Raw genomic sequence first — 72089 nt, forward strand, 5'->3', positions numbered from 1 at the left:
ACTCAGGTTATAATGCCTAGGTCCTATAGGTAGGAGGATATTTTGTAGGACAGCTACTATTAGTTTCTGCAGCTACTTCAGTGGAGAAATTTGTAGTAAATGGAAAGAACAGAAGCTGTTAGGAGCTTGTTTAAACATATGAACTCTAGCTATTAAATTAGGAAAATAAGTTGAAAAAGTGAAATAAGCTATCTGCTAACAGCACAGGAGGAATTTAAATGGTGTTGTAGCTTTTCCTCACAGGTCTAGGAATCAGGGTCTCTGGTACTGCATCAGGTTTTCTCTCTGACACTGAGTTTCTGCAGGCTTTGCCCAGTATGAGTAAAATGGAAGAAGCAATAATTTCATGTGATTTTTGCAAAATCCACCAATTTATTTTTGGAAAGTACTTTGATGCTCATGTATAAAATCAGCATATTTCTTCAGAAGTGTAAGCAGCAGTTCCAGAGGTTTTGTTCTCATTCAGATGCAGTGACAGGATTTTTTGCATATGCTTTAGCCTTACCTCTCTTCTTTCCCACGGGATAGGAGAGGACAGAATTTGTATGAGTTTTTGAGTTTTGGGGATTTGATTCTTTTTCATACATTAATGATGTGCCAAATATTTCAAGGACAACAAAGCAACAGAAAAACCTCTCTCACTTGGAAAGAAGGACAGGATGATATTCCTAACCAGAATTGGTGAAGTTTGTGATGAATAAGTGAATTACCTATCCATTCACTGACTCATTGAAATTACCACTCAGAAACACAAAAATTATTAACATTTTGTACAGAAAATGGCTGCTAACACAATTCATGACTTGCCACAGAATAGCTCTGTAGGTGCCCTACCACAGATTTAGTAATAAAAAAAAATTCTTTAAAGACTTCTCAAATTATTTTTTTCAATTCACTTCTTGAGACCACACAATGCAGTATTGAAAATTAACATACTCTTCAGGTTTTTGAAATTATTTGATTCCACCTGGTGTTTCGCACCACATAAGAGGTGTGTATTATCTCACTGTAACTCGGTCCTGCCATGTCTCTTTGCATAATTAACTTCCTGCATACCAGCGAAATCAGTTAATGGATATATTACTGATAAGTTTATTAATAGAAGGCAGGGCAAACTGATTCAGAGGCATTAGCATATCTCTAAGCAGAAGATTGCGTTAGAGACTGAGGGCAGGACTGTTTATTTGTGTAATTGCCCTATCATCAAACTACTGACTAGTGCTGCTCTGTAACTCAAGGAATCTTTACATTATTCTTGCAAAACTGAAGATGAAGAAGTTGTACCACAGCCTTCAAAACGCTACACACACACACATATATATGTATATATATATATATATATATATATATGTATATATATATATATATATATATATATATATATATATATATATATATATATATATATATATATATATATATATATATATATTAGGAGTCCAGCCAGTAACCAGCTGTAAATGGTTTCTGGCATTCGTTGTAAAGGTGAGGTGAATCACACTCCAGGTTGCCTGTTTCTTTATTTCAGTGATTAGATGAGCCTTGAGTAGGCAATTTACATGAGAAAAGAAGAAAAATTCTACTCTGTGTAGAGGGAATTGCCTGCTATAGGCTCTTCTTCCCCGCCGTGAAAGGTTTACCCAGTTCTAGGGAGAGGAATCCCTAGGCTGACTTCCACCAGCCCTGGAGCCGCTGGAGAAGCCGTGTCAGCACAGCTGCTGCTCAGCTGAGACACGCTGGACAAGCAGATGGCTGCACCAGCCTGATGCCATTGGTACGGGCTCTTGCTGCATTAGCAAGAGTATCCCCACACTTCAGTCCTTCTTCCCCTTACAGAGTAGATGGAACCTAAACTTGTGACTCACCAGATCTACACGAGACAGGGAGTGTGGAAATGTGTTTTATCTTCCATTGATCATTATCAATTTTGGTCTTGTCAGACCATCACTTCCTTCCAAATCAAACTGTAGCTATTGAATTGGAAATCAGTCTACTTAACAAATGGTGCATGGGGATATCATCCCACCAGGCTCTCCAACCACTGGGAGACAGACCTGTCATTTTCCTGTGTGACAACCAGCCCTTGAGAGAGGTTCAGCCCCTGGTATGAATGTGTGTGGTGTCTTGGCCCAAAAAGGTGACTCATTAATTTTTCAGTAATGCTAATCCAGTTTATTTGAGGATTAAGTTGAAGTCTGAGATAAGCAACTTGGTTCAACAGATGCCATCACAGACCAACCAGCCACAACCAATTGCCAGATGATTACACGGAAGTTCCAATCTTGATTTGTAGAAGAGAGCTAAAATAAGCTCCTGAAATGTTTATCTCAGGAATCTAGAAGAAAATGTGATAGCCGATGGAGCTTAGACATTATCTTAACAGCCCATCCTAAAACATTACCACCTTACATCTACCTGATCATTACCTTGTGTTAAAATGCAATTAATAATTAATCAAAATTCTAACACTTTTTTTTTTTTTGTGACAGGAGGACTACACCTCCACTAGAAGTTTATCCAAAGCCTAGCATGATGGTACACCTAAGTTTCATCTATCCAGCCACTCCTAAGTTTCATCCATCCAGGTCTGCATATTTTCTGTAATTGCCATGAATGCCAGGGTAGAAATCAGGTTGCAGAGCCCTTGCATTCACACTGTGGCCCAAAGCAGTACATAAGGCAACCACTAACAAAAGGCTTTACTGTTCACCTCATCTTGCTGTCTCAACTACCTCTCCCTTGGGCTTTCACAGACAGATGGTTAATATGTAATAATTATTTTGTTATAAATGTCTCTTGCTTTTCTTGCCATTTTCAACTTATTTCAGAAAACGCTTTGAAAAGATGGTTGAAATCTAAATGAATATCCACACTGGAGGAAAATCTTCCATTTTTCTCTACCATCAGGTCTAAAAGTTATCTAATTTATGCTTCTGTAAATAAAGCAAAGTCAATGAAAACTGCCTTCTCCAAGGCAGTAGAAGAGAGCCTTCCATTACACTCTCTGCCTGGGAAATTGAATAATCTGTTCAAATAATCTGTGTCAATTGTGGAAAACTAACCAAGAAAAAGTACATATAATGATTAAAGATAATAGCTTCTTATCACTGATTCCAATTACAGACAATTTTTATGCATTAGTATGGGCACATGCAACTTTTCCATTTACTGTGAATGAGTCCTGCAATACTAAAAGTCATATGTGCAAGTGGGGCACACATTACAGAGCCACCTAAATTTACATATGTTTTTATGCTCAACTAATTAAAAAAATCCCAATCCCAGGATATAATAACTTCTTTAACCCTTTTTGTGTACTTTGTGATATTAGCTGTGATATTTGTTACATAGAGTAGAATTGCATGTACTTTAAATATATCACTGGTCATGCAGCATAATAGTGGAATCAAATACTATCTAGAACAGCAGACAATTTGTCACATATACTGAATTGGAAATAATTAAATTTTTCAGTAGAGAATCAAGCCTTCAAATACATTTTTAACTTATTTTTATCTTCAATTTTATCTGCAATAAATTTGATCCTTTCTGAACTTGACCGCGTACCTTAGTCTTGGGAAAATGGAATCACAGAACATATTTTGCATCCTTTCACTGCTCTTCTATACAGCTGTGCATACCAAAATAATCCTCAGTTCAGTACAAGGTACAGCCATGAATAATACTTTCTGAGAGACAAAGATATAGACTGTGTGTTCTTGAATGTACATAGGACTACATCTATAACAGAAGAGACAGACAGACATTCTGCAAAGGCTTTGCAGTTAACTGACCTGCATGTGGATTTACGATATGTTTGCTGAGGAAGGAAAGGCAAATGTGTGTATGAGTTAGAGCTGATTTACACCCCACAAAAGATGGGGCCCCACAATCTCCTACAGAAAAGTGCTGACCTTGACAATCTGAAATTTGGCTTTTCTTTATAGAAGGTGAGTCAAATGGAAAACTAAACAGTAATGGAGTTATCTGGGGAGTTGTGTCCTCAGTCAACAAGCTTCCTGCAAAGCTGCATCTGCTGGTGTTGATCACGATGTGCGATGTGTGCTGCTGCAGTCACAACAATTAAAATTAAAAGTAGCTTGTTTGCCTGAAGCAGCAACCAAAGTAGCAATACAAGAGAAGACCTGATTTTTTTGAAAACAGTTGGGGCATTCTGTAATCCACCCGCCTGTACGTTGTAATGATCTGATAGCTGTGGGGAAACACATCTGGATCTCAAACCTCACACCTCAGCAGTGCATTGCAAATTGAATTAGGCAAATGATAATTAGCTTAAGCAGATATTGTGGCTGGAGCCGAATGAGTGACTGACTGTATTCAGATGAAATGAAAGAAGCTCCACTCCCCTTTAAATTTCTCCTAGTGGTACTTGTTTTCCTAATAAATGTGTAATGGAAATGTTGAGCCACAAGGAAAAACGAAAGAGGGACTAAATGGAGAAAATGAGGAGAAAGGAAAAGGAAACATAAATTTGGGAACCCTGAAGATTCAGATTTATGATTCACTTCTTGAATGCCTCTTGTACCTGAGGATATAATACATTATTTCAGCAGTTAAATGAAGTTTAGAAATCGAATGGATAGCTTGAAAAATTTTGCTGCAAATTTCACAAATACAAAACTAAATTATATCACATCTATACTCATGAAACCCAAAATAATGTGAATAGTTGCACAATTGTTAAATATAGCAGTATTTAAATTGAAATAATAACTACATGATAGTTGTGTTACTGATTTTTCAAACAGGTTCTCCTGTTTAGGAGGAAACTCTTTAATACTGACTGCTATTTTCTTAGTAAGCATAACAAGTGAAGTTCTACATATCGTAATCATTTGGGCATGTATAGCTCACAGACATGAATATTTACAGTTATAAATTTAGTTTACCTGAGGCAAAGATCCAAAAAGCTGTGAAACATCTTCTTGCCTAACATCTGTGCTGAGCTGTGTTGTGGAGTGTCAGGAATACGGATGGATCCATTTGGGAACTTTATTGTGTAGCCTGTGTAAGAAAGTAGGGCTCTACTGACATACGGCCTATGGCCTTCTGTAGCCATAGATTAGTCCTGAGTTTCAGGAGATCAATCCTGAGAAAGAAACTAGAATGTTTCTTTTTGGTTCCCATCAAGAGTGTTTCATTCTGTAATCTTTATCTGCCATGGTAAATCCTTGTCTGATACTATTTTATCTGAGTATCTCAAGTATGCTGCAGAATTTGATTTCCACAGCGCCAGGTAAGCATCACCTCTATTCTGTAGAGGCATGGAGATAAAACTGGGAGCAATTCTGGTTTCATCGTGTCCCAATTTAGTGGCTTATTCTACCTATTTCATATGAGCTACCAAGTGCAGTGAGGTAAGAAACATTCAGAAAGAAACCACAGTTTATTCCCAGACTATATAGGATGAAGCCAATAATTTTTACATTATTTTCTTACAAAGAAATACTGACATTCTGAAAAAGTAGTATTTTGGAGAACTCTATTTTTGAGCCAGAACTTCAGCCAGTGAAGGCTGGAGTTGATAAATTTGGGGTTTGTTGAGCTGGTCTCTCCTGATCAAAGAACATTTCAGTGGAAACCCCCAGCCAGCTCCACTTGGCTGGAACTACTCTCTGTCAGGCACACCAGCTCTGACCCAGCCAGCACATCCTGGGTCATAGCTGATTCCTTCTGTCTTCCCATCTCAGCTAGAGGGAATCACATGTCAAATCCCGTCATTTCAGGTTTCTCTCCTTGTCATTATTTCACTGCCAAGGACCATTAATATGGTCCTTGATGGCACTAACATGTTTAGAAATCAGAGCAGATTTAATTCAGATGGGTGTGAGATTATTAAGGTAATTTTTAAAGCACTTTTAAAAAATCAAATTGCATACAATGTAATGTGATGAATTGAAATAATCTAGGTGATAACTAGACAAAAAATAAACAGGAAAGTACAGAAATTTCCCAAAGGATTTAATATGTAAACAATTAAGAGCATGAAGATATACAAAGATCATTGATGATGTCCATAGTTTTGTACAAATACTAAGTTAGTATCTTTGAAATTTCTCCAATCTTGCTTAAACAAGGAAAGAAATTGTGCTCTCCTAAAGCACGGACGTGATTTTATGGGACTTATTTAGAAGTAGAAGTATTTATTAATACTCTGAAGAACTCTAATCACAATTTGTCATCAAAGCAGAATAAAAATTCTGTACCTAATGCCTTGATTTACTCCTAGAAAAATTCTCATTTACTTCACTTGGCCAAGTAAGGGTAAAAAAAGCATGAAATGGATGAACTAATTTACTTTGGGAAAAGTTATCTGTTTAAATTGTCATCTTAGGCAAGACACAATTAGAATTACATTGGTCTTTTCTCTTTATTTCCGGTCTCCCAGGAGTGTATTTATGAATCTCAAGAGGGATAATTTTAGTCCTGTTAGCCTTAATTGCATTTTGTTTAGCTCAATGTTTTAAACAAAAAAGCTCTTCCCAGCATGGTTGAATTTACAGATCTCAAGTTTCTGTGAGGATGCAAAGTTTTTGCTGTAAGTTGGTTCTTTATACATGTGAACTTTTTTGGATCAGCTATATCTTAACCTGCAAAAGGAAATCTTACAACTAAGGGAAAAATTTATCATTCCAAAAGAAGTAGGAAAGTTTTTAAGAATATAGAAATATAATCCAAGCTTAAGTAACATTTTCTATCATTTTGATTTCATAATTCAGCCTAAATATGATTGATAAATTAATGTAATAAAAAGCAGGACAACATTTGTTCTGCTCTATGGGAATAGGAGGGAATTTAGACATTTGAGAAGTTGCTACTCAGATGTTACATTCTACATGGGAACAGATGAAGAGTGTTTACAGTAAAAATAACTTCTGGTGCGTACTTATATTCCTTTTTAAATGTACATATATGCCTTTCAATTTTAGCACACAGATACCATAATTTTATTCTAGATTTAGTTTTGAAATTAGACTAAAATAAATGGATGGAGTAATTAAAAATGACCAATGTACTTTTTTGTTGTTGTTGTTGTTGTTGTTGTTGAATACTTCCTGTTTAATGAAACAGCTTTTACATACTCTCACTGTACCTCCCTGATTAAAAGTAAAGGCGTCCTCATTGTAATTCGGATAATATATATGAGAAATATGTCGCAGCCTGGCATGGGTTTTTAAAGCTTTCCAACCTTATATTCATTGCAAGTTAGTTAACCACTTATTATTGCTACTAATATAATTGCATGGTACATTGATTTATGTAGGGATTGCTTAATTCAAGATCAAAGCCAAACCTTTTTATTCATATCTTAAGAGATGAAGGATGTAATTGAGTTCATGTATGGGCTGTTAAGTAACTTGCATATTTACCTCATACCTAGAACCGCTTCCTGAGCGGGTGTGCTGGCCCTTTAATCCAGGGTATGAAGTTCAAACAGTAACACTACTGAAAGGGAGCTATAAAGAGAGATAGATTGGGAATCCCTGCATCCTGATTACCCAAGATAAGAAGGTATTTGGGAGTGGAAGAAAAGGTGGTGAGAGCTAAATTAGCTGTCTTTGAGATAAAAGTTAATTTCCTTAAGAGCCCAGTTAAGACACTGTCCTGTTTAAATCTAAATGCTCACAGTAAAGGCAGCAGACAACTTTTATGTTTACTGGAGATAATATTTATGGTTCTGGTGGTTGCCTCTGCAGAGGGGATGGCAGGCAGTGGTATATACAAACACATTAAGAGATAAACATCTGCAGAAGAATGCAGGCCCCCTGTAAAGCACTGAAACAGAGAAAGAAATTGAATTAATATATGCAAAAACCTGTTTTTACTGTGAAGCTAAAAATATGCAGGATTTTCTTATGGAGCTCCAGAAATCATTATAGATGATCAGAGAGGTATCTCAGAGAAATGCCAATTACTGACTTCCCAGATTGCTCAGCATAAGTGATCAAGTGCATGTTGCAGCTGATAGATCTGCACAAAAACGTTTTGCACACATGCTGCAGAATTCAGACCCTGAATATTGAAACCTACTTGTAAATAATTTGTTCTGATTTAAACAATGTGTTTGTCTTTGGAAGCAGCTGGTGTTTAACTGTTATACTGATTTTAATGTTGAGAAAGTAAACAATTTATGATTGATGTTAGCAGTAGTTCACTATGCAGCCTCATGCATGCTTAAAAAGCCTTTCATATTATAGTATATCTCCATACACAGTACAAGAAAAGAAAAGGCAAGGAGACTTGCAAATATTTGTGTCAGATAGGATTTTTCTTTGCACACTGCATTTTCTCCCTGGTCTGAAATGCCTTCTTACAGATGGGGCTGGCAGGAAGGCCGAGGTAGGATCCCAGGGGCATTTATGCACACTTGCTTTCATTTGGAAATAGCTTGAGCCTCAGGCAACCAAATAGTGGGAACTGGCTTCAAGCACTGCTACATCCTGTCTCTTCCCTTGCTTCCTGCCATCTCCAGCTACCCCAGAGTCTCAAAATCCTTGCCCATTCCATCAAGACCTGACCAGAATCTGATCCTGGGAGCATCCTGGGGTGCAGCTGGCTGTCCCCTGCCCTGAGGCTCTGGCTAGAGATGCCTGGGGAGCTCTCACCATGGGCTAGGCCTAGGCTGAGGTGTTGGCTTCAGTGCCTCTGTCCTTTGCTCAGTGAATTAATTTGTGGGCTTTCTCACCTACTTCAGAGACAAATATATTGCTCAGACCTATATCTTAAGCAATGTATATCTTAAGCTCACAAGCTTATTTTCAAAGTCATGAAGACACTTGAAGAGCTTAATTTATAAGCAAAAGTATAAGAAAAACCCTATAATTTTCTTTATATTTCATTTTAAAAAGCATCCTGCCTAATCAGGATTGAAACTCAGCATTTTCCATTTCAGTCTTGTCTGCGATGCTGTTCGCCTTGCAAGGACCCTGGTGTAGCTCCATGGGCTTCTGCCTGAATAGAGACTTCAGTCTGTGCCCTGTCATGTTTTAGAACATAATTTTTTCGATCATCTAATTAAGCAAACTGCTTCATTATAAGGAGTGCTAAGGTGTTGATTCAATTCCTGTCCCTGATTTTTTTTTTTTCAAGGTTGTTTACCTGTGAAGCCATGTGTAACTAAAGAAAATCCCCACAGCAAGTGGTAGAAGATTGAGAGAGAAGAGGCCTCACTATTGCATTTCTTTAAGCTTTAGTCCAAAATCTCCAAGCCCCCAAGGTTTAATTATCGTGTGCAGTCTAGTGTTGAATAGGAAAAAGGGACTGTAGCATGAAGGAAAGATTTTCACACTGATACTCACAAAAGAACAGGAGCATTAAATGAAAAAAAAAAAATGTTCTAAGGTTCTTAGTGCATTTGAAGTGAATAAAAGGGAAATAACTGTCAGGGACCAAGCAAATTATGAGTGGAATTATAAATAGTGAGTGTTTATACATCTCTACAACAAGAAATGCATCTTTTGGCTTACTGCAGCAGAATAAATACACCAAAAGAGTATAAGTTAGAGCTTTTCACATTTTCTTAGGCCTTTTCTTTATCTTATTTCAAATTAGGTTACTGGCTTAAAAGAACTCAAAAGGTGAAAAAGACCTCACAGTATTATTCACTTTAGCACATATGTGACCTGAAGAGGATTAAAGGTTTGTTCAATCTCTATTCATAGTATTCTTACAGAATTTTCAAAGGACCTTTTAAACAAAGGTTGCCAAACAAAGCACTTCTTTTGTTGCTACTTAGCTGAGGCCTATTGTCAATTAATAAGCAGGTTTTCACTTCAGTGTAATTGGGGCTTTCAATTCCAATTATGCTGCATACATATAGAAAATGTGAATGCAATATTAATAGCAACATAAATTTGTGCATATGTGTATGTGTATACATAGATACATATGTACACATCCTGCATAAATGTGTCTCCATGTAACACCACACAATGCTCTCTTACAGCAGACTTGGCTGCATTTTAATTGTACTTTTAATCCGTATCTCTGCAAAACATTTTGATATTTTCAAATTTGATATCACAAATAGCCTGTATAGATAATAATTATAGTTAAAGCAGGAGTAGGTACTACTATGGTTATATTCATTCCAGATACCAATATAAATTTTGATATTTTTAATTAATTTTATTTCCTAGACTGAAATTTTGTTGCAGTTTGAGTTTTTGGAAAAGTTTGAATAAAGGAATTTCCATTCCATTTTGGTGAATTGAAAATTAATATTTATTTTCTTTCCAACCTTTTATTGAATGAGCACATCTTGAACTGGAGTAGCTCATAATAAATACCATTTACCATAATAAAACAGTTGTCTTTTAGGGTAGGAAGGAAATTTCATTTTGAGATAATCACATTATGAGATTTTGAAAAATTATGTATCATACTTATGCATTGCAATCACACCGCACACCTGCAATTCAACAAAAACCTACTTATTTTATTCACTCACACATATGCATGTCTATGTATACAAAGAATGCATACATATATATACACATATATATCTGCATGTGCATTATTGCATGTGGAGATTAATAGATGGTGAGATAGATGTGGGTATATAGATCAACACGCTCACAAGCATTCTTATGAGATTTTGGCCCCCTTAAATAGAAGTGATTCATTATTGGAGGAAATACATGTGACACACAAGGATTATATCCTTATTTGCATAATTAATCTAAGCGAAGCACTTAGTGGAAGCAGAATAAACTGACAGCTGGTGGAAGCAAAAGTGCCATGTGCAAACATGTGAGACTGACCCAAGCTCCAGCCTCAGCCAGAAAGGATAGAGGGCTCCTTATCTACCAGATGTGGTGAAAGATAGGGCTGCAACTCTTCAGCGTTTACAAGAACCAAGCCAGTGATCTGCAGATACTTGGAAGCATCAGAGTGTTTGAGGGTGTGAGCTGTGGAGAGCTCAGCGCAGACTCGGCCTCAGTCTGGGGGGAGAGTCTGCACATTTTCTTGGCTAGCCCCACACCATACAGCACCTGATCAGTCTCCTCTGCAGGGAGAGGAAACGTTCTCATCATGTGCCTTTTTATCCCTTCAGAAAATCTGCCTCTAAGAATTAATCCTGGAGGAAGTTTTTCCCTCTCTCATTCTAGGTTCTATAGAATAAATATAATTTTTCAGTTTTTATCCAACTATTTCTAATCTTATTTTTATCCCTAATTTTCATTCCCAGTTTGTTGTGAACTAGAGAAAGTTATAAATCTTTGGAGGGCAAACAGATACCCCTCCCTCCCTCCCTCCCTCCCTCCCTCCCTCTCTAAAAACACATGCTTATTCCTAGAATTGCTGTATCTGGGTAGATATAGACATTTTTATGCCTTTACGGATAGATGTGAGTGTATGTTATAATAATCCTCATTTTACATGCAGAGATATCCAATGTGGGACTTTTTCAGAAGTCAATAACTTGATGACATAAACTCAGAATATATATGTCTTATATAGCCCCTACATTTGAAGGGAGATGTTTATATTTGAAAGGTGCATACAGATAAAAATCATGTGAATGGAATCCTGTGTTTATATCGTTAGCCTAGAGGATTTCTTAACATTTAAGTGAAATACCAGTATATAATTCTGTTTGACTTTTTTTGTACAATGCAAACCTTGTAAAATGTAGCTCTCTAGATGTAATGCAACATTGCCCTGAAGATTTTGAACCCTTCAGAAGAACACTATTTTTGTATAATTCTCTTGCTGAATATGCTAAAGTTTCCAAACTGAGTGTAAATCTGACAAAAATCCTTAATGCATGTTTGTGTGCAAGCTCACCCAAGAGGTCACAACCTTCCATAAAAATTCACCTTTCCATAAGAAATTTGTTTGGTTTTGATAATACTGAAGTTCAAATATATTTTCTACTTTAAGGATGTACTGACTTCCCACTAAATTTGAGCAGGTCCTACTGTTAAGACTACCTCTCACAAATACAGTAAGAAATATGAGGTCATTTCTATTAAAATGTGACAAGAAGTTCTGGACATAGTTCCCATATCAGACCTAGAAATTACATAGTTTCTACTCAAAAATTCATAATACAACAAGTAGTAGCAATAGTCTGTAGCTATTCTTTAGGATAATATAATGTCTTGAGTTAAAAATGTATCAGCTTTTGGGCCACTGAGAGTGTGTATTTGTGTTTGTGCCGTATGGATTTAGAATAATCCCTTCTGACAGGATATAACAAATATAAGTGCTGGAAGTTATTTTGCCCCATGTGGTGTCTACAGATCTTGCCCAAGAATGCCAGATGAAGCTTCTAAAAGTTACAAATGTGATATAGTGCATGACATTTAAGCTAAAAACGTAAAAAATTAGGTTAATTACTTCTCCTGTGTTAGAAATAAATGGTGCAAGATGAGCTGATTTTTTAATGGCATACATATCTGTAAAAGAGGCACTTCCTCTGCATTGAATCTTCTCTGGGATCCTCCATGTATGGGTGAATGCCACCAGGTAATATCACTGCAGCAGACATTTGGTTTTCAAAGTCAGAAAAATGTTCAAAGTGCTGTGTAATATTTTTCAATATGATCTAAAGCAAGCGATTTCAACAAGTCTGTCTGTAGTCATATAAACCATCTCTGTCTAATAACCTGCAGAAAGAGAGGTTTCTATTTTTACAACTTGCAAGGATGTATGAGCTGTGCAGGACTGCAACACAGATCAGGGAAAGGTCCAGTTAGCCCAATATACTGCATACAGAAGTTCAAATAAATAACATTTTAAAAGAGGAGCTCTAGAGTGAATCTTAGTGCATTAGATTTTGAATCAGAATCTTCAGGAGCTAGAAGCTGTATCTAGAGCTTCATTTAAAAAGTTTATGCAAAAACTACCTTCTGTGACATTTTCTTGCCTTTTTGCCCTCTGTACTTTTGAACCCTGCAACATCATGCCACTGTGAGTTCCATAACTCAGTGTGTTTACTTTTCTTTCCTTTGTTTTCAGCCTGCCACCTGAGAATGCCTTAGTTTCTCTTACCACTGCTCTTCAGTCACATTCTTCACACCTTCAGGATTTTATTTAGCAATAATGTGTCCTGGTCACCTCTTTTCTACATTTTCTAGCTTTTTCCCATACCAAAATCACTGCATATTTTTAATCATATTGTTTGCTTTTCCAATTGCTCCAATATCCTTTGGAGAGAAGATGACTGTAAATACACACGGTGTATGAGACATTGGCAAAACAGTGCATAATGATGATTTCTGTTTTCTCTTTCCTTAAATGGTCAGGTTTGTGTTTGCCTTTTGGCTACAGCCAGACACTGAATCAGTGCTTTCAAAAGTTTATGCATCCCTGCGTAAACTTTGCACTATGCATCCCTGCCTTAGGCTAATTTATAGCACTCGTACTTCTATAAGTGGGGTTATTCCCTTCTTCTGCCTAAAAGCGTGTATTCATCTGCTATTTTGTTATTTAACCAAGTGTGGTTTTATTTGATTTGTTTTGTTGTTTAACTGCAGCTATTTGCAATCAAGTTTATGTTTGACCCTTCCAAGTCAGTTTATAGAATTTACAGTTTTATTAGCTCCCTCTATAGTCTTTTCCACATAATTTACAAGTACATTGAATGATGTAGATCACATCAAAGATATGATTTCTGAGCATGTGAAGCAAGTGTTCAAGGAGAATTTATATCTTCTGTGATTTTTCTTCTCTGTTGTAGGTCAGAAATGGAAAAGTCAAAGCTTTAGCAAGTCCGTTGTTTTTAAGAATGTAATCCTATAGAATATGAAAAGAAAACAGTGCTTTGAAGTTCTAAATATCTAAAATATGGAAAAATGTGGCTATGCAGTGTATCTTTAGTCTGTTTTCTGGGAAAAACAACAAACTTTGAGACAACTGACTCTGTTCATTGGGACACATTGACGGAATTAGGTACTGCAACATTTTTGTGTCCATTATGTATAATAGATAAGTTTACAGTGCACGGGAGGCTTCACCTGCCAATCTGAGCTATCTAAATTTTGAACTTAGGTAGCAGTTTTCCTACTCATGTTTAGTCACTTCAAACTCAGATGTATATCCAAGCTCTGCACAGAGGTTATGTCTTTAGTTGGAGAAGACAAACACATCTAAAGGATGTTTCAGCCCATTCTAAAACAGGTGTCCCAGAAAAGCAGGATGAGTCACCATCTGGAATAATGCTGCCTTATATCATTGACTGCAGAGTGCACTTAAACAGCTAGCTAGGCTAGACACCTAACTTTTGAATTATTACACACAACTGAGATGAATTTTACCCCACAAAATTAATTTAATCCCCATTATAGTTACAGACTGAATTTTTGAAAGTACAAGGAGCTAGGTTGGTGGCTATTAGGTAAAAAGACGTCAGCAGAATTTATTTTATCAGATAGAGACATTTCCTCTGAAAAGTTTTCCAACAAGTTCTGGATCTTAGACTTGCGTACATGGAAAAGTAAGCACACTCGACAACTTTTCCATGTAACTGGAAATGATGCCAGTTTAATTAGGCTGATGAATTCCATGTGGAAATTCTTACTTTAGAATTAGAAGGGATTTTTAGCTTCAACTATTTCCAGACAAACATTGCTAAAATTTAAAGAAACATAAAGAAAACACCCTTAAGCAAGCATATCACCTTTTACAACTTAGTGAGTATGTTTGCTGATACAACTTGAACATTTGATTTATCATCTCTTTTAGACAGCCACTCTCACCAAAATAAGTGTAAAGGGACATAGAAGTATAGCACTATAAACAAGCACAAAAAATTAAGATTTTTTTTGTGAACTTGATAAAAAGTCTATGTTTTTCCTTTTTTTTTTCCTATTAATCAGACTGCTTCACAATAAGACATCACTTGTGAATTTTTGACTTTTGAATGAATGATTTAATCCTTATAGCAACTAACTTACAATCTTATTTTCCCCTGGCATGTTCCTTTTAGTCCTCAGCAATATGGAGTCCAAACTTTACCTCTGACTATAAATTTGTCTCCCCACTAGAAGTGGGAAGTAGTGGTAGCTAATGTAGCAAGCAATGGGACTGCCAATTTACTTGCTACTCTGTCATTAGCCTCTGGTACTCTAAATTATTTAGGAATATAAACATCTTCTTTTTAATGAGATGTATTTCAATGGCCAGATGCTGGGGAAAAGAATTAAGAGAAACAGAGAAAAGAGATGGATATCACTACTGCTTCAAGCCTTCTCTTTATGCAAACAATCTTCCAGAAGTCTGTAGCATGTCAGCATGGAGTCAAAGGCAATTTTCCAATCTGCACTTGCTATTTGTGTCAGAGATCAGTGTCAGCATACACATGCTTTTCAAACAGGCTCCTATAGGTTAAATAAAGTACCTCCAAGTTGCTGCTCGTTGTTTTTCTTTCCTGTAACTACCTTTCATTTAATAATAACACTTAAAAAAAGAAAACCACCTACAAACCAAATATTTCACATACTAAAAATCCAGAAGTGCAGATACCTGCAAAATGGTAAAAGTATCTGTTCTTGGCAGTGGAATAAGCTTTTCAAGGGGAGAGAGAGGATGTTGTCCAAGCTGGCAATGGGTTTGGTCTGGTAGATGAAGGCAAGGACAGCAGCAGCTGTTCCATTTCACCTTTCTGTGCTCTCAGGGGCTACTTGCAGCCCTTGTAGGGGTCTGGGAAGTTCAGGGCAAATTGTTTATTACCTGCAGCTGCAGAAGAGATCTTCAGGATCCCATCAGAACAGTCAGCATCAAGGGCAAGCTACACATCACCTCTAAAACATTTACAGATTATTCTCTGAGAACTCAGGAAGAGAAGAACTTTACTTCCAGGGAAATCCCTCATTGCCTCTTCTCCTGCTACAGCATCTGGCCAAAATGGTACTGCAGAAACAAGCCAGTTGGAGTGACTGCCATCATCAATTCTTCTGAATGCTGTGTTTGGTTTTTTGAGAAAAATCAATCTACATACATATTATTTCTCATGAAGTCAACTCAAAAACAATAGGAGGGACTACCAGAATTATAAAGATGTAGCCAACTGACCAGCTTCTCTGGAAAATCCCAACTCTATAGCCTTGTATGTGCTTTATTACTCTCAAAGAAAGGATCCATGCCTGTTAAAAGGCAATCATATTAGCATGCAAGTGATCTGAGATGCCAGTATAGCAACAGACATTCATTACAACAGTCTCCCCCTGCACTAATGTACAAATTCCAGATGAAAATGGATTCCAGAAGGCTAAATTCTGTCCTAGGTGGTTTGTAGGAATTATCCCCACTCAAGTAGTCACTTTTTTAATTCTTTCATTGGATAATGTGTCACTTCACTGAATCATTTTCCTTGCCTTCCATGTAACCTTCCCCTGTGTAAGCCAAATTCCTGACTCATAATTTTTTGTGGATGAAGAATTCCATGTGTTAGCTGATAAATCAGCATAGTTCCTTATACTGAGGCATTAGTCTGCTTCCTGAGATTTACTACTTGTCCAATGGCTACCAAGCATGGGCACTTTTAGTGCTGTATGTGTGACTGTATTATTATTATTATTATTATTATTATTATTATTATTATTATTATATTTAGTCTCCTTTATAATGTCACCCTCTTATTTGTGTCTTCCTATATTTTACCGCTTTGAACCTGTAAGTAAAAATAATTTGTTTTTACCCATCAACCTCTCCTGAATATCTCCTGGAAGAAGAAAATCTATTCTTTTTCACTAATTTCTAAGCCACATAGGAAAGATGGCAAGAGTCTAGTGGCTTAAGCTTCTTTCCCCTCTATTTATTGTTCAGAAGTATCAATGACTGCAAAGAAGCCCTGCAAGACTCATTTTACCAATTATCAGCAAAGGCTGAACAAGCCCTAATGGAAGACCAGGGATGGAATTTTTTAAAGGGAACAGAAGAGTATGTGTGGAGAAAATCCCTGGGAGATTTTATGGCTTGAACATGATATTGATGGAATAGGAGAGAAAAAGCTGAGGATGACATTGAGGCACAGTGATGGCACGGAATTGCCAAAAGTAAAACCTGTTCCTTCCTTTTTCTCTTTTCCTTCTACTCCCTGTGGTGCCTCTTACACCATCAAATAAACAAAATATAAAAATTCTAAATTGAAGTAGCTGGAATGGGTGTAAAGGTATTTATAAAACTGGATATTTTCCAGGGTTAAAATATTTGGTTATGACAACAGCCAGTCAAATCTTCAGGAACCAGTATATAGAAAAGCAGAGGCATCCGGTTTAAAACAAAGAAAAGTAATCAAGATATTCTGATTTTAATGACTCATATCTTTGTTTTACGTAGAAGTCATAGTATTTTTTCTCTAATATTTATTTAATTCAATCATATAATAAAAAAATGTATTTTTTTCCCACCCAAATTCACATTCTCCCTCAGTTTAAGGAAAGAAATAAATTTAAATTCTGTAAATTTATTCAAAATACAAATTTCACCCTGAAAAGAGTGAAAAGCCTCTAGTTGCTCCATTATTTTTAATAAATTTGACATGGAAAACCCTCAGATAACAGTGTTTTGTACAACACTATAAAAATGAAAAAGAATAATATAAGAAAATGGAAAGAAAGAGTCTTTTTACTTTTGCTTGTTACAGAAGCAAATGGGCATTCAACTAAAACTTAAAGGTGCCATATCCAAAACTGATGAAAGAATAATTTCTCTTCTTGACAAGTCTCTCTTAACACTAAGGCCTTGGGATATTTTCTATGTCAATCTGAAAACTGATTGAGAAAAAAGCACATAAAAGATCTGCCTGAAGAGTTTGATTCATTCTGAGCATGAACAGCAAGAAATTACAGGATTGCCACTTATGATTGAAGTGGAATCTGATGAAGATCCTCAAAGTGGTTGCTCACACTGTAGATCAAGAGGAATGGATAAGAGAATAACAAATATGAGATCTTTCTTGACACACTCTTTTTTAAAAAATAGTAACAGTGATGGAATATGTGTGGCTGACTCCCAAGTCAGTTTGGAAAACTTTGATTAGTGGATATAAAAATATTATTTTCCTAAATAGGAAGAACACTGGTTGTTCAGCATTAAGAGACAATCACATTTTCTGTGTCTCTTTATACTTTTATGTCAAAGTCCAAGCTTATTGGAAATGTTTCACTCCAGCTGTTCATAATGAATGAGGCAGAATTTGTGTATCTTGCAAAAGTGTTGGTGAATTGCCATGGGTTCATTTTCAAGGAATCCATCAAACCATTAGGTATGGACCAAAAATGCTGTCGACTGCTTTCAGAGTTGGAGAAATATATTGAAGAGCAGAATTTTTGAATGGCAGAAGCTGTTCAGTGCAGAGTGTGACATAAAGAAAATCAATATTTGCATTCCCAGTGGCAACCATGTGCACCTATTTCCAGGGCTCCTAAGACACAGCCCTTTCAACAGTTCCCAAACATCCTGATGCAATGAGTGCAGAAAAATCAAACACTGTTCATAGAAATTCACCACAGGAAAAATGTCCCACAGGAACCCTGTGGTGCATAGCCTCTTCTTACTTTCTTTCCCTCAAGGTTCATATTTTGTTTACACAGACTGGGGACCAAAGAGGATTTTTATGCTCCCCTACTTTTAACTGTGTGGAAATTAGACATCTAATTTCATGCTTTGTAGTCAAAGGAGACCAGCATCACTAGAGCATAGTTTATCCCATCTGTCTCTGACATATGCCTTTGGATGGGACAGATACCCTTTTGTAAGTACTGTGTCTGCTCATTAATTATCAAGGGAGCCTCCATGAGTAATTTAGACTGGACATATCATTTTCACAAGGTACAGCTAGGTGAGATGGATGGAACTCTAGCTTCAGTGATCAAGACACAGTTCCATGTGCAAGCTTTCTATTACTACCAAAATATCTAGGAATCCTTCTGTGTTGGCCAAGAGGGTACACATTATGGGTATTCAGCCACTTTGGGTACCCATAGGCAAGAATAGAAAAGACAGCTGATAAAAGTATTCTGAAAGATTATAAATAAAATGCACTCCAGAGGATCAGATAAAGCTGAGCAAAGATAAACATTTTCACAGAAGTACTAGGATGCTATTCAGTTTTTGTGAAACTGCTAGGTTACAGTGAGACTTAAGAGTCTTGCTTTATATCTCTTTGTACCTTATGGAACTACAGATTCACTATATTAGCATTGTTCTGAATAAACTCATGAATATTTTTGCTATTAGGACATTTTCATGTTTTTTCCCCTGGAAACAAATTTATGTATGGGCAAAAATTTCATATTTTCTGATGAGGAGAGTGAAAATTAAATCCTGACAATATTTAATAAAATTTCATAAGGAAGCTTCTTGATCTTTCTTTCTAACCTTGACTCAGAATGACCTTTCTGTACTTCAGGAAATCTATTTGGACTCTAAAGAAGAGTGTTTGGAATATTAATTCCAAGTGTCTGATGATTTTTTTACAAGTGCATTATTTGACAGTTCTAAGCTGAAATGTAGGAATATGCGTTCAATGAAAAATCTATGCTCTTTGACTTGTCATTCCTGCTCAGAATTCAGAAAGCAATTGTGAAAGTGTCAGATGACTTCCTGCAACAGGGAAGATCCAATTTTAGAAGAGAGTGTCTTAGTATGTTACAGCATGCTTTAGAACCACTCATTATGATGAAGGCCTCATCACACTGCATGCTACAATAGGAGAAGGCAGTCCCCACACAGATAAATTATGTGTGAGACAATCACTGGCTCCCCCCTGATTTAGAGGTAGGATGCAGGGGAAAACCTGTCGGCTCCAGGTCACGCCAGAAATATGTGGCATACGTGGAGCAACACTCTGTTGCTTCAACCACCAGATCAGTTTTATGGTTATGTTGAATATAAGTTACAGTAGAATTTGGATTTAAATGCTGTTATTATTTTTTAAGTTGCTTGTTCTCTTTGTTTGGACAACCAGAAGTGGTTACTTATAACAAGGTCCAGTTCCTTGGATCACTGTTAGGAGAAACTTCTGAACTCATGGTTAAATGCAAGATGCCAGATGAGGTAATTTCTAGATGCTTTCCACCACCTGATAACAAGTCTATAGAGATACATGCTTTCAGAAAGCTCACGTTCATTTCTGGTAGTTTCCTGCTGATAACTTAGATGCTGACTCAGGGTACCAGAGGGGTTTTTTTACCACTTCTGGTAGAGACGTATACATATATATCTGTATGTGTTTGCAAACTAATTATACAGTTAGGGTTATGGCTATATAGAGAGGGCTGTATGCATACATAAATGTATTTAGCAAACATATTTTTCAAGCTCAATAATAGCCTAGCAAAGATCTCTGGCTAGATTTTTCTCATTTTAAAAAAGTGCTGCTTGGATGTGCTGGGTGTGGGAAACCACATCTTAGCTCGAAATCCAAAATGCTGACCTGACACCATTAGGGCATAGCTTTTATTTGGTTTCTGGCTGCTTTCACATGCAGATTTTAACTCTACCCCTCCTGACATCATGCTGGAACATAACCCGACTAGTTTACTCAAGGCCAGCTTTCTCTTTCCTGACTCACATTGTTACAGCTGGGTAAAGCCCTTAACTTCAAACACATGCTGGAAACTCAAGCTCATGTCTAAAGTTCACCACATGCTTATGCAGATCTTCAAATAGGCTACTGAGAAATGTCTTAGTCTGTGGTTTTTTACATTTTCAGATCTTTCTGGCTCTTAACAGACAGGATTGGGCAACTCACCAACAGTGAGGTAAGCTTTTCCTGGGAGCAGGACATCCCACCCAGGTGAAATTTCAAAGGAATGCAGTATTTACATGACAAAGGTGTAAATTAATGGTATGTAAATACACTGGAAGAAGATTTATGGCAGCCACTAATATTGTAGTAGCAGCAGGAATTTTCTCTGGGGTTTTGAAGGTCCTTTGGGATCCTAAACATGCCTCAGAAACCCACACTTTGGTGCACTGTAGTCTGCAGCCAACAAGTCCGTGAAAGCTTTCCAAGGTGCATTCACCCCATCTCAGTTGTACTTCTGGCTGCTCTGCGTGGCATTGCGGCAGGGAGCTTACTGAACCAACTGCTAAGGAGGAGTTAAACATTTGCCTTCGTCCTTGTGTCATATTCAAAGTAGTATTATGGTTCCCCTCACCTTTAGGAAGGCTAACACTCTTGCAGGAAGCTTAGATTAAAAAAAAAAAAAGATTCAAAAATTATTCCCTAATCTATTTTGTATTTTCAAACCACTGTCCAAATTAATCCATACAATTTTCCTCTCAAGTGCAAATATGCTGTTAGCAACCCCACATGATTTTAACATCTGAACTGCTGCATAAATGCATTAGCAAGCATATTTAAACTACATTTTCCTCCTCTCTTACACTTCCCTTCCCTCTACATTTTTATTGGGCAAAACATGCAGACTTTCAGACTCCCATTAGAGAGGAGGCATGCATCTAATCTTGTAATTACACTCAGAAGACAAAAAAAAAATGTGTGAGGGACAGAACTGTATTTTAAAAACAGAACTCAAAATTGTTTTGTCATTTAAAATATCCGTATTTTAATTTTTTTTTTTTTTTTTTTTTTTTTTTTTTTTTTTTTTTTTTTTTTTTGGTTCAAATTGAAAAAGAAGACATCAAACACCCAAAGACCAGTAACACTTATAGGACTAAGGCTCTCCCTAAAAAGCTGGTGTACTAGCAAAGGTCAGGGAGATTCTTCCATCACAGATAACAAAATAGTGAACAGGGAGACAGACTGACACAGAAAGGGTGACACTAAATTTCTGTGTCAGGGCTCAAAGTTCATCACAGCTCCAAGAATAAGTCCAGTTTTAACCACAAGTCCAAATATCTTCCCTTGTGAAAATCCCTCCCTTAATGCTATGTAATGCATCTCTTCCATTTAGAATATTTGAATTCGATATTCTCTTTCGATCTGAGCTTGCAGCTGTTCATGGAAATGTATTTGAATTCAAGATGAAAATTAACAATCCACTTCATGTTAATAATGAACTCCGTTTCTGTTGCACTGCTTAATTTAATATTGAAGTAAAAGTATTTTCTGTAATCTTTCACATTCACACTCACACTCATTGCAGCTCTCAGCTGGCTCATACAGGTTGGTGGGGATCAAAAAAGGAGCTCCTCAGGCAGTGAGGGACTTTGCAAACTCTTAGACAAAGAAATCCATTAGGCTTGTGGGATAAGCTCAGGGCCTAAAGAATGCCTGAAGGGACTGTAGAGGATCTACTTTCAGGAAACTCTTCCTGGGCTGTCTGGAAGCCCAGACAGATCATTCTACCCTGGCAAGAGCAGATTACATATTTTCAAAATTGTTGAATCTGGAATCTACAGTAAATGCTGTGACTGTACATTACATCACGGTATGAGCAACACTAGCAATATTCATGTTTTATGTTATCTGAAAATTTTTAGTTTCTTTGCACTGCTGAACAAATGGTCACTGGGCACATGGTGTTATATATACAGGATCACAGAAATCTGATCTAATAGTCTTATATAGTTTGTGTAGAATGTAAAGATGTATCAAAATTATTGGCTGGAATATCTAATGGAACATTTTTTAAATAGGCATTTATTGTAAAACTTTAGCACCCCAAAATTCATTGTGTTTTGGCACTGCTAAACAGCACCCCAGCTGCTGGCTTCCCTGAGCTGTCATGCAAACAAGGGGCCTGTTGTCTGCAGGAGTGGAGCTGGCAGATGTGGCTGTGCCATTCCAGCATCCCTTGACCCGGGTTAGGCTGTCTTGGGTGAACTCTGATTAATACTGCTTTATGACAGTGAAAGCAGCACAGTTGCACAGAGCTGTGATGTCTCTTTTTTCAAAGTTCCTTTTCATGTTTATAGGAATCAAGGCAACATTAGGAGTGACCCAGCCACTCGGCAGCGATCACATCTCATTCTGGTTTTGATTTTACAACACACCAAACGAATTTCTTCTGACAAAACTCATGCAGGATATTTTCTTGGAATATCCTCTAATTCACCACAGATGGAAGTTGCTATGTTAGCTGCAGAGGAAGGCTACTCATTACTTGCTAAATATATTTTCTCCTATGTGATGCTCACAGAAAGCAGATGTGTTGCATGTCAGTCTTATACATGTATGTGTTTGCTTACAAATGCAGCAGTGCATACGGGAGGCCTGCAATAAGCATGTATGCTCTTGTCTTTTTATTGAAATTTTATCTTTGCTTGTGTCTATAAAATTGATTACTTGGGAAAACTACTTGTGATAAGGATGGCTGAAGGAACTGGCAGGTCCCAAAAATCATTTATGTTTGTGGAGTTACAATAAAGCTGTTTAGACTCTAGATTTAGTTTTGTGAAATGTGCACAATTTTTTTTAAAGTATGTGAAATATAAAACACAGGGTTAATTAGAACAAACTGTTGATTAGGTTGGCACACTGATGTTCTCCAATCAGTGTTGCAATTATTTTCAGATATTTTGAACAACAGTTATTCAAAATATATATTACATTACCTTCCATGTCCAAAGTGGCTTAGTAAAAATAAATTTTCTCTTCAAGATGCTATTATTTTCCATACAGATAAGAAGAGTTGACTGGACAACAACTGCAGGAGCGTATCTAATTCCTTGTTCACAGAAAAAAAAATTAGTTCTTACAGGGACATACACATTTGATTTAGCAAATTACTCTTCTCTCTCATAAAAACCAAACAGATTATGAAGCACAGAAATTCAAACTTGTGAATATTCCCATTTTCTGAGGAATTAACATTTCATCAAATATCAAAAATGGTCTTTCACCAAAAAAAAATCCTCTGAAAATTAAGATACCATGACAGTTACTTTGACTCCTATTAAAAAAAATCACATATATTTTTTGTTAAGCTGATAGAAACTGCCTATTAGACACTGATGCATCCTAGGTGAGGTCAGATGGGCCTCTGATCCTGGGTCCACTCAGCACCCACCACAGGCTGACACTTAAAATGCTGACAAGACTCTCTCTTGTCAAAATGCATTTCTTTTAATTGAAATGATTTCTTTGTAAAATTAGTTTATTTTAAGCAAGACATAACAACTATAAAAATAGCTCCAGACTGGCCTCTTGGCCACCTGTAGCTTTACTAGTAAACTGAGAAGCAGGGATTTAGTAAGTGGAAGGCCTGGGTAGAGGGGTGGGGCTTGCAGCTCTTTTAAAAGTAGCCAAGTACATACTTAATTGCATTTCTGCAGGGAATACATTCCAGAAATGTGGGCTTGCTACCAAGAAAAGTCTGTCAGCAACAAAACTGGCTTGTGGTTAATGTGCTGGACTGTGACTCAGGATATCTGGGTGCTAGTCACAGCTCAGCCACAGGCTTCCTCTTGACTTGGAGCCAATTATTTAATCTTATTTTCCCACAGGTAAATCAAGCAATAACTCTCTATCAGGAAGGTTGTGAGGAGAAAAGTTCATTAATGTGTGCAAGGTATTCAGTGTCTACTTCTTAGATAAGCATTTGGGAGAGGGATCATACATCTAGCAAAAGGAAGAACTCCACTGGGGTCTCAAAGAGTTTTCACAATATTAGATTATATGCAAATCATGGTAAGTGAACCAGAAAAGCCAATAAATAAATAATGCTTCATTTAATCTCATGGCTGGTTGGAAGACAGGCTTCTCTAAATCATGTTGCTACTGTTTTGCCAGCTGCTGGATTACTGTGCTTTGGGTTTTTTACTTGTTTTACAGAAGTGAATAATATATTTTTAACATAATTTTCATACACAAAAAAGTGAAGCAAAGAAAAGTTCTTGGTGCACACCAGGAAATGATTGGTAGAAACCATGGTACCCAACATTATCATGACCACATCTCTTTGTAAAGTTGTGGTAGAGAAAAAAAATAGCTTATTAGAGTGAATTTTTAGCAGCTTACTTTGTGTTCTGGAGGCCAAAAACCAGCTAGCTGCCCATGCTAGCCTGCTGTGCTGGGCTCTGTCTAACCAAGCCCCAGAGCCTGCTGTGGGTAAATAGAGACAGAGCCACAGCTTGTGGAAGATTAAGATCCCCACCAGCTCCCACCTAGATTGTCGTGCACATTTCTTACACAGACAGATGTGCAGCACTTCTATGAGACAAATTCACTCTGATATGAGTAGCCAGTGCCAAACAGGAAGATAAATCACAACAGCACAGGCTCTGTTTTACCCCTTCTGAAGGTCTCCACCAGAGATTTGCTCAGGCTGTAATTCCATCAAAAGAGACATCCTGATGGACACTTCCTTAGTCAAGAAAGACTGTAACACACTGGCTGACAGCAGAGGAGGGAAGTTTGTGGCTATCAATGCTTATCTTTCACATCATGCATCATTTTGATAGGTGTATCCTCAGATGCTGTCTTATTGCTGTGTCTTCCCCAGCCTGCTGGCAGAAGAGGCAGGGAAAAAGGGACTGCTAGCAATAAGCCTGCAAGAAGAGTGTTGAATGAGGACACAGACCTAAAGTGTCAGCTCCTGGACAGGCAGCACGTGTCAATGGAAAATTAAAAGATAATGAAGTCTAAGTACCCAGGTGAAGACGGGAATGCAAACCATAAAACCATAAAGGCTGGTTTCCTACTCTAAGGCTGAAATCTTGAAAGTGAAACAAAACCAAAATTAATCTACTTTTGTTCTTTCTGCTTTTCTGATCTCTTAGTGTCAGAAAATGAGTGTGGGTTTCCTCCTGTAAAGGCCGTACTTAGATCTGCTTTGCTTTACATTGATAAATCTGGAGAGACACATGCTGCAGAGCTGGACGGCTCAAGGAGAAAAATGATCTGGGTTCTGTGTATTCACAGGAAGGTGTGAAATTATTGGTGTATGTTTCATTCTTAGCAACAGGAAAAAAGCTTTCCTAAAGCTATATTACACTCTAATGACTTTAGGAGGCCTGAGTCTGTTTCAGTTTTAGCTGTCTTCATTCAAAGTCTATGTTTTTTTACTGCATACCCCTTAAACCAAATCTGCCATTATTTTGAACCAGCAGCGAACATATGTTCCACACCACACACCTTCCTGTACTGGTTTCCTTGTTTTTCTGAATTCTGACCACCCTCCAAATTGCATGCCCCAATTCCTAAAAAAAAAAAAAAAAAAAAAAAAAAAAAAAAAAAAAAAAAAAAGCTAAAAACATTGCTTTGATTTTATTTCAACTACTTGAATAGGAATATGTTACTCTATCAAAGTTTGCCAGGATCTTAGCCTAGGAGAATCCCAGCTAGCAAATGTTTGATGGAATTACCTGCCCCCTAATATCTCTTTTGCTTCTATTCACAGAAACAGAAGATACCAGCTAATGTTGTTTTTATTACCTTTTTTTCCTTTTAGTTATCTGTCTGTATGGCCACAGTGCATGGGACATGCACCAGGATTCCACTAGATGTTATTTTGTAATAAAAACTTAGAATAAAAAACAGTAACTCAAAGCACAAGTTCATGCCTACATAGATATCTATGGAGTAATTCTGTGTCTGAGAAAGAGTGTGAGAAGGACTTCTAGGTTTTTGATTGATCAAGGAATATCAGGAGGCCCAGGACAGAATACCAGGGAAGCTGGCACAACAGTGATGAAGAGGTGCTAGGAAACATAGAACCTGGAAAATTAAGATAGTTCCTGCAGTGAAAAGAAGCAAAAAATCAGGAAATAGTGGAGTAAGGAAAGACAAAGGTATATTATGACTGGTAATAATAATAGCCTGAAGAAATGTAGCAAGAATATGTACAGAGCAGGACAGGAAGAGGAGAGAAACTTCTCTCCTTTATGTTATCTTTATTTTGAATGAGAGCATGAAACTACCTACTGTGGCATGTTAATTAATTTTTACATTGTTGTTTCATCCTACCTTACTGTGCTACTATTCAGGCCTGTATATAAAATCTGTGAAGAAGTATGACTGATTGTCTGTTTGAACTTTCAAACACTGTGTTTGTTTGGTTTTGATTGTTCCTTGCCAGATGGTTAAGCATATGTTTAGCAGTTTTACAGGGGGACGAAAAAAACCCAACAAAAACCCAACACATGTAGTATACAGTTAAGAGTTTAAAAGGTACTGGCAACATTTATTAGCTTCTAATGCAAAGCTAATGTTAAAAATAGTTATAGTGACAGGATACATTTTAAAGCTGAACAGACCTGTGCTTAGTTTCCTGTACCTCTAGAGATACAGGATCCAAGGACTTGGAAAAAATTGATTTGCTTAACTTCAACAATCTAAAATTTAGCTGAGTAGCCTGAAGTAGTTGCATGAGACACCTTTCTTTCTCCAGTGATGACAGAGTTATCTGTGGGGAATTTATTTGCTTGCTGTCTCTGAAACATCTACCTTCAAATGGGAAATATCACCCTGGAGAGGTGTCTGCTTCTCCTCTTTGATTACTGACAGAGACTAAACCCCTAAATTGGATCGGACACCTACCTTTTACAGACTAAATTTATGTGTAACCTAAGCAATCCCATCTCATTTTATAACACTGCCCAGGATGATTGCCAGATATTGCACAATCGCAGCAGAGAACAGAAGGATTCCCCTGTCAGGAGCGAGATATGAGTAGTTCCTGTTTCTTGTGCTCCTTTACTTGAGGTGTATTTCTTCTGCTTTTTCAGTGTTTTACATTCATTTCAAACTAGAAACCATGGCCTAGATTAATCCAACCTCCTTACAGATAGTTCAGTGAGTTATCTAAATGAGGAGCTGGGTTGGCCTCCCATTCTGTGTAAATAATCAAGAGAAAGAGGCCATGGGAAAGGCAGAGGCTCCCGAGGGCAGGGCAGCTCCAAGGTTCCCTGGCTTTACAGGGAGGGATCCCACACTGGAGAGTCCCCAGCCTGAGTGCTGCATGCAACTGGTGGATGCTAAATAGGAAAATACTGTGTTGTGACAGCTGCTCATAACAACTTGAATTCATCATCCTTTAAAGGTCTGCTCTAATGGAAGGAAGCAATGAAGGAAGGCTTTTAATCCTTGAAAGAACTAGTCTTTCCCTCTAAACTGTCAGAAATAGTGAATTAATTATTTCCCAAAGGGAGAGATAGTATTTCATGCTTGACTATGATAACTCAAGGTAATCATCCTGATTTTGCCCTACAGTGTCTAATAGGGACATTTGAGAGTGTAAACTGATGAAAGAAGAAAAAATCAATAACAGCACAGAACACAACTTTTTGCAGATGATTGTATTCAAAATGTACAAGGAATGGCAGCTGGGTTGCTATTGGCTTTTTCATTCCTAAGAGAGTTCAAAAAGGGGTGAGGATCCTCAAGGGTGAGGACATTTGTTTGATAGATGTGTGTGAGCTTGATCTTCCAGTGGAATCATTGGGAATTAAAGCACACTTTAAAGCAGGCTGTTGCAAAGGAAATAGGTGTCTGGTCTTTGCTAACCCAAATGAAACCTTTCCCTTTTGGTGCAGAGATAAAAGTCAGAGTTTCATTCCAACACTCAGCTATCAGGAATGTGCCTTTCAGGACTGATAAGTGATGGTTTCTACACACAACATACTGCAAGATAGTTCAGTTCACACTCTTATAACTCCTGTGGTTTTGAATCAATAATGAAGCACTCGCAAATTGTTCCACAAAACTGTACCAGGGTGACAATTACGGAAAAACCTGGACAGTGTTCAGAAAACTGGCTTTGCATAGCAGCAGATACAAAAAATATAGTGTACTTTAAGAGAGAAAGAAAGGTGTGGGGGAGAAAAGAGAAAGAAAAAGGCTTCCAAAACGTATCAAATGAAGCTTGTTTGACAATAATCGCTGCAGGTGGGGAAGCTGATTTTAAGTGTGAAAATATTTAACATTTTACTGCACACAAATGCTTTCATAAAGCAGTCGTTTGTGCGTGTGTGAGTGCGCACGCGCGTGCACATGCAGCAAACAGAAATCTATTGAGTTCCACCAGACCAGACGTCTGCATTCTGGAGGGCTCATTGCAGCCAATAAATTTGACTAAAACTTTTTTTTTTATTTTATGAATTCTGCTATAAAAGCTAATCCTCCTTTCTAGACTTAGCATAATTACAAGACACTATTCTGAGTGCCAAAAATGTCAACTGAAAGTTGCAAACATGGGCACATTTAAGCAGAACCATATGTTTGAATGCAAGGCAAGACCTGAAGTAAGTTAATCAGTTTACCTTTTTCTGAAGAGTCAATTTATAATGCAACTTGAGGTCTAAGAAATAATACAGTCAGTGATAAATTGCATTGCTCAATCATTTATTAATAAGCTTCACTGGAAAGAAAGATTTTATCGGTGTTCAAAATTCACTAAGTTACAAAATCACAGATGTTCAGGGTTCTGGAGCCAGAAACCTACTATTAATGAACTCTCATTAATACCTAATCAACTTGTGATATTTTGATCCTGTGAGAGAATTGATGGCCAATAAAAATAAACTCAAGATATCTTCCTCTCTAGGAAAAAAAAAAAAAAATTATAAACCCAAGAATGCACACAGTAACCACGATGCAGTAACTAAGCTTAAGCAGCTGGAGGCTAAATGTTAAAAGTTTTTTGGTACAGAATGGATTTATTCTGTCACCTAGGTAATTTCAGAGTCTTACTTTGGAGGATTTATATAAGCGTTCAGACTTAGCAGATGTATTCACGTGCAATACATTAACTATGCAAAACTGTTTTCCAGGCTCTTCTGGATTAGGGTCCTACAAACAGACCTCTCTGGAAATGAAATCCTTAAAAAAAAAGCCCTGTTCCTCTCTGATTGTTATTCTACTGCACTTAAAGTTTGGAATCTACTTAAACACATATGGCATTTGAAATTAAATCATACGCATTTCTGTATAAGAATGTTCTGGGTTTTTAACCCCTCTGTAATGACAAAAACGGAAATACAAGTGGGTTTTAGACTTGAACTAGAAACACAACTTTTCTTGCAGTACATCAAGGCAATGATCAATCTGGTCTACTGTTCTTTCTCAAAGGTGGCCAGCATTAGGTTCTTGAGCGAAAATCATAACAATAGTTAGAATCAACAATTACAAAAAAACCTCAGTGAACTAATGCATTTTTAAATCAAGTAAATTTATGCCTTTAACCTATTGTGAAATTCTAAACCATATATTGTAAACATGCAGAATTCCACCACGTTTATAATTATGTAATATGCTTTTTAACTCCCCCCCTTTTTTTTTCATAAACCCTAAGACCTTTAGAGAAAAGCCTGATAGAAACAGATCCACAGGATGCTTGCATGCAATACAAGGAAAACAAAATCCTGAATTTTCTTTAATGTGAGCTAGCCATCAGATTCCTTAAGCATCCTCATGTTTGAGCTAAATAGAAGTATTGACACTGTTGCATATTATATTATAATACATCATTAATTCAATGACTGGGTTTATTTTCCTTCCTTCCTTCCTTCCTTCCTTCCTTCCTTCCTTCCTTCCTTCCTTCCTTCCTTCCTTCCTTCCTTCCTTCCTTCCTTCCTTCCTTCCTTCCTTCCTTCCTTCCTTCCTTCCTTCCTTCCTTCCTTCCTTCCTTCCTTCCTTCCTTCCTTCCTTCCTTCCTTCCTTCCTTCCTTCCTTCCTTCCTTCCTTCCTTCCTTCCTTCCGCCACTTCCTTCCGCCACTTCCTTCCGCCACTTCCTTCCGCCACTTCCTTCCGCCACTTCCTTCCTTCCTTCCTTCCTTCCTTCCTTCCTTCCTTCCTTCCTTCCTTCCTTCCTTCCTTCCTTCCTTCCTTCCTTCCTTCCTTCCTTCCTTCCTTCCTTCCTTCCTTCCTTCCTTCCTTCCTTCCTTCCTTCCTTCCTTCCTTCCTTCCTTCCTTCCTTCCTTCCTTCCTTCCTTCCTTCCTTCCTTCCTCCCTCCCTCCCTCCCTCCCTCCCTCCCTCCCTCCCTCCCTCCCTCGGTGATGGACATCATTGATCATTGCTGATGTGATGGGCTTTAACCACTTTTTCTTTCTCATGCTGAGTTTTCACCAATGTGACCACCGCAACAGCTGACTGTGCCCCAAACACTAACAAGAAGCTGGGAGTTGTGAGCAGCAGGATTTCTTGCTCTGTGATGTCTCAGGGAAATGAGTTCAACATTAGCTCTGCCTGAGCTTTCACACAGGGAGCTGAACAGCTGAAATGGTAACCTACTCTGGGTACAGGGTTATAAAAGTGAGAGATTAATATTTTCTTTCATTCTGATAAAGGGAGGTGGCAAAAGCTCACTTTGAAATTGAATTAGAAGATGATGTTCTGATTACTAGTCTATGAAAATTAAAATAAATTTCATTAATTTTATTATAATCTATATCAATATCAGGTGTTCAGGGATAGGGTCAGGGCACTTTATCAAGATGTTGACCTTGGCATACCTTATTCAATCGAAAACTCATTTTCCAGGTCCCTCTAATAACTGAAGGGAAAATTTGTTTTGAATAAGAGCACATATGGAAGTTTGTGACCTGTAAGAGTTTGAGAAACAGAGAGCAAGAGATTAATCTTACAATTTTTACTAACTTAGACATAATTCAGATCTTTCTGAAGATGGTCTAGGATCAAATGATTGAATTAAATTTTTGGAAAAAAGAGGTGACGTTGCATAAAGCTCTGTATATGCATATGACCATGCCATTCCTAAGGTGCTATTTAATCTCTGAAATAAATGCCAAATGCAGTAAATTACATGAATGCCACTACAGCAGAGGAGAAGTCAACTCCTTTAACTTTATTCTAGATTTGTGTCATCAGTGCTTTGTCCACCATTACAGGGGGACTGGTTGTCACTTCACAGGTGCAGTGCCAGAAATCTGAGTTCTGTGTACACAAACCTGTATAGAAATCAGAGCTGTCCCATTTAACAGGGAGGGGAAATCTGCCTGGAAAGATGGCAGAGTTCTTTGCCATAGCTTAGAGAAGCCTCAGCTGGGTGAAGCAAAGGCTGAGCACAGATTGCAGCTGCAGCTTCTCACAGTGTTTCCCCCATTTGAATGAGGGGAATTTGCCCTGCTGGCCTTCTATGTGACCTCAGGATAGAAATGCACCTTCCATTAATGGACATAATGAAAGGAGTAATAGGAAACTCATAATCTCTTTACAAATAAAGCATATTTGATTAGCATGTATTTACTATAGACAATAAGCAGGTGTGTCAAGAGCAAAGGCCCTGGAAACCACATGCAAGGTAACATCATGAGGCACCTCAAACTGTTCCTTTTTGCATCAATGGACTAAGTGAACAGGATGATTATTCAGCTAAACTATTGCCTCTTGCAGTTGAACCTCTGTTATCAGGTGAGATCCTGGTGTGTTTGTCAGTATAACTGGTAGAGCTTCAAATCTATTTTGCAGTACCCACTGGAGCACCTCCAGAGAATATGAACCATTTCAAACTATTTTACAACAGTGCAGCAGCTTGTCAGTGCTTCTTTTTCTGAACAGTGCGAGAGAAGTCCCAAATTATGCTATTGTAAAATATAAGAGTGCTTCAGCATGTTGGGGAACACAAAGTGGCTGTTGATGTGACATTGATTAATGACTGTGAAGTGTTAAAATGAGATATTAAACAGTCAGTCTTGGATTTTGCATCAATCCAAGGAAAAAATTATGCCTTTAAGGGTAGTCCCAAATTCCAACCAGTTCCAAAAAAATGGCATCATTTTTAGTTGGTTGTCTGGTACTTTGTTAACTAGTTCTTACCTGGCTATTACTAAAGAAAAATAAATTAACTAAATAGAGAAAAGAAAGCCAAAATAGGCCTATTGTATCAAGATGAAAACAGAAGGCACTACTCATGTGACACACTTGAGACTTTGTGTTGAAGTGAGCTGGATATTTTTTTCTATCTGTGGTCTAATTTCCAAATTATCTCTAAAATTTTATTCATCCACTATACAAACAAATGCAATGACACATTATCTAATGTTTGTATGGCTCTGGGAATATACCACATATGATTATATCTATCAAAACATAAACTAGAGATAAATGAACCCAATGGCATTTTTAAAACTCAAGATTGAAACAGAAAACAAGGAATGGAAAACCAGAATATTTTATCTGATACATGTAATATTTTTAAATATACACAAAATAGCCACATGTACTTCCAAAGTAGTCTGAAATTTACACATTTAAAGATATTGAAAAACAAGTTCCTTTTCATTCTAGATACACTAAAAATAAAAAAAACAAAAACAACAAAACCCAACTCTTGAAAATGCTGGTTCAGTGTAGAAACAGTTCATTTCATTAAGATATTTTTTCGATACTCTTTCTTAATTTTGTTTTGAATATTCAAATATCATGCATTTTAGAGTACATAAGTGGCATCCTGAAACATTTACAAATATCATACTTTAAAACTCTCAACAAACATATCAAAATTTTCAAATAGCTGCATATTATTAAACTTTTTGCATTTCAGCAAAATGAAATCAGTGAAATGCAAATGAATGAATGAAATGACAATGTAAAATGAATTTTTGCTTTGTTCCATTGAATGTTATATTAACATAGAAGCCTCCTCATTATATGGTCATTAGGCAATTTCCATGCACCACAACAATCGCCAGCAAAAAAGGCTGCTGCCACAATTGTTACTGGCAGCCGATGTCCCATTGTGCTAGGTACTAGACATACAGGCACACTTCATTCAAATAAAAGGCAAACTAAGAAAGTAGTAAAATATGAAAAAGCAAGCACCACTCTCTCCTTTCCTTATGTGTAAACTAAAATTAATGTATTATTAAATTGTTTCACTGAGAACCCCTAGAAGTTATTTCTCAGCTGCAAATCTGTTAAGACTCTTTTTTTCTGTGGAGGAAATATACAAGTGTAAGATCTGTTAAAGCCTGGTGTGGTTTTAGGTTTGTGTGCAGAATGCACAAGGCTTGCACAGAATCATCTGTCTGCACAGAATTGGAAATTGTTTAGTAGATGCCCAGTTGAAGCTACAGCCATTAATTTATGCTCTTAAAAAGTTAATATAATTAATCGGGCTAACAGATCAGTAGTCTGACAGATCTGTGAAATCTGGAATTCAATAATTATCATTATCACCAATAATTTGACATATTAGTAGTTACCAACTCAGTTTTCATTTCTGACTCGAATTATTCTTTGATCTTTCTAACTTGAAAGATAAAATGCATAGGTCTGAGAATTTTAGGGGAGATTTTTTTAATAAGCAAATAAGCACATCTCAGTTCAAGAAGAATGACTTAGTTAGCAAATGTGTTTGTGGCAGCAATAAATAAGTGTATGAGGCAAACAACTTCTTCTAATGATTAGTGAAATATAAACTCCTACTTACTGTGCAAATTAAGCATATTAATTTTCTTCCTCAGCTTGCTTAGTTATTGAACATGCTATTCAGAATAGTAAAAAGTTTTAGAAAAAAAAGTTTATAGCATTAAAATCTTCATAGCCCCCAGAGCCTCTAACTGGATTCAATAAAACTGTGAAGTCAATTTGGATGGTGTGAATAATAAAAAAATGACTAATTTGAAAATCTCTGCTGAGATGAGAAACCACATAAATTATTTGGCATGAGTTAATTTAGGAAAAAAATACTTCCCACAAACATTTGGATGGTAAAATATAAATTGAACCATCACATTTCTGAAAGACATTTTTAGAATACAGAAAATAAATAGTAATGGTATCAAAGATTAACTAAGACAACTCTTTTGCAAAATAGTTTCTCAGCTATGAGCTGAGAAGAAACTGCATCATATATGTATCACAAAACTAGTGGTTATGTTGGACCTCAGCACCACAGTTTATATTAAAGGTGTAAAAGAATGTTAGAAAATAAATGTTTTGTATTTCCCTAGAAAGGAAACAAATAATTTCTTTCTTGCCTTCTGAAAGTAAAACTCTGGCAAGGATGATGTAGTCAGCTGATGGTGAGGAGCTCTTGCAATAGAATCATAGAATCACTGAATATTCTGGGAGGGAACCCACAAAGATCAGTGAAGTCCAACTCCTGGCCCTGCACAGGACAGCTCCAAGAATTACACCATGGACAAATAAATCCAAAGCATTCTGGTAATTACCAAGGTCACTCCTGTTCAGTTGTCAGTTTTGGCCTGAGCTACTCAAGCTCCCCAGGGGTTGGTGATGATCCCCAATATCTTGCCTGGACAGTGATTCCTGACCCTTCTCACTTTTGCAGAGAAAACCTGAGAGACACAGAAGAGACATGGTGAAACCTACACAGTTTCAAACACTAGAGACAGACAAAAATGGCTAATGTAGGAGAAGCAACAGACAGGTGAAGGTGAAAAACACGAGGCCCAGAAATAAACCTGGGGGAGATTTCAGAGAAGAATTATTGGAACATGAAGGAAAACAGATGAAGATTTTGGAGGATTAAAATGATACATTTCCCTCTCCTTGGTTTCTCCAAGTTCCACCATACATGAGGTGGGTTGATATGACTCAAAGGATTTATGCTGTACAGTCTACTGCTTTCAATGAGTACTGCTTTGTTAAGAAAATACGTTGATCCTGGAACAACACAGAGAAATGGCAATAAGTCATTTTAAAAATCTCCCTGCTGAGAACCAGTTGAACTGAATTGATTACCTTGGACCTGAGTTTAAAAGTGTTCATAAAAAAATCCCACAGCTATCAATAAAAAAATAGCTTGGATTTTGCTTTCTCCAGGAAAAATGCTGGAGAGCTGGGCTGCAAATGAAAGAAGATGATGTTCACACATGTGCTGTGTCTGCACACTGTGTTTTCATTGCAGCACCTGAAGAAAATGAGAGTTTAGATCCAGTGCAGAGAGCCTCTGATGTAGCCAGCTACAGAAACATTGGCAGCAGGGGCCACAGGGGATATTTAGCTCTGCTGTCAGAGCCTTCACTCTCATTAGTAATGAACTGACTGCCTCAAAATGTATTTGGTTTCATTGAGTTTGAAAGACCACAAAACATTACAAAGTCCTAAAAAAAAAAGACCCATAAATTTGAATACATCTGAAATGTAATTTACTTTTTCTGCCAATTCACTACTGAAGTCACAAACTGAAATTTGATGGATTGACAGATTTATTCCCACAATTCATTTTTGCTCCATGGCTTCAGAAGAATTAGTATTCCTTAGCCAATCAAACAACCTATAATAATTGTTTCTGTTTCAGATCTGGTTTAGTTTTTGCTTCTCTTGAATAGCTGCATTTGCAGTGAAGTCATTTCCACTCAGGATCTTTGTTTCTTTGTTAGTGTTATTCTCTTTATTTAAAATCCAATTTTGGATTCAAAATTTTGAATTCCTTTTTAACCAGGACCTTCTCTTTTGAATTTAAAGTTAGTCTTAGTTTGTAGGTGCTCCTATTCATGTTGTATGTTGCAAATACATGGAATAACCTTCTTTTAAATTATTTCCATTAAAAAAGTAGATATCTTTTAAAGGCAAAATGGCATAGAAGTACCATTTTGTTGCATAGTCCGAAATGGGTTTGAATTACCTCCTGCATCCACACTCTCACAGTACAGATCTCTTGTGTAAAAGCACCTCCCTTTTGTCAGTGGTCGCCACCTTTGTAGGGCAACCTCTGCCCCTCAGCTGAGAGAACCCTGCTCAATGTGTGCTGCTGCCCTTGGTGGCTGCAATGCCAGCCTCACATCCATGCACTGATTGATCTTTGAATCATAGAATAATTTATGTTTTAAGAGAGCTCTAATATTGTTGAGTCCAACCATCAACGCAACACCAAAGCCCACCAAGGCCACACCATGTCCCCAAGTGCCACATCTACAACTTTTTTAAATACTTCCAGGCATGGGGACTCAACCACTTGCCTGGTGAAGTGCCAGTTTGCCCAGGCCCTTCAGCAGAGGGAGATTTCTAACTGGTTTTGTATTACCTGTCAAAACAACCCAGGAATAAAAAATCAGAAATAATTATCAAAACAGAAGAGAAATATTTGCTTGCTGTTTTGTATCCACTACTACACTGGGTAAGACCTATGTTTTCTCTAAGAGAAGAAATAAATGTTTTCTGTCTCTAAATGTTCTCCAAAACTTTCATTTGATGTCTGCAAGTTTCACAACAATCCTCAAAGTGAAACTGTGATGAATGAAACTGGAATTTAGAATAGCTTCAACTACTAAAGAGCTCCTCCTCACAGATTCTCCAGTTTTCTCTATGATGGTGTTTCTGTCAGCATCTTGCTGTGCCAGAAAAGGTTTTTGGATTTTCTTGATGCATAGAAAAGCTTCCTTTCCCTAGTTTATATAGTCATAATATTTTTCTTCCACAAGTTTTTTTTTGTTTTGTTTTGTTTTTTTTTTTTTGTAACTTGCACACACAAAACCCCCTACCAAATGTAGAGAAACAGTAAACATTTCTTATGCTTATCTATGTTTAAAAACATTTATGCATGCTTTATGATTCAAAAATGTTAGAGGCATTGGAGAAGCCCTCATAACTTCAGCAGGCCTTGGCTCAGTGCCATGGCTTTCTTGTGTAAGCACAAGTTGATGCTACTTGTCCCCATTTTGACCTCAGATAGGAAAGGGACTATTTGTGGGGTGCCACAGACACTATGGGCAATGCAGCTGCAGTGTGAGGTGTCTGAACCATGGTCATAAACAGATGATTCTTAGAGGAGAAATACCTGAGAAGAAAGGACTACCACAGTTAGAGCTAGAATAAATGTATTTTTAATGAGAAAAAGGGGGAAGGGAGGTACCAAGGGCAGTAGCAGCAGTCAGGGAGATGAAAAAGATGCAAATTTCTTGTTGGAATGGAGGAGGTTTCTTTTTGGTGCAGTGGTTCAACCCTCAGACTGAATGAGATCAACAGGGAGAGAGGAGCCCTGCTCAGCTGGTAGTGAAGAGGTCTCTTACAAATCCCTTCCTGCAACAGCACACTGTAGTGGATACAGAACTGACCTCTCAACAAATACAAAGCCCTGCTTGGTTTTGCCCAGAAAAAAACTCTCCAAAACCAGAGCTTTTGATTCTATATTGCCAGTTTAGGAATATCAGAAAAATGGGAAAAAACCACATAAGGACTATGTTATTTCAGGTGTGTTCTTTGGAGTTATAATAGATTATTATTTATGATTTTTCAACATCTGAATACATACTGGTCGTTTCCTGCACAAATAAAGAAAATACAATTTTGAAAGCAGCCTCTCTTGCGCATCCTTGGCTACTCAGGGATTAAATATTAACTCCCTCAAATAATGCTCCCCCCAGCCATTCTATTACAATTTAGTTACACCCTAAGTATGACTTTACATTTCCCTTGTTATGTGAAATTCTCACTCTGCAGATTCTATGTGCTATATTTGGCAATATAATTACTGTTGCCTTAAGCACTTTTTTCCCCACAGAATATTTCCTCCTCATTTATATTATTACATTCCAAAAGAATTTTCAGGAGCCATAGTGAGTTTCCTTGTATTGCCTCCAAAAAAAGTCTAACTTAGGCTGTAGCTTCCGTACAATAATAGTGACAAGCCACAGATGTTCCAGAATTGTGTTCAGGAAGTATATCAGCATAATTATTGTTGTTGTTGTTGTTGTTCCTATTGAGCCTCTTGGCTGCAGTCACGGACAAGGTTCTATTGTGTTAGACATTGTTATCACATGTAATAAAAAAGACAAGTGTACAATCCCAGGCTAATTAATTTGGGGACTAGCCTTAGCAGGTGCTGAGCAGTCACACTAGCTGGATGGAGCATTATGAGCTACCTTACACAGCAATAGCAAAGACATGGCACCTACAGCAGTTTGGAGCTGCCCAGTGCTCTCCTGTGCTGTTGGTATCTAATGTGTGTTTACATTCTAACAAGTAGGTTAGCAAAGAGGAAACTCTGTTGCTTTTTGAGGCTGTTCTTCACAAAGTGTTTTATTTACTGTAGATGACCATATCCTTGTGTGTCTGTCCTGGGCAAATATTCTGAGAGCATGCAGAGCCCTTCAAGAGGACATGACATCAGGCTTGGATGGGGGTTCCAAGCCCCAGGTGTTGTATTTACATTCTATGCTTTCATCTCTCTCTGGGAAGATATGTGTGTCCCGTTGGCCATGTTCCTAAATTTGCATTTAACTTATTATATGAACAGTTGATACACTTTTTCTTTGGCACTGGAATATCAAAATGATAAATGGTTTACAGTCAACTCTTTCATGTGTAAAACAGACCCACATGGCTAACCAGTGTTTCCTGCTTAAGGGAAAATTAAAGAATGCTTTTCCTTGGTGTCATGTCTATGCTTTCCAACAAAGAAGGTCTCAGATTCACTTTTTGGCCCTAGATCAGCAATGTACTTGAAAATGTGCTTAACTTTAAGCACTTCCTCAAGTTCCATTGAAGTGTACTGTCAGCACTCAACAAATAATAAATCATAACAACAATTGAAGCTAATCCACTTTGCTTTCAGAAAGCTACATGATAATGCCATAGAGCAAATATTATATGCGAAAAATATTTCTTTGTGAAGTCACTCAATGGTACTTCAGCAAGGGCTTAAATTATTTGCTGAAACAGGCTTTCAAATGAGTTTATATAATACAACAAGATCAAATTGCAATGTGTGTTTTTCAAAATGTCGTCCTGATCCTGAAAATTACTAGGTGAGTAATTTAATCAGTGTTTTCAGAGTGTAAGTGTAGGCTGCAGTTGAAGCCAGAAGGCAAAGGTGTCAAATCCCATTAACAAGTACAATCAGTAGTATAGGTGATTATGGTAGCTTGCTGAGTACCTCCTGGGAGATGCTGACCTCAAGGGATTGAACAGTCTGTACTTCCCAGAAGATACTTTCAGTGGCAGAATAAGAATAATACAAAGAAGCATCCTAGTTTCTAGTCAAATACAAGTCTATTGTTTGTGTAGCTTGTAAGGAAAATCTGCAGTTGCAGCTCTTTGCGTCCGTGGGAGCCAAAGTTCCCAATATGTCACAGTGCTGGAAGTTTGTCTGAATGGCCAAGTCTATTTTTAAAAATTTATTTAACATGGACAGATGACATTTTTAAGGAATACCTATACTAAATAACACCAGCATTGAGCAACAGGCTAAATCAGCTCATCTTTTGCTCCTGCTGGAGCAGCTAAATGACTTATGGCTCCTAAACTCACCAGTTGAAAATTAGACAGTGAGAAAATACCAACAAACCTTGCATGGTGGTGTAGGGTTTTCTTCATTCTGCAATCTGAAGGATACTGGAGCTGTGAAGCTCACTGTGGGGAGTGGATCCAAGAGGCAGCACTGGCTGCTGCCTGGGAAGGGCAGTGGCTGCTGGAGATGCCTGGCTGAGGGATGGGGATCCCTTGGTGTCTGTGCGGGTGCTGCTCTGGGCACTTGCGAAATAGAAACCTGCAAAGCACAGTAACCAGAAGCTTCATGATCTTGTGGGGTTATGTTTGCTGGGAAAAGCTTTTTAGCCGAGTTTTGAGCAGCACTTTTGTTGCACAAGACAAATCAGACCACATATGGGGACTGGGGGGGCAGTGGTACTGGTGGGTGAGCAGGAGAAGAAAGGAAGGGAGGAGGGACAGGAGTACAGCAGGGGAGTGCGATAAAAATCAAACGCCACTTGTGGTTTTCTCACATGGTAATTACTTACTTTTAAACAACAATATGAAAAGCAAGCACAGCTGGAGGTTTGGCACTTCCAATAGCATTCAGGGGCCACTTTGGTTCCCTCTGCTTCCTGAGAATATGTAGGAAAAAAAAGATGGAGGAAGCCTGTGGGTAAAATGTCTCCTCCTTGATCTCCAATCTCTCTCCCTGCAGTGGGCTAAACACAGGCCCTGCACACACTCTGGGCAGGGCTACCAAAAGCACAGCCCACTGTGGTTTGGGCACACAGCTGAGGCCACTGCATGCTGCTGTCCCACATACCCATCACCGCATGAGATGATGTGACACAGTCACACTCACCTCCTGAAATTAAGGAAGGCTTGCTGGATTCTTTTAAATCTCTAATAAGGCATTTGAGAGCCAAGTAGTGTTAAATTACTTATTTTCCTCAAGAGTCCACTGTGTCTGGGAAGGGGGTGGCAGCCATTCCTAGCTCCAGAGTATAATCTGGGAATGCAGCTGCACCCTTCGTCCAAGTGTTAGGACATGTTCTGTCAGCTGTGTCCTAGCTCTGTCCCTTTATTTAGCATTTGAGCATTGTCTGATTGTTCCTAGGCACGGTTATGGATGCCTAGGAAGAAAGGCTCTGGAGGAGGCAGGGCACCCTGGCAATCCACAGAGGTGGCTGAGTGCATGGCTAGGGCCAGGTCAGACTCACTGAGTATGGTACTGCAGGGCTAGGAAATCAAAGGAGCACAGATGATAAAAGAGCAGAGCTCAGCTTCTTTGCAGGAGCTGAATAGGGAGATCCAGGGTATATTAGGAAGCAGAGTTATTCATAACTCATTGTTACTGAGGATAAGCCGTCAGGATACTTAGCTAATAAAATATATATTTTTCAAAGATGTGATTTGCTTCATTTTGTTGGGCTTCTATAAAGAAGCAAAAGCTGAACTGTACTGAAAATGACACATTTTGGTTTATTCTGTTCTCTTGTCCAAGGCTAGGAAGCCTGAGCATTGTCTGAAGACTTGTGCTCAGAGTTTTTACTATCAGCTAAAAACCTATTTTTTTTCCTTTGTATTTTCTCTCAGAAAAGTTAAGATCTTGAGATTGAAAAACAATATGCTAATTTTAAAATTAAAAAAATTAGTTTGAAGAAGATGACCAGTATTTACAGACTCAATTAATTTTTATTCTAGGTGAGTTCAGTTATCAACAACACACTGAAATCTCAGATGATCAAACAATAAATTCTTTGGTAGTAATGTTAGTATTTTAAAACATAGGTTAAGTAAAATGGTTTTCTGGAATGGTTTTCTCTCTGCTGGGAGTTCCTTCTGCTCTGTCTTTCCATTCCTTATCACAAATTATTAAAATTAACATAACCTTCTGCAAGGGCTCATTGTCACTGAATGTTTTCTATCTCATATGAAATCCAGTAAAAAATACCTGCCCCTCATTAGGCAAATAGTATATGTTTTAGCACCTATCAGAGGAGGCTACTTGAGCTTGCAGGAATTTCCCTCCAGCCTGGGTGCAATCCAGGGACCAAGGGGGGCAACTGCCTTGCAATGCTGGCCCTGTGTAACTCTGCCCACTGCTTATTCATGCATGGCTAGTTTTAACAAGTACTAAATTGGGAGATTCTAAAATGTGACTCTCAGACTATTTCAAAAGCCAGATGATCAGGGTGGGGCCAAAGGCTCTTATTGTTCCAGCAAAGCTTCCAGTTTCTTATCCTTACTTGTTATGGAAAAATCAGCTCAGATTTAGATCTCCCAGCTCAGCATTACGGAGGGAGGGGTATTGTATGAACATGGATTCACTCTCAACACTGAAATAGGATGATGCTTTAAAACTGAACTATCTTTTCATTCTGCATCTGTGTAGTCCCTTGCACAGTGGGAGTCCCAGGCTGACTCCAAGCCCTACTGTTTTGTGAATAATATCAACAACAATAACCATTCCAGCTATTTCTAGTAGGAATGGGAGTGTAATTGCCAGTTGCCCATTTGATAGTGCAAAACTGTTTTGAAAAAGCAAAAGAAAAAACCCAATACTCACAAAACAAGAAGAATAAAGTTGATTAAAATTAGCTTTACACCCTCATATATAGGTTCTTATCCATTGCTGGCTGCCTGTTCCTCTGCATGATTCCTCCATCTGTCTGACAATTCTGCGTTTACTTTCAGTCTTTATTAAGATTCTTTCTAGTGAAATGCTTTAGCACTTTTGTCAAGAAGATGAAGTCTTAGAAGTAGTCATCTTTAACAGGATTTTATGCTGGTAAATCTCTGTATCATGCTGAGATATGATGAAGAGGCCAGCATTTAATTTACACAGGTGTATAGCTTAGCCAAGTGTGAACAATGCATTTTTATTTTATACTGACGAGCATGCATTAGCTTTGAATACATCTTTTATAAGAGACTATCTAGATCTCTGGTGATTTCTATACTGTCTCATAAAAGGAAGTGAAACATTTTATTTTGTTAGCTTATGCTGGAAATCTTATTTGCTACCCTTCACTCAACATCTTCAACTGCAAACCAGCAGCAGTTGTGGAATTACCTTCCTGGGTCATTTTGTGAAGTTTTGCTCACTTGTGTGAGATGTTCTTAGCCCCCTCCACAGACTCAGACTGCAGTGAGTAAAAAGTCACTGCAGACTAAAACTAATTTTTCACCTAATTCCTTTGATTCAAGGGAATTACATTACTTACCGGAGTAATTAATATGAATGTTTAATTAATAATTTTGCTTTCACGTGAATTATTTTTATTATACTTTTTTTTTTCCTACAGGAAATTAAAAACTTAAGTAAAATTTTCAGACAGACCAAAATGAGATTACTTTAAACCGATGCTTTCTCAGAGGGTCTGCTGTTTTAAGGGTCTCTCACTGACCTCTCATTGACTTTCTCCAATGTTATATTGTTATGTCTAATAGAAGATAAAGCCAGATTAATAATAGCCAGTGGCTGGGGTACTGAGTCAGGGCTGAAAATAACAAGTGCCCTACACAGGTCATGTCATATACAGTGTACGCAAACTGCAAGGAGACAAAGAAGATTAGAGAGCTTAGATAATAAATAAAGAGGAAATGGATCTAGTCCTCTACTTTCAAAGCTGGATTCATTTGAGAACTCAAATGTACCAAAAATCAGAAGGAAATCAGATATGGACGGTTGAAATAATCCCCAGTTAGTTCAGGATGGGGTTCAGGGTTAGTTCAGAGAGAGTTCAGGGGAGTCTCCAAGCGAAAATTCTCTTTCCCTTTTTTCAGAGGCTCCCAGTGTGGAGCTCCTGAGCAGGAAGGTCACGAGTCCAAGCCAGAGACCAGATGAATCTGGTGAAAAGATAGTTTGCCTTGTCCATGAAGGTAACTGCACTTTTAAAGATGATGAGCACAGTGTCCACATCACTGCCCTGAAATGTGCCTGGAGAAAACACAACATTATCCTTACAAATATTTCTTATATGAGATTCACATTAAAACATGTGGAAATGCTTCCAAGCAAATGTCAGCAGCCAAGGGGCTCTTGCGAAAACCCTGCAGAGCTGCTATGAACTTGTTTGAGGGGGTGGCATTGACTCCCTGTCAGGAGGCAGGTTCAGGGCTGGTTAGCAAGTCCCTGAGGTGAGCTGCCACCAGCACCCCATAACTGCTTCTGTACAGAGCACAACACCCTCATTTCTTCATTCATGGGCACAGCATATTCAGAGTGTCAGCTGTATTTCAGAGTTTGTCAGCTGGAGTTTCTAGGCCAAGAAGGCTCTAAGCAGAGCGCAGTGGTGTCTGCAGATATGCCTGCAGTGACAGACCCATAGGCTGCTGGAGATTGAATACTAAAATGTGATTTATTTCCCTTGGTATTTCTGGCATATCTCAGTGTCTGGAATACCTACATCATTATTATTAGTGCTCAGCTCTGTGTTTTAATGATTTGTAGGAAACGAGGAAAAGAGGGTGTGTGAAACAACCATACAATGGTTTTTTCAATTATACAATTATATGTCTTTATACAATTATAAAGACAAACGTACAAAATACAAAGTATTTTGTTAATAGGGTGCAAGAAGGGTCTATTTATAGTGAAGCTTAAGTTCAATGCTGGGGTGTCAAACCTCCAGAAAAAGGCAGGGGCTTGACTTCCCAAGAAAGAGTTTTGGTCAGTAGTTTCCCATCCCATAAATAAAGGGATTTGTGTGCCTGCCTGTTTCCCTCCCCCCTCCCCTGCAGATACCCCCTTTTTAAAGTGTATTCTTTCAAGTTTAACAAACATGAAAATAAATTGTTAAACTCAGGTAATAACCAAAGGATAAAAGTGATGCATTGTTTCAAACAGGATTTCACTCAGCATTAGTAATGACAATTTGTGTCATTATTAATGGATGTGAGAATGGACTGGGGGAAAAAAGGTGCATTTGGTTTTTTTTTCCCTTGGTTGTCGTGAGTTTTTCTCACTTTCTAAAACGAAAAAAGAAATAAGAATAGAGGGAAATGTGTCCACCTTTGTGAAAGAGCTCTCACCAATTCATACTTTTGGAGATTGCAGCGAGGTGGGTGTTGGTCTCATCTCTGGGGCAACCACTGTAAGGACAAGAGAAAATGGCCTCAAGCTGTGCCATGGGAGGTTCAGGGTGGACACTAGGAAGAGTTTCTTCGGTGAAAGGCTGGTCAAACGCTGGAAAGCACTGCCCATGGCATTGGTGGAGTCACTATCCCTGGAACTGTTGAAGAAATGACTGGATGTGGCACTCACTGCTATGGTTTTGTTTATAAGGTAGTGTTCAGTTTGCACCAGATGATCTTGGAGGTCTTTTCCAACATTAATGATTCTATGATTCCTTCTATCCAAAAAAAAAGGGAAGTCAATTTATTTTTTACAAAATTGTCAAACTAACTTAAATTCATTTTAGGGGCCCTAAATCAGGCCATCAATGACTAAAATACCTACATGTTGACCACAAAATCCAAAGCTAAATTAAGCCAAATATTGTATTTTACTGTGTAAGTCACTTACAGTGTTACTGAAAATGATGCTGGAGCACTGCAGAATCCTTGTATGTAACAAGAGTTAGTGTCTGCTGAGAGCTAAGAAATGATACATAGAAAATTCTGGTTTCTTCCTTTTTTTTTCTAGTCTCTTACTTTTTTTCAGTCATGAAGTAACATCTTAACAACTGAAATTGTTTTAAAATAACAAATACAAGTAGTTGAGTTCAACTCTGTAGGTGAAGGCAGCAGGATCTGGTGTATAACTTATAGGGCTCTGATCCAGGAAAAAGCATAAGCAAGTGCTTAAATCCATTCCTTTTCAGGAAAGAATTTCGGCACATGGTAGATTTTAAGCATATGCCTAAAGTTAAAGTCAAGCATATGGTTAAATGTTTTCCTGAATGGAGGCTTTCCTGATTTAAGGCTTTATAGGGCAACGTATGGCATTTTTGAGGAAACCTAAAACATTCTCACTCCTCACAGAAAGACAGAGAAACAGTACAAATCTTTTTTGAAATACCTGCTTTATCGAATTCTATCGAGGAAGGATATATTTGGATTTATTGAATTCTGTCAAGGTTTTATGTTAAACCTATGAAGTGCAAGAACAACAAAACCAAAATATTAATGTTGTAGGCTCATTCAATAAGCAGACACAGATCTCTAGAATTTTCAAAGATAAATTAGTCCCTAATGCACTCATCAAAGGGAACAGAAATGTTACCTAGTGTGTTTTGTATTAGCCTTTCACTTTATCTCCTTTACGAGAGTTTTTTCTTCTTGCCTTTTTTTATATTTGGTGAGAAATTAGGTCGTGACTGTAGTCAGGGTACACACAAGACATGTAAGTCATAAATCTCCCTACTGCAAGCTGTTTTCCATTCCGTTCTCAATTTATTTCTATTTTGTTAATAATAACCCCACAGCCTAATTCAGCAAAATAATGTGGTGCTCGGCTGTGACCAGCCTTGAACAGATGCACGTGATGAGCTTCTGAGGAAGTGGAAGGAGCCTTTCCTTCCAGCTCCTTCCAGCTGCGGTGCCGGTGGCTAGCACAGGCTTAGGAGCAGACTCACACGTGCACATGGATGCTCCTGTGTGCAGGTCAGGCCATAGCTCATGGCCCTGCTGAGCAAACATTGCAACCAACCCAGACATCCTCCAGAAATCTCCCTGACTGAGGGGAATAGGGAGGAAGGGACAGGGGATTCTGCCTTTTTTCTCACTCACAAATGTTTTGGGCATGGCTCTCATATGTTCCAATCCAGAAGGTTTGGTTATTGTTACAGTATTTACATACTGTTGGGTTCCCTTTCAAGTTGAGTTCTATTTAGATAATAATAACAACTTGTTTCTAAGCCTTTGTTGAAGAAAACAGACATCTTTTCAAGTATCAGTCCTGCTGGATTATTCAAGAGAGCAGAGGTTTTCTATGTGTATTTTGTTCACAACCACTCCAACTGGCATAAGGAGAATACCATAAATTACATCAGACACCTCACTTCCAGTTTGGCTCTTTAATTCATCCCAACAAAAGACAAAAAGTACCACTGAGGATAGCAGGAAGATTCTATAATTATTATCATTATAGCACAAATCCAACAAAATTATTATTACTAAAGAGACTTATTTTTTACTTGGTCCTTGCATATTTCAGCTGTGTCTTTCTTTAAAACTGGTTATTCAGGCTGCCTTTCACATTGTTTATTTGATGTCTCTTTTCTTTGTCCCCCTCAGGAGATCTGTGGAGCCCAAGGGACTCAGAACTAAAGATGTCTGAGGGTGCTGTTGGGGGAGGAGTAAGAGGGGACAGATTTGCACCGGGTTTCTGAACTAAGCCTTTCAGGACATATCTGTATAATAATGAAGTTTTCTTCATCCCCTGAAACTTATCAAGATAAAAAGTAAATCTTAAATCCTGACTGATGTAAAATCAAGACCCACTATGAAAATGAGTACTGTCACCTCAATAAGACAAATTAGGTCTGTTGTGACAGAGACATCCATCTGAGCTATTTAATATACAGATTTAAATGAATGTTTCAATAGGAAAAAAAAAGAGTTGAAACAATTTCCTCTAAAGTTTCTTACCAAAATAATGATAATATTGGGGTAGGATGTCCACTGTAAGGGTTTTGGACAGAACTCCCCATCTAGACCAGAAAAGCATTCCCAATAGAAATGTGTTAGAAATTGATATATTCCTATGAAAACATCTGGGTTTTCTCTCCCCATTAGCATTTTCTGATAAAAACAGGAAAACATTTAATCAAAAAACCATCCTGTCAGTTTCAGCTGATAATTACCATCAACAAATTAATGTTCATCCCTCTCTATCATCCCTCTTCCACCCCAGTGTCTGCAGAAGAAGCACTGCTTGCAGATGAAGTGTAAGAACACAAAATACACCCAGCAGTATGTCCTCTCCCACTTCCATTAGTGTGTCCAGAAAGGAATTTACAGTGATTTCTGATCATCTCACCTTCTCTGTTGTCTGAGCTCCCTCAGGCAGTGATAAGGATGCTGGAACACCCAGGTACCTTTTCTTTGTGGAAGAGAGAACTATAGCAGGAAGTGCAGACATGAGGCCAGAGAATAAAGAGATCATTGTCACTGTTGTCCTTCCTGGGCAAGCACTGACTCATGGGAAAAGGCGCTGCTCTTCATTTCTTTTCTCTCTCTGAACTGTGGTCCTGTTGATGTAAATAACAGGTTTTGTCTTTGCTGTTTGGTTTTTTTTCCTAGTGTTCGACTTCTGTCCAACTTTACCTGTGCTAAAATGAGGCAGGACAAATTACTTCAAGATGAGGAATAAGGGAAAAGGAGACTGTGAGGACAGGAAAGGAAAGGGAAAAGCACCACTAAGATAAATACCATAAAACAAAACAAAACAGTGTCAGGGTGACTTCTCGGTCATCCTGGGGTCAGAAGGACAGAGATGTTATCAGAGTAAGGAACAATCTGAGGAAAACAGAGGCAAGGCAGAAAGAGGCAGAGAAAAGTGTACTGAGAGGGTTGTGACAGGGAGGAGGAGTAGGCAGAAAGGAGAATTAGGCAAGGAAGGAGATACACAGCTGAGGAAGGCTACTGGGGGACAGGAACACCTTGGTAGTCCTGGGATGATCTATCCAAAACCTGGGGCAGCAAAGTGAGGAATGCACATGGAGAGAACATGGTAGAGAAAGGAAATGTTTAGTGCTTTTCTGTTCCTCTACAGACTATAAACAACATTCTCTACTACTACTCAGCCCTTCAGTACTCTTTATTACTGGTATAAATAATTTTTAAACCAAAATTGGGAGGAGATGACTTTGAAACTAAATACGGTATATTTCTCAAAAGATGGATGCTTCCTGGGAGGTAAAGAAAAAGAAGGTGGGACTAGGAGGACTCTGTAAAAGAAAAACAGTTACAACAGACAAAGAGTAAATATTAAGAGGGAACATATAAAGGGAAGATGAAAAAGATAAACGTGATGGATGAGAGGAAGAAAGGAAATAGAAGGAGCTAAAATAATGAGAACAAAGGAAAAGAATAAAGAAAAGGAAGCAGAGAGGAGAAAAATAGATCCAAATGAATACCTGGAGTTTTTAATGATTAATATATTTTCTTTTACTGAGAATGAATCTATGCTAGAATTAAATAGTAGATTGAGTCACCATTTACACCTTTTCAAAACAAGATGTCAAATTTGACCTTTTTAGGGTTAAAGTGCTCAAATTGATTAAGATCCATTTTCAATTGGATATGCCATGTCCCAGCTGCAAAACTAATATTTTCCTCCACTTCCATGTACATAAGAAGACATTAAAGTGAGTGAAAAGAAACAAATCAGTTCTCAGCTGTACATCTATAAAATAATTAACACAATAATCATGTTTCACAGGTATAACTAGATTTGAGTATCTGAGGGAATATCACTAGATTTATATTTGACTCCCAATAAGCAGAAGGTTAAAAAAAAATAAAAGGATTTTATTTTGTGGTATCTTCAGCAATCTGTATTGCCCCCAGCATGGCTATCTGTCATGAACAATGCATTCAGACTTTACAACCTGAATAATCTGCAAACAAAAACACCTTAAAACAGCAAACCAAACAACAGAACAAGGATTATTGCATTCCTTCCTTTTCACCAGTATACACAGCAAAGGAGACATAGGAGGAAATCAGCTGTAAATGGCATCTTCAGTAATGAAGGGAAAAGCTGGATATCCACAAGTCTGTTTCCTTGGCAACTGAATGGAGGGACAATCAGAATCTCTCAATTGCACCCCATTATAGATATTTTCTACACAGACCAGTAAAAGGAAAAAAAAGGTGATTGGAAAATCTTCAGCAAAAATCATCCTGGAGCACTTTGAAAGCATGGGGGAAGTGAACAGATAATACATAAAATGGCTGCCTATGTGTAGCTCCTGATTGCAATTATCTTCAGAGCTGTAAGAAGAGAGATGACAGGAAAATCATGCATTGAAAAAACATCCCAGATTTCATCACTGACTCTCTGGATGGGGCTGCACTGACAATTATATTTTATAGGAATATCTCACAAATGGACATTGACACTGTGTATAGAGGGATTATTCTGAAATACGTATTGTGAATTCACTCCCTGCATTGTACTTTGGCAACCCACGAACATAATGGTCCAAGATTGTTAATATGACCTGATGAACCAGAGCTGTTGTTGATCCACTAATATATTTTCTCTGAATAATTTATAGAATGCACAAACTTAGATCAACAAAATAAGCATATGCCAAGGGAGTTCACTTTTTTCTGCACTGGCTAATCTCTTAGTACCAAAAGTAACAGTGCATGCTTTATTCAGGAACATACTGGGGGGAAAAAAATAGATGTATGAGTACTTAGAGGATAAAAATATTACAAGGTATCAAAGCTAAACAGATAAATGAATTAATCTAGATGAGACATATGGACTTATTGCATCCCTATGTGTTACAGTATTGCAGCTATCCTGGCCATCCAAGAAAATGTTCTGGGTAAAGCCCATCTAAGGAAAGCTTGAATTACTTATTATTGTGTATGCCTTCACTCTTCTTTTCTGCCCTGTCCTAGCAGATTTTATTTTTTCACTTCTTCATTTTTGACTGTTTTTGTCTGTCGGTTTTTGTTGTTGTTGCTGTTGTTGTTTTGTTGGGGTTTTTTTGCTCTTTTTGTTGTTGGGGGTTTTTTCTACTATGAGCCAAAGGTCTAATAAACATCACATCAGTTTTCTAATGCTGACTACACCAGCACGAAGTCATCATAGTATCACAGAATCATGGAATCATAGAATGCTTCGGAATGGGATGGACCTTCTGAACAGCATCTAATTCCAAACATCTTTCACTATACCAGGTTGCTCAGAGCCACCTCCAACATGGCCTTGAACAACTTCAGGGATAGGATATCCACAATTTGTCTGGGCAACCTTTTCCAGTGCCTCACCACCCTCACAATAAAGATTTTTTTTCATAATATATAACTTAAATCCATTCTCTTTCAGTTTGAAGCCATTATCCTGTGTCCTGTCACTACATGCCCTAGTAAACAGTTTTTCTCCATCTTTTTTGTAGGGTCTCTCTGGGTACTGGAAGGCTACATTAAGTCACCCTGAAGTTTTCTCTTTTTCGGGCTGAACAGTCCCAATTCTCTTAGCCTTTCTTAACAGCTCCATCCCTCTGATCACCTTGGTGGCCTCCTCTGGACTCACTCCAACAGCTCCATGTCCTTCCTGTGCTGGGGACCCCAGGGCTGGATGCAGCCCTGCAGGTGGGGTCTCAGCAGAGCAGAGGGGCAGAATCCCCTCCCCACGCTGCCTCTGCTGCAGCCCGGGGCACGTTTGGCTCTCCAGGCTGCGAGGGCTCATGGCTCATGGCTGGGCCTCTCACCCCCCTCACACCCCCAAATCCTTCTCAGCAGGGCTGCTCTGGATCTGCTCACCCCAGCCTGTGTTGATACCAGAGGTTGCCCTGATCCAGGTGCAGCACCGTGCACTTGGTTTTGTTAAACTACATGGAATTCCATGGGCCACTTCTCAAGATTGTCCATGCCATCCATCACTCTGGATGGCATCCTGTCCTTCAGGAGTGTCACTGCACCACAGCTTGGTGTCATCTGCAAATTTGCTGAGGGTGCACTCAATCCTTCTGTACATGTATGAAGGAGTGTAGGGGGATGCCCCCAATGAGAGAGGGACAAACTAGCCTTTGTCCCCCAAAAAAGGAAGAAAGCCCAGAAGTTTCTCCCAACGATCAGGTGAAAAGCCACCTTATAGGACCCCAGAGACTTCACTAAAACCTTAGGGTCACCTAATTGGATGAGAGCCAAAAGATCCCGCCTGGGCCATCAGGTAGAAAAAGAGAAGACAAAAAAACTGCGAGGCTTTTGTGAAGGTGTTTTACCAGGAGCAGACCTCTGTACCTGGATCGGATTTTCTGTTTATTGTTTTTCCTTTTATTAAACAGTTTGGTTTCCAACACTGCAGCAGAAGCCATCCTGCTCATTATTTGCCTCCAAAGGTAATAGCTGAGCTATCCTTTGTGTGTATTAAGTTTTCTTTTAAAGGCTCATAAAACCCTGGCCCGACGAAACAAAACTTAATACGTGGCACCTGGACAGAATTTCTCATATTGAGGAAGATGGTCTAGGAATTTTTGATTACCTCAATCAAAATAGGACAATTTTCCTTGGTATTTGCGTTTTTGGGGAAGCAGGCCTGCACCTGAGTTTTTTGTCGCGTTAAAAAAGAAAACTCAGAAGAAGAGATTTGGGGTTTAGAGGGAATCCCAAATCGAAGCCTCATACCGGTGAAGAAGAGGCTATAATTCAGACGGGACGGGAGCAAACGGCACACCCTCAGAGGATACTGTGAATCGGCTAAGCTGAAACTGTTGCACCCAGGACCCGGGAAAAAGTCTATACCAAGAAGGACGACCAGAAGACTCGGTGAGTTTCACCATGGGGAATCGGTTGTCAGTAGCTGAGCAGGAATTTTTTTCGTATTTTAATTATAAGTTGGAAATCCAAGATATTCAGTTTGACAAAAAACAGCTTAAAAAGCTTGTAAAATGGGTCTTAAAAGAATTCCCAAACTCAGACATGTCTCAGAAACTCGATCCAGACTTCTGGGATTCAGTTGGACTGAAATTATATAACACAGAAAAGAACAAGAAGTCCAACTTAAAGCTGCGTCCAATATTCAGAACGGTATTGAAATTTGTAATAATGGAAAATGAAAAGCAAGCAAAGACCAGGGAGAGAGCAGAATGCAGGCAGGACAGAGAAGACAGGAGAAAGCGAAGTTCTGAGGGGACCCAAAAACCTTCCTTTATCCCAGCCGAGAAACCCCGGTGGAGGGGCCGGGAGGCAGCCAGGCCAGCTGCCCCCCCGCCTGCCCCACCGACCCCATCCCGAAACAGGGGGGAGCAGACCAGCCCTGGCCAGGCTTGTCTGCAAAACCCGTCTTCCAAAAACCCTACCAGAGCAAAGTCCTCTCTATCTCCTCTCAAAACCTTGCTTTGGCGTTCAAAATCGGTGAATTTTGACAGTAAAACTGGAAAAAGCCGAGCCGATAGAATCCAGTCTGAGAACAATAGAGCACGTGGCAATCGCCATTATAGCCCCGAGCCCAGCTCTGTCCTTCGTGGGCGTGGCTCCTCGGACTCCCAGGAGTCCCTGGGTGGCTCGTCTCTGAGCTCCTGCCCATCAGAACAGGGACGCGCCCCTTTTGTGGGCGGTGCCCGGTCGGTGTCCCTGCCCCTGCTCCCCGCCCACAGCCCGGGACAGCACACCCCCTCTCTGCCGAGCGTGGGAACCGGAAGTGATGCGCCGGAACTGACCCTGTCCAAAATGGCGGCGCCCATGTCCGATAACTTGCCGGAACAAAAAACAAACTATTCCTATGCTCCACAATGTAATTTCAAACAATCTAAGGAAGAGTTTAACACACAGGGAGTCACAGATACCTGGCAGAGGATAAGAAAGGATGCAGTTCAGGAAGGAGAGTGGGAAATTGCATCGAAATTGAAAGGTTTTTCGTGTGAAATACACTGCAGGTCCGGGACCCAGGGCTACATGGCAACAAATTAACTTTGCTGAGTTAAAAGAGATTTGCAAAGCCTCTCGTCTGTATGGTAGAGATTCTGCCTATTTCAGAAGCCTATTACAGGCCACCTTCACAGCAAACATATTCACTCCACATGATCTAAAACAGCTTTGCACATCCCTGCTATCTCCAACAGAATTTTCTTTGTGGGAACTAGCATGGAAACGTTTGTTAAACGACCTTTTAAGAGGTTATGCAGGAACTCCAGCTACTGCAAATTTGACTATAGATCAGCTCTCAGGTGAAGGAGCTCATACAGATCCTCAAATACAAGCCCGAACTCTTAGTAGACAAGTATTGCAGGATGTCAAAGAAGCAGCAAAAACAGCTTTGTTACAGGTCCCTGATGGCAACAAGCCAGAACTAGATTTCACAGAAATAAAACAGGGCATAGATGAACCTTATATTAAGTTTTTGGACCGTTTAAAAATGGCATTAGAAAAGCAGATTCCAATAGACCGAGCCAGACAAGAGTTATTAAAACGGCTTGCAATTTCTAATGCAAACCCAACCTGTAAAAAGGCATTACGTACATTACCACAGGATCCTGAGCCCACCCTGACACAGCTAGTAGATGCTTGCAACCGCCTGAGCACCCCTGAGCATGCAGCAGCCATGCAGGCAGAAGTATTGGCCAGTGCCATCACAACAGCTCAAGAAAACACCCTAAAGCAGCAGGAAAAAGCAGTAGAAAAGCAAACACAAACCCTAGCAGAAGCTTTAATAGCATTCAAAGGTGCAATTGAGAACCAACAAATTCCAAGGGACTCGTGCCATTCGTGTGGTCAGAGAGGTCATTTTAAAAGGGGATGTCCTAGGACCCGCAGAAGGCCATTGCCAAGAAACAGTGGATGCAGAGGTTTCTGTCACAATACTAACAGCTTTTACCCAGCACAGGGTTTTTCGTACCATCTGCCGGGAAACGTGCAGCCCAGCACGGAGCAGTGGCGTGCAATGATACAAAAACCACTGCACCAGAGGCCAGAGACCACCACAGGCCACCAAGTTCAGAACTGCAACACATCCTTGCAGGACTTCCGACCACAATGTCCCCAGGTACCAGACTGGAGCTGTCTACAGCCCAGCCAGTGATGCTAACCAATGCTGTTGCTTACACAGTGTCTACAGGACAGCTGGGACCTGAACCACAACCACGTCAGTTCTTAATAGTGGGAGTGAGCAGATCCCATGCAGAAGGTTTTTATGTCATTCCAACTGTGCTGTCTGTCACCTGTTCACAGGAAATTACAGTCTTAGCTTTGTGTCTAGACCCTCCATGTTTTTTACCCAAAGGGTTAACCATAGCGCAAGCTTTCCTCCTACCAGAGTCACAGAACAACACAGCTGTCATCGCTTGGACCAGGCACATCAGCCGCGGGCGGCCTCAGCTCACCTGTGTCCTGAAGCACCTCGGGCAAGCCATCACCCTCACTGGCCTGATAGATACCGGAGCAGACGTCACTCTGATATCGAGATCGAAATGGCCACAGGACTGGACCGTCGTGCCTACGCTGGATCAGCTAGCAGGTATTGGTGGTCACTGTGAGAGCTTTCGAAGCTCGCACGCAGTCACATTTGAGGGGCCTGAAGGTCGTGTTGCCACCACAAGACCATTCATTGTAGGAGCTGATATAGTTCTTTGGGGACGGGACATTTTATCACAATGGCATCTCAGGTTAGAAACTGGATTTTAACAAAAGCTGTTGATGGACATAACACTTTAAAACTTACATGGACATCTAACACACCCATTTGGGTCAGTCAGTGGCCCTTACCTGAAGAGAAACTTGCTGCTTTAGAGCAGTTAGTGCAGGAACAATTAACCAAAGGTCATTTAACTCCAACTACTAGTCCCTGGAACACTCCAGTTTTTGTAATCAAAAAGCCAAACAGTGGGAAATGGAGGTTGTTACAGGATCTCAGAAAAATTAACGAAGTAATTCAAGAAATGGGTTCTTTACAACCAGGTTTACCCTCTCCTGTTATGATTCCAAAAGATTGGAAGCTAACTGTTATTGATTTAAAAGACTGTTTTTTCAATATTCCCTTGCACCCAGACGATGCACCAAGATTTGCATTTTCCATCCCATCCATAAATCAGCAAGCACCTTTGAAAAGATATCATTGGCTCGTTCTTCCACAAGGAATGCGCAACTCGCCGACTATATGTCAGTGGTATGTTGCAAAAATACTTTCCTCAGTTCGTGCACAATATCCAAATTCTCTCATATTACATTACATGGATGATATCTTAGTAGCAGCAAAGGACCAAGCATCAATGCAGGAGACAACAGATCAGGTCATCTCAGCAGTAGAGAAAGCAGGACTCACTGTAGCAAAAGAAAAAATACAGACACTTCCTCCCTGGAAATATTTAGGATACAGGATCACAGAACAAACGGTAACTCCGCAGCCACTCCAGCTAAGGACAAATCCAAAGACCTTGAATGAAGTGCAGCAGCTTGTAGGCACTCTGAACTGGCTTCGTCCACTACTAGGCCTTTCAAATCAGGACTTGGCTCTTCTGGCAGATTTGTTAAGAGGAGACACAGCCTTAAACTCACCGCGAGAATTCAACAAAGAAGCTCAAAATGCTTTAGAGAAAGTGATGAGAGCCATCCAGTCACGTCAGGCTCATCGGTATAATCCTAACCTGTCCTTTTTGTTTGCAGTTTTAGGGGAGAGTCCACAACTTCATGGTTTGATATTCCAGTGGGATCTAGAGAAGAAGGACCATCTGATAATCTTAGAGTGGGTTTTCCTATCGCGTCAATTGGGTAAAACTATAACAACTTGCCCTGAAATTATTTCACAATTGATTATCAAAGCTAGATCTCGAATGCTTTCCCTTGCAGGAAGAGATTTTGCAGAAATCTTTCTGCCTGTCACAACCATCTACTTAGAATGGTTAATTCAAAATTCAGAAGTTATGCAATTTGCTTTGGAAAATTTTGCAGGAAAAATTTCAGTCAATTGTCCCAAACATGAGCTATTAAGTTCATCTTTAAAATTAATTCATAAGCCTTTAAGAAGTAATATACCCCTTGAGGCAATCACATTTTTTACAGACGGTTCTGGGAAGTCTAAAAAATCTGTGATTGCTTGGCAGAATTCAGAGACAAAAAAATGGGAATCAGATATTGAGGAAGTAGATGGTTCTGCACAGATTACAGAGTTAGCAGCAGTTGTACGGGTCTTTTCAAAATTCACATTTCCTTTTAATTTAGTAACAGATTCAATTTACGTTGCAGGTGTGGTGGAAAGAGCAGAAGGATCTCTGCTAAAAGAAGTTGCTAATGATCAGTTATATAGTTTGCTCAAACAGTTAATCTTACTTCTTTCCATTCGACAAGAACCTTACTTTGTAATGCACATTCGCTCACATTCTTCTCTTCCAGGTTTCTTAGCAGAGGGAAATGCCATGGCTGATTTGTTAGCCATGCCAATCCAGCACACACTTCCTAATGTTATTGAACAAGCAAGAATGAGCCATGCTTTCTATCACCAAAATGCACCTGCTTTAGTAAGAATGTTTAACATCTCTCAGAATCAGGCAAAAGCAATTGTTCAGTCATGTCCAGATTGCCAGAAATTAGCTATACCAGCAATAGCAACAGGAGTTAACCCTCGAGGCTTAAATAGCCTGCAGATATGGCAAACGGACATCACTCAATATCAGTCATTTGCAAGGTTCAAACATATACATGTATCAATAGATACCTTCTCAGGAGCAATTTTTGCTTCTGCACATCAAGGAGAAAAAGGTAGAGATGTGATTAAACATTTCTTACAAGCATTTGCATCCCTAGGTATTCCTCAAGAAGTCAAAACTGACAACGGACCAGCCTACATTTCTAATAAATTGCAGGAGTTTTTCAAAACTTGGGGTATCAAACATACCACAGGTATTCCACATTCTTCCACAGGCCAGTCTATTGTAGAAAGAGCACACAGGTCATTGAAAATGATACTAGAAAGACAGAAAGGGGGGACAGAAGTGCTTTCTACAATAGAGAGGCTGAATAAAGCTGTATATGTTTTTAACTTCTTAAACAATTCCTTTATGGAGCAGGTACCACCAATTTTCAGGCATTTCAGCAATACCAGTCAGGCAAAGCTCAAGGAAAGACCACCAGTCTTCATCAAGGATCCAGAGACAGGACAGATTTCAGGACCCCATCCTCTTGTAACATGGGGCCGGGGGTTTGCATGCATTTCTACAAACACAGGTCTTCGATGGATCCCTGCAAAGAATGTCAAGCCACAAGTGCAGCCGATCCGAAAGCAGCAGACAACACCAGAAGAAGAATGCACAAACAACTGAGCCACGGATAGAAGCAAAGACTGTTTTCTAAGTTTGCATTAGTTAAAATTGTTTACAAGAAAGTTTTGCACTGAAAAAGTTTTGTAGTTATTGTTGTGATAAAAAAGTTGTTAAACCTACCTCTATGTAAAAGTCACACATATAGCCAGAAATTTGAAGCCTACCTGGAAAAACACTTCACCAAAGTTAAGATAGAGAATTGGCAGCAAAAATTATTGGCATTCTAATCTATACTCCTTTCTCCTCTTTCTTTCTAAATGTATAGTAAAGGGTGAGATGAAGGAGTGTAGGGGGATGCCCCCAATGAGAGAGGGACAAACTAGCCTTTGTCCCCCAAAAAAGGAAGAAAGCCCAGAAGTTTCTCCCAACGATCAGGTGAAAAGCCACCTTATAGGACCCCAGAGACTTCACTAAAACCTTAGGGTCACCTAATTGGATGAGAGCCAAAAGATCCCGCCTGGGCCATCAGGTAGAAAAAGAGAAGACAAAAAAACTGCGAGGCTTTTGTGAAGGTGTTTTACCAGGAGCAGACCTCTGTACCTGGATCGGATTTTCTGTTTATTGTTTTTCCTTTTATTAAACAGTTTGGTTTCCAACACTGCAGCAGAAGCCATCCTGCTCATTATTTGCCTCCAAAGGTAATAGCTGAGCTATCCTTTGTGTGTATTAAGTTTTCTTTTAAAGGCTCATAAAACCCTGGCCCGACGAAACAAAACTTAATACATGTAGTCTTCATTTTAACACAGATCGAAGTGCACCAAACCAAGATACACCCTACCACCTCACCTGACAAACCTTTCCTTGCTTAAGGTTTTCTAAGAAAAAAAGCCCATAACTTATAAACAGAAACATTATATTTCCTGATTTGGACTCTAAGACAAAATACATCTTTCACATCACAGCAAGTATTAGCAAAGTACAGAAAAACCGTCTCAATCCTGGCTGAGTTCCTTTACTGGGGATTACAATTAGCCCAGCATGGTAAAAGGGCAGAGAAACACTGTCAGAGAGGGCTTCTGGATAGTGGTAGGAATCACATTTTTTTCCTGGAATTTCAGCGCTTTATATATTTGCACTCATTTCTTGTCTGATCTTATTTCTCACAGAGGAGTGGTCTATTTGATAAGGGACCAAATTAAACCTCTTTACACTCTGCTTGCCTTAGGCTCTTCAGTTTCAGAGGAAGTATATTTTGGTTCATTTCCAAGGCTGATTTTTTTTTTGTTACTCTATAATTGCTTGGTCTGCTTTACTGGGTGGAGTTCAAAATATTGATATGTATTGTAAACTTTATGATAAGGTGGGATAGCAAGGGTACAACACAACTGCAGCAGTTCTATCAACAGCATCTCATCATACACTAAAATTAGACAAAATCAACTGATTGAACCAAACCTGAAGCTCTCCACCCACAGGTAGACAGTCCTGTCAAGTTCCCTGAAATAGCAAAATCCTCTGTATTTGATTATCTTTTCTCAGTCACTGCTATCTGTGGTTTTTTTTCATCTTGTCTAACAATCCCAAATGTGTTTCTATTTAGCAGTTTGATATAGTTTTATGGCATCACTATGCCAGTGTTGGTACAGCTTATATGTGTTAGTGTATCCCCACGAAAACTGCCCCCTTCATCCTCCCAGAGAGAAAATTCATGCTTAGGGAAGTATTTCAGCTTTTATAATTTCCTTTTCTTTCTTGTTAAGGCACAAAATGGATGAAATCTTGAAAGTGAAGGGAACAAAATTTCATTCAGGGAAGAAAAAGGTGTAATTAAGCACACTTTTGTAAGTAAAATGGATGATAAAGGAGCCTATACCCTAACTGGCCATGGAACATGGAGGAGACTGGCCAAACTGCCCACTGCTCTGTGACTAGATTAACTTTTTGTAGGTTGTCTCCAGAAGACTTGTGCGTCTGCACAAGGCAGAATAATGGTGGTGAAGGTAGGACAGCATCCAGAGACCATCTAGGTGAAATAATCTAAAAAGCCAGATAGAAAATACTTGGGAGGTGTTCCTGAGAGAAAATCAAGGGTGGAAGCTTTTGGGTAGTAAAGTAGCTGGAAAGAAGTCTCAGAAGAAAAGGGAGATTTCAAATACTGTTTCTGTTATAAGGGTGAAAAGGACATTATGTACATTATTCATAAATAAAGAGCTTTGCGGCGTGCACATCACTTATTCACTGAAATCATCAATAGATTTCCCTTAAAAACCCCTTCCAAGCTCTCAAAGCTGGCTAGGGCTGTGTGCAGGAAGGATAGAGCTATAAGTACAGCAGGGAATGGATTTGTTTCCAGTGTACCTGGCAAGCATCTGTACAGACACATGATGACATCAGTCACAGCCAGGACCACACAAGTACATTCACATGTAGCTGTAAGTCTATTGGACAGCCAATACATATGGTTTATACCCTTCTTCCTCTCAGTCAGGAAAGACTTCAGCTATTTTTAAGCCTGGATATGCATATGGCAAATATAAGGATATTCCTTTTGCAGAGGAAGAAAAGGGAACACTAAAAATTTTCAACATGCTTTCTTTAGTAGTTTTCTTTTTCCTTTGTGCTTACTCACTCTTTCCCTGGAACAGTGGAGGGCCATCCAGGAACTTTTGTAATCTCTAAAGTTTGAATTAACACCCACAAAATCCCAGAGTTTATTTGTTCGTGTACATTGTGAAGAGACCAGCTGGGACAATGTGCTCACACACGTGCAGTGGTGCATGCTCAGGTTGGCAACAGCTGCCTAGATAGAGCAGTCAGGGGACAAACCTAGAACAAGGAATATTTGCACCAAGGTTTATTATTGCACCCAGGTTTAATAACATTCCTACAAGAAGGAATACTAAACCACCTTCAGACTATTGTTCACTTACCTCAAGAGTTAAGCAGCAGTGGAGAACAAGCAAATTCGTAATTCTCACAGTTGTCTAGAAGTTAACTTCTAAAACAGAAAAAGTGGTTAAATCCTTTGCATAAATTATTTCCAATTGTCCATCTAACTTTTGTTACAATAGGGACCATGACAAAGACCTTGGAAACCATGATTCATGAATTTTCCAGGAGCAGCCAAGTGCATCACCTTCTGAAAAGAATATAAAGGAGAAAAGTTTACATTTGTGAAAAATGCCAGCCATTGGCATGCTCTTTTCTTCCTTCTTTAAAGAAAAGTAGCAGTAAAGCAGAAAGTATCTACATAGAGAAGACAGTGACTGTCAGTCATTAAATGACTGCCTCAGGTTGTGTCAGTCTCAATGCTGTATATGACTGTACCGAAAGAAACCAAAGTGACAGTTTCAACATAACCTGTCTTTTAATAAGGCATAACTGTACAATATGAAAATGCTTTGACTGCTCTCTTTTCTCACTCTTTATTTTTAGATGAAGCTGAAAATTGAAAAGAGAGTGGAGATCATTTAGCTCCACAGAGGATGTCTTTGCTGATACTTTCTCAATGCCTCAGAAATACTTAGAAAGACGAGGACTAGCTGAGTGTATTTCCATTTCCCATTTTCAAGCAAAGCCATGGTGATTCTAGGCCACTTTTTAAAATTTAGTGTCACTTGTTGTATCACCTCAGGGGTTTTTTAAGTAAACTGCTTTGTTATGGTGATGGAGAGTTGTGGCTTAGTATTGTCATAAAGCAGCTTGATCTGTATCTCTACAGTTCTTCAGAGATTTTGAAAAGATGACCTTATGACACAAAAAATGAAATTACCTGTTAATAAAAACTACTCATGTTCAGTCACCAGTCAAATGGCACAGGCTAGACTAAAAAAAACAAAACACATAGTGACCAGCTTACTGAATCCATGACTCTTTGACCCATATACTTAAAAATATGTCAGAGGTGAGATCTTTCAGACTGGGCCCTGAACAGATGCTTTTGAAGTTTTTAAGAAAGCTCAGAAAGCTCACAGTCACAGTAGTGCTGATGAGACTACCCCTCAGAGATACTTGATCATTGTTCAAACTGTATTTTTTTTATGTTTCCTCCAGCAATTAAACTCTGGGTAACTTCTCCTGCTTCAATTTCTAACTTCTGATGTTCCAGAAAATGAAAAGCTTTATAGCAGCTGCTATTGTTTCATTTTATTACAGCATAGTTATGGGTTTTAAATGCCATTATTATTTATAGGGACATGTGTTTAGATATCATATCTATCTATAAAAGCTTGTTGATTTCATATTCTGTTCATTTCACCAGCCCCCACTGTTTTGCAGCTAACTTTAACTTCCCACTAACACATTCTATTCCATAGACTCTATAAATTAGTGAATATTAAAAAATTTTCAGAGCTGGCCCTGATTTTTCTTTCTTTTAAGAATTCTTAAGCTAGCCTTGTATTTTATTTGTCTGTATTTTGAGGTTACTGTAATGCACATTACACAGGAACACGATAGGTATACACTCCTCCAAACAAAACAAATTGGTAGCTACTGTCTCTACATTCTGGAGCTTAGTCTTTCTATGAACATTTCAGACTGCTGCGTTAGCAGCTTTGAGGATGAGCAGCCTCCAGAGATGATGGATGGACAAGCAGTGTTTGCTGGGTTCAGGTGCCTGGGTGTCACAGATCAGCTGCCAGGCACGACGGCTCCAGCAGTGCCGCCTTTGGCATCAGGACACGCTGCTCTCTCCCTGTGCAGGAGACTGGAGCTCTCGTGCCTCGCTGAACCTTTTGCCAGATGGATGTGCAACAGCTCTGACAGATCCCAGGGCAGAGCTATTACCCAAATACTGGCAAGAACCAATGGCTTCTCCAGCAAGTGGCAAGAGTAATAAAACCATCTGGCTTTTCAGAGCCCAGCAGGACAGAGGATTATGTGTTTATACACACCAGTTGCCTGTTTTGCCATACAACTCTTCCTGTTATGGAAAGCCATCCTGGTACTTTCTATGAAATTAAGATACAGGCTATTCACATACCTCATTGTGATCCTTTACAGAGCAAATTTTTCTGAAAGTTGATCCAAATCTGGGACAATAACTATGTGATTGCAAATCATTTCACTACATTGTTAATTATACCTCTGAGCCACAGACCAATATAGCCAGGACAGAAACAAAGCCATTGACCAGACGGAGCCCAGATTGTCAGAATTGCATAAAAGTTCATAAAATACTGCCAGAGTAGATTCTGAAAGATAAACAAAAATTGCGTAGAGTAGTGAATGAAAAGAGTGAAAATATTAAACTTTAAAAACAGAACTGAAAATCAGGTACATAAGACATTACCTTCTGCGAAGCAAAGTCCTCCAGCAGGACTGGAATTTAATCATGTCAGTCTTTGGATTAGAAGAGTGTGAACAAAAGCTACAAAAACAAATCCTGCCTTAGAAGTTTAACATGTTTGTCCTGAAGATCTTAGTATATCAGTATCTCATTTGATATGGATTCTGTAGTTGTATCTAGGTCTTATTTGAATCTACCTTAATAATCTTAAAATGACTCTATAACATAATTATTATTATGACAAATTACAGTATAACTTTGTTTAGGCTAAAGCCATATATACAACTATGGACAATTCCATAAATTTTAAAACAAAAAAAAAATCACTGACTGTCTGCAAAGCCATGATAAGTGAACTATAGCTGTTTCCCACAGTGATTTGAAAGACAGTGTCTTTTACACAGACAACTCTATTTAGTACAATGATGATGAAGGTAGACAACATTACCTGAGAACAGAAAATCAGGGAATCACTATTCGGAGTGTAAAACTGCCAGACTAAAAAAAAAATAAAAAAAATCACCTTTTCTAAAGTTTTAACTGGATTTTTAGTCCTGAAATTAGGCAGGCTTAGAGAAGAAAGCTGATTGGGCTGACCTCCAAAAGTCACATCCAAATGAAATATTTCTGGGGTTTGATCCTTTCAGTGATCCTGTGAATGCAAGAGCTTTACCACATAGTCTGTCAAACACCGTGGAGCAGTGAGAACACGATTAAAGGCCAGATGTGTTAGATGCCAAAATAACTGCTGCACAGCCTTGGAAAATGAAACCTGGAATAGGAATCTTGCAGCTGTTTCCAAGGTATGTCTACCATTAAAAAATAAAACCATAAAACTTTCCTAGCCATGTGTATGCACCCACAGCATTCCTGCTTTTGCCAAGGCATCATGCTCTGACCCACAGAGAAAAAGCATCTGCACACCAGGCAGAAATAAAGGTTATTTGGGAAACCTGACACAATCCGAGAATTACTATTGAGTTAATTTTATACAAATTTTATTTTTGTTAATAGAGTAGCTTGAAAAGGACTGATTTAAATATATTTCTGAAAAATCTATTAACTGGAATATTTTTGCTTTTCTTCATGGTCATTTTCAAATTTACAGAGCTGCATTGGAGTTACCTTTGTTTCTATGTCATATTTTCAAACATGACCTCAAGATATTTGTATTTGGATGATGCTATCAACAATTAGGTATATTATGTGGCTTTAAGGGACCAGTCAGTTTCTAGTGAAAATCCTTAAAAAGTGCATGTTTTAACACAAATGGATTTACCTGAAGTAAGTCTGGATCCCTGCCACTACCTCCTGGCATAGAGCATGCAGATTTGGAGGACAGTGCCTGCTCCTGAATCTCAAGTGACCTGAGCATCCCAACCTGGCTCTGACTGCCACTTGTTCTGTCATTAAAACTAAAGATCTTTCAGTTGAGTCTCACTAAATTCTTATTTACTCTTCTCATAGCTGTAATTTATCACATTTCTAAAATTAAAAATAAAAGAAGCTACATCTGAAGTGATTGCAATCTCAAATAATCTGAACTGGCAATCATCTCAAAGGTAATTATTCAAATCTGCTATTCATACCCCACTGTTCTGGTGCAAGGCTATTCTTGAAAGACAGGCACTTCTAAATTCACTCAAATCAGGAACAGGAAACACCAAAGTTTTGAGGCTTTTTTTCTGCCGCTTTCAGCTGATCTCTATGGTTTCTCTGTTTTATGGTAACTTAGCTCCTGTTTTTCTTTTCCTGTAATTTTATTGTTTTCAGAGGCCATTGTTACTATTTTACATTGCTCTCTGAGGCTAAAGTGCACACCTAGTTTTTACTGATATTGATACTGTAGCTGGGCTCAATAGCACTGTATTCATTTGCTGAATTATGCCTGTCTTTTGAAAAAGACCTGCTTTAAACTGACCAGGAAAATACAGACCTCCACAGTAATTCCCAAATGTCATTCAGTATCCAGTAATTCTAATTCTGAAATTAAAATCTCTGGCTGCCCTCTCAGACTAGGATCATCACCCAAAGAGCAGGACTCAAAAGTCAAGTGATGCCAGAGGGTTCAAGAAGATGGATGCCCCAGCTCTACAGATGCTGACAGTATTGGCTCTTCCAAACATTTCATTTCCAAAGACTATGCACAATATCCATTGTTTCTGCTCATGTTTCTAGTAAAGTCATAACACTAATTTTAGAGGATTAACTATTTTCCACAGAAATAAAACTGGCAGAAGGGAATAAAAATATGCTGATCTACATAGGAAGAAATTATTCAATGAAGTGTGCAACTCTTGGCCCTTCATTTGGTCCTCTGTCACTCAGAAAGTCAAAGCTGTCAAGCAGCAGCACAGGGCTCATACTCAGTGGATCCCCTTAACTTTGCAGCATCTTCACTTGCACTAACATCACACCCCTCCCATCAGTATCAAAGGTGTAAGCTAAATAAGAATTTGTTTTCTGACAGAAGCATCTCTGCGATGAAAGGGCCACAAGTTAACTTTCAATATGCCAACCTTGTTACTCCCTCTGCGTTGGTGGCTGATGGGATTGTGAGTAGCATTGAAAGCTATCACTAAAACCCTTCCTCTCCACTAAGAGCAAGACTGATGTGGTTTTCTTCCCAGCGACAGCACACTTCTTTGTTTAGAGGATGGGCGAGAGCTGGGCTTTCTGTTGCCAGAGTGTGCAAATGCACTCCTACTGAAGAAAGTAAGGAGCAAGGAAAGGATTTAGCCTGAAACAGTTCATTTCCTGGCCATCTCCTGGGGCAGCACTCACACATGCTACTCTTTAAGAGAGACTTCAGCCTTACATGTTAGTCTTTTATTCAGAATGGCGAGATCTCAGCCAAAAGAAGTATGAGATAATAACAGGTATCGCATACTGCTTGTGGTTTCATAGCATCCAAAGTCCGCCAGACTAGTTGGATTATGGGCATTTTAAAGTTAATAAAACCAATTTGTTTAAAAAGAAATTACCCATTTGGCTCTTGTTGATCATCCAGTTGGTCTTATTTTTCCAAGAGGCAGAACACATCTGCATCCAATTAGTATATTAGCTGGAGTGCCTCTGCACTTCTGCATTGTAGTTCCTGTGCATGGCTTGAAAAAATATGTAGGACATAAACTCTTCTCTCATCTTGTTGCAAATCAGCGGAGGCTTTTGTGGAGCCACAGGACACAGGGGGTGGGGGAGAAAGAGGTGCTTGAGTGTGGGGGTGAATACCAATGGGATTTGGCTCAGCTCCTTGGGCTCAATTAGGTTATTTTTGTATTAAAGGTAAATCTTACACTTGGTTTCTGACAAAAAAAAAAAAAAAACAAAAAACAAAAAAACAACCAAATCTCTATTTATTTTAATGGAATGTAATTTAAGCTTCTCAGGAACATAAATAGAGCAACATTGATAAAAAACAACAGTACATTATTGGTTCTGTGCTTGTGTCTGCCTTCTCTTCATCCTTCCTAATCCTGCTGGGGTAGTCAGAGACACATAAATATCAATTAAAGACACAACTAATACAATTAAACCAAAGCAGCAAGCTCCTTCAATGGTAGTTTGTATTTAACCATTTTATTTATGGTATAACTTTACTCTCTCTTTCCAAACATCATCGCCTGAGAGCTGTCACTGCAGCTGCTCCAGGCTGAAGGTGGAGAGTGACAGGAGTCAGAGATCCCATAGCTGTGCTGAGGGATGAGCAGCTTAATAATAACAAGGGTATTTGAGCAAGATGTAGGATGAGGAACACTTCAGGCTTCAGAGTGTGTTTTTAAACAGAGGAGGTTGAAATGACACAAATGGTAGTCTCAGGACTTCAGCAGGGGGTGAGATAGAGTTGGAGAGGTGAGTAATTTCCTTGCTCCAGGTGGACTTGCACAGTGCAAGAGATGACCTTCCTCCTTTATCCATCAGAGCAGCAGCATTCTGTGAGCAGATGCAGAACCTGGTGGTGCTGACTGCAGACACCAACCTGCTCTCACATTGACAGGCCCCAGGCTGAAATGCCTGTCCCCTGTTGTGCTTAGATGTCACGCACCGATGAGAGCCACTCGCTCACTCCCCTCTACAACTGGAAAGAAGAGAGAAAATTTAATGAAGGATTCATCAGTTGAGGGAGATAAGGACTGGGAAAGATTGCTCACCAAATACCATCACAGAAAAATAGGCCTAACTTCAAGAAATGAATTGAGTTTATTGCTAACAAAATCAGAGCAGGAAATGAGAAGTAAAATAAGACCTTAAAAACACCTTTCTCCCCATACCTCCCTCCTTCCAGCTCTACCTCCTACCCCAGTGGTGCAAGGAGACAAGGAATGGGGGTTATGGTCAGTTCATCACCTGTGGCTTCCCCTGCTGCTCAGGGAGAGGAGTCCATCCCATGCTGCACCATGGGGTCCCTCCCACAGGAGACAGTTCTCCATTAACTTCAGTGTGAGTCCAGCCCACAGGAAACAGCTCCCTGGGACTGCTGCAATGTCAGTCCCTCCCACGGGCACACAGTCCTCCCAAACTGCTGGGGCATGGGTCACTCTTCCACAGGGTGCAGTCCTCCAAGGACAGGCTGCTCCAGCCTGGGAGCAGGGTCCCCTCTCTATGGGTCTTTCACAGGGTCACAGCCTCCTCCAGGCATCCACCTGCTCCAGCATGGGCACCTCCTCCACGGGCTAAGGGTGAATCTCTGCATCCCTGTGGATCCCCACGGGCTGCAGGAGCACAGCTGCTTCACCATGGCCTCACCATGGCCTGAGAAGAATCTTGGCTCTGGAGCCTGGAGATCATCCTGCCTCTCCTGCTGCACTGACCTTGGTGTCTGCACAGTTATTAATCTCACATGTTCTCACTCAGCTCTTCTCTGGCTGGAATTACAACTGCACAACAAACTTTATCTTGATTTCTCCTTAACTATGTTATCACAGAGGCATGACCAACATTTCTAATTGGTCCAGCATGTCCAACTTCAGAGACATTAGAGACTGGCTTTGCTGGACTTGGTGGAATCTTCCAGCAGCTTCTCACAGAAGTTACCCCTGTAGCCCCTCTGCTACCAAAACCAGGCCACACAAAACCAACACACCCCCTCACTCAACTTCCCTTCTCCAGCCTCTTAGGCTGGTCACTCTCTTTCAGTGTTTCTCTCTGACACACTACCCTCCATGCCATAAGATAAGTAAAAATAAATCATTGTACAAATTCAAGAGCACAGCTTTGTTGTTGCCTGATGGGAATTACTTTTCCATATGTGCTTAGGGCAGGGTGAGGACTGGAATCACCACCTCTGCTGTGGTGGATTTCTGTGTGCATCCCACAAGCACACAGCTCTGGGAAGCAGAGCCTCACCCCTGGATTCCCATGCTCACAGAACACAGAGGTTTTTCTGAGCAAAGGTCTAATAATGGCAGCCTCCTTCAACATGTGGCAAAGAGAAGCTGTGTTTTTAAGAGGCTCTAAGTCAGTTTTTGTGTTGAGCAAAGGCTGGTGTTGCTCAAGGCACAGCATCTAAAATTCAGATTCTGATAAAGCATCTATCAGACTTCTTGACCCTTAGTGATTGGAACATATTCTCAGTCAGGAATGAAGAAACAATGGGAGGATGTCCGGAAGGATTGAGACTTCTAGCAGTGTGGAGATCTAAACAGCTTTAGTCTTTACTCTGATTGTGCAATCTGGATGCACATGCAAAAGAAAAGTTACCAGGAGGTAATATTATCTCTAACAGCTGGTGCTCCAAAACTTTGGGAGCAACTCAGATGCTTACATGTAGTTTCTCTTGTGCCATTTTAGACACTGTGGGATACCCAAGGGTGGTCATTTCACATTGAATCACGCCCATGTGATTTTTAATACATTTCAGTTAATAATGGTGAAGGAAGCCAAGGGTGAAACTGATGGTACTGTCACAAGCCCAGTGCAGCTAAGGTATATCACAGACTGAAAATTGCTACCTTACACACACAGTCTAGCTTCTTCAGAAGTTATCATGAAAACCAGAAAAGTAGTCTTTTCTTCCAAGCTGAGTAGAGTGTAAGAGTGTTTGTCCACAACAGATGAGCCCCAGAATAGATTTACCTGCTGCTCCACAGGAGGCTAAGAGAAACACCATGGTACACAAAGCAGCATGGGGCAGCAGAGACTTGAAGAGCATGTTTTCTTTGGATAGAGATAAGTGTGAAGATGCTTGTTTTCCTCTAGTGACTGGCTCACAATTGCAGGTTTAGTTTAAAAGGTCTGACTTTCAGATGGCTGATGGTGTGTAAGAACTCTCTTACCAAAGGACCACCACTTCACTTTAAATTATAGATATCAGGGAGGACACAGAGTTTTAATGTTCATTTTTCTCTATTCTACTTGAAAGGGGATGATGTGAAAAGCTGTAACTTTGAAGGCTCTGGTGTGAGGCAGCTGGACCAGCTGTGCTCCACAGAGGTTCATGTTCTCCAGGGCTGGCTGCCTGGAAAGCCACCACTGCAGGAAGCCAACCTCTGCCTGTCTCCTTGCTTCTGAGCAGTTACTGAACACAAAAAAAATGAAACTGAAATCTTGTTCCTTTTGGTTAGATTAATTTCCTGATAGGCGTCAGGAAATGTCTGAAATGTAAAGTAAACTGTTGTCCTTTCTTTCCTCAAAGTTTTTGTAATGAACTGTAGCAGACAATATTTAAATATTTTTATAATTTCTTTTCTTTCTTTCAGTTCCCACAGAAATTCACATAGAAAAAGGGCCAAAAATTCATTTGAACAAGACTTCCTGTTATTTCCAAGTTGGGTGGTGTGCATTAAATTGTGCAAAGTAGCTCATGTTTGGTTCTGTATCTACCTGAATTTAGTTAAGTGTTGGATCATGCATGCCAGAGTCTATTAAACACCGTCATTTGTTGAATCCTAAATTAAATTAAATTAGTTCTTGAACACAAGAAAAGCAACTTTATTCTCATGACCTGCTGTAGGCTTTTCCACAGAAATCCATCTAACCTATGTCTTTGGATTCATCTAATGAATTCTAAAATTCCAGACACCCATTCAGGGAGATGGGGGAAAAAGAGCATTCAAAATGAAAAGTCGATAAAAGAATATTTTGGTTGCTAGTTAAAAATAACACTTGTCTCAACCAGCAGCTATTTTTTGGATGGGAGGAATGGATAGAGCAAAAGCCAAAAGGAGAAGTTTTTCAAGGCTAAAATATAATTATTCCATCAATTCTTATGCTATGAGAATGAAGATTTATTACACGCACACTAGTTGTGTCTTTACACTTTTCTGGAGTGGACAAGATATGATCAAGGGAAGAGAGAAGAACAGGAATGGTGTGAACCATGCTTCCATCAGATTCCAAGGTTATCTCCTTGAGAATATCTATCTTTGTCTTATTAAAAGAAAAAAAAAAAAGAAAAAAATCAAACAAGTAAAACCCCAAAGTTATTTTTCAGAATTTTTTTTTATTCTACAAAACTTTATTCTTTAGTCTTCTTCATACACATGAAACTGCATTACATTTTTTTAAAACTCCCTGGCAGGGCATTAATAGAAAGTTGTAGTTTTTAATTCTACATTTAAAATTTAATGTCTTGTATAATCTTTTTGTTGTTGAATTGTTCATAACTTCAGAGGAATACACCTAATGAGAAAGAATGGTTTTAATTAGTTTGAATAATACTAGAATTTATACATAGCTTTAATTGTATGGAGATTGCAATGAAATACCCTGAGCATAAAAGCAAAATTAGGATGTACAAACTAGAGGTTAAAAATAAAAGTGCCTGTGTGCATGACTGATTTTTTTCTGTTAGCATCAATGATACTTCAAATTTGAGTATTTTTCCTATTAGTTGAACCCCTTAAAAATGCATGAAATCAAAGAGCAAGACTGATGTTCTTGTCAAATAATCCTCTGAAGAAAAAAATATGATGATAACCCATCACTGAGAAAACCACATACCCTTAGTAGGGGAAAAAAAAAAAAAGTAATTTAAAAAAAAAAGTAATATCCAGGTTTTCACAATGTATAGGAAAGGAAGATCTATCTGACCTGGTCAAATATCTTTTTGATATCCAAGAAGCAGTTCAGAGACTTTAACTGCATCAAGATGGACAAGTGGATTTCATTACATTTTGCTTTCATCATTATCAGAAAAGTTTCACCATTTAATAAAAACACTGTGATCTCATTTTATTATTTCCAGGAGCTACTCCTTATCTAATGGCCAAATTTAGGGGCTGAATTTGAAGTCTGCTTTCAAGTGAAAAATTTGGCTAGCATATCTAGCTGCACAGAATGTTTGCAAGTGTTCATATATATCCTGGGCTTCCTGGCTGTCGTCTAGGAAATGCTGTCATTATTTGGCTGTTTTATCTGTGCCTACAGATGCTCTGAGTGGTGGAGTGTTACTACATTCTGAAGAAGGGATTTTTAGGAAGTGCAACCAATGTAACATGACTTGGAGGGCTATTGCAGTTTTTAAAAATGGAGGATATTGTACTTGTAGGAAAAATAAACTACCAAAAAATCCAATTGAACTGAAAAAATAAAAAGAAACATCACCAAAGAAACTTTAAGGACTACATGATCACTGCTTATTTTGTTTCCTGATGTTAGATCATTCTAGCAGCCCATCCATACATATCTGCTCTTTAGCATAGTGGCTGCATTTATTGTTTTGCCTGTTACTGTGTTGTTGTTTTCAACTAGAATTGTAATCCAAAGCTCCATAACAAATGCAAGTTCTAGAGAAGCCTGCAGCTATTTGTACGTTTTCTGAACTTATTATTGTTTGTAACAAAATAGAACAGTCCAGCTTTCTGTCATAGTCCAGTATCTTAGCAGCAGTATCTTAGAAAACAAAAAAAATGTGGCTTAAAATAATTTCTCTACCGAAGATATGAATGTGGGTCTCCAGGTGGATGTTTTAAACA

General features: G+C 38.8%; 2 long non-coding RNA genes across 3 annotated transcripts; both read left to right on the top strand.

Annotated features, from left to right (window-relative positions):
• The first annotated feature begins 19710 nt into the window (after positions 1–19710).
• LOC135297927 (uncharacterized) lies at positions 19711–26426 on the top strand. Of its 2 annotated transcripts, none has more exons than XR_010359863.1 (6): positions 19711–19749; positions 19940–20028; positions 20687–20735; positions 24388–24452; positions 25345–25536; positions 26334–26426. It is a non-coding gene; the product is annotated as an uncharacterized LOC135297927 (long non-coding RNA). The 2 variants fall into 2 exon arrangements; XR_010359864.1 differs by having other exon boundaries at positions 25386–25536.
• A 4414-nt stretch (positions 26427–30840) lies between these two features.
• On the top strand, positions 30841–37259 carry LOC135297928 (uncharacterized). Its single transcript, XR_010359865.1, has 3 exons — positions 30841–31104; positions 34834–35010; positions 35138–37259. It is a non-coding gene; the product is annotated as an uncharacterized LOC135297928 (long non-coding RNA).
• The last annotated feature ends 34830 nt before the right edge of the window (positions 37260–72089 follow it).

Source organism: Passer domesticus, chromosome 3, assembly GCF_036417665.1.
Source record: "Passer domesticus isolate bPasDom1 chromosome 3, bPasDom1.hap1, whole genome shotgun sequence".
Taxonomy (NCBI): Eukaryota; Metazoa; Chordata; class Aves; order Passeriformes; family Passeridae; genus Passer; species Passer domesticus.